Here is a 72,089-nt window from a genome sequence, read left to right as displayed (position 1 = left end):
TACAGGCAAATCAGATTGGACACAGTCCTCGTCCCACATCAAGTTCACAATCTTAATCCCCATTTTACAGATGAGGTAACAGGCACAGAGAAGTGAAGCGACTTGCCCAAGGTCACATAGCAAACAAGTGGCAGAGCCGGGACTAGAACCCAGGTCCTTCTGACTCCCAAGCCTGTGCTCTATCCACTAGGCCACACTGCTTCTCCATGTGCTCAATCCCAGCATCCTGAGACAAATAACTCTTCATTTGGTCACTTCCCATTCCCTAGCGCCCAGGAAGGGTGCCACACTGGGTGAGTGGTCAATAAATGCTGCTGCTCGTGCTATGACCTAAGAAAAAGTAATCAATCACGTGTTTCAGCTTTCCTCAAGAAGAAATAACCATGTAGAGACTTTGTGGTTTTATGATAACTCTCAGTCAATGGTCCAGAGTGCTTGTAGTTGGGAACTCCTTCCCTATCACAACGCCTCCATGAAGAAAGTAGAGAAGAAGAATCGATCTCATTCAACAGAACTCTTCATTTTTCCACTCAAACCCTATCCTCCCCCAAACCTTCCTACCACTGTAAATGGCAACCCTATACTGTCTCACAAGGCTAGGGGAGAGGGGCTCTGTCAGAGATGAATGGGGAGTGAGTTCCAATCCGGGGGAGGATGTAGGCAACAGATTGGAAGCTAGAAATATGAGATTGAGGTACAATGAGAAGGTTGGTGTTGGAGGAAAATGTGTGTACGGGTGGGTTTTAGTAGGAAACTGGTGAGATAGGGCAGGAGGGGGAGAGCCAATTGAGTGATTTAAAGCCAATAGTAAGGAATTTCTGTTTGACATGAAGGCGGGTGGGCAACCATTTTGAGGAGAAGAATGGTGGACTGAGTGGTTTTGAAGAAAAGTGATCCATGCAGCACAGAGGAGTTTGGACTGGAGAGCAGAGAGGCATGAAGCCAGGAGGTCAGCTAGGAGGCCGATAAATTAGACAAAGCTGGATATGATAAGTGCTTGGGTCAGCAGAGTAGCAGTCTGAGTGGAGAGGAAGAGGTAGATTCTAGCATTATTTAGATGGTAGAACTGATAGGATTTGGTGACTGAATATGCAGGTTGAATGAGAGATGAGTTGAGGTTAGTGCCAAGGTTACAGGCTTGGGAGCCAGAGAGAATGGTGGTGTTGTCTATGGAAATGAGAAAATCATGGGGAGGACAGGGTGATAGTGGGAAGATAAGGAGTTCTGTTTTAAATATGTTAGGCCACCCTAAAAGTCACATCTCCTTCAAGAGGCCTTCCCTGACAAAGCTGTCATTCACCTTATTTATCTTTTCTTCAGTGCACTTATGCCCTTGGATTTGTCCCCTTTAATCAATCAATCATATTTATTGAGTGATTTATTATGTGCCAAGCACTGTAGTAAGTGTTTGGGAGAGTATAACAGAGGTGGTAGATGTGTTCCAATGCCCACAGCAAGTTTACAATTTAGAGGGGGCGACAGATTAATATAAATACATTTTGGATATGTAAGTGCTTGATATTCACCGCAACCCTAAACCACATATACACATAATCTTACATTCCGCCATTTCCCCTATCTATATTTTATTTTATTGTCTGTCTCTGTCTCCCCTGTAGGCCTTAAGCTCCTTGTGGGCAGAGATAGTACCTACCAACTTTATTGTACTTTCCCAAGTGCTTAGTACAATGCTCTGCACACAGTAAGCACTTAATAAATGCCACTGATTGAAAAAGGAAGCAATAGCTGCAGAAAGCCAGGACTTAACTAATAATAATAATAATGGCATTTATTAAGCACTTACTATGTGCAAAGCACTGTTCTAAGCGCTGGGGAGGTTACAAGGTGATCAGGTTGTTCCACGTGGGGCTCCCACTCTTGATCCCCATTTTACAGATGAGGTAACAGGCACAGAGAAGTTAAGTGACTTGCCCAAAGTCACACAGCTGACAACTGGAGGAGCCAGGATTTAAACCCATGACCTCTAATTCCAAAGCCCATGCTATTTCCATTGAGCCATGCTACCTTACGAGACTTAGTTATAAGATGGAGCAAAAGGAACAGGGAGAGAGTTTTATGGACTAGAAACCAGATCTTTACTCAATCCCAGGGTTCTGTATTTGCCTTGTTGCCTCCTCTTAATGGTCAAAATGCCAGCACTTCAGCCTCAGACATCTTTCAGGACATTCAGGATATGACCTCTGTCCTGTCTCCCTGCTGTGCAGTCAAAGTTCTGAGCACATAGCATTACTTCATTGAACAGAAACACCTTTTGCTAATTGCATCTAATGGCGACAATGCTTTCTGTTTAAGTGAGATGTGCAGTGGCTCTGCTTGTCCATATCTGTTATAATAAACTTAAGGGAAAGCTGGGTCTCACCTTGTGCACTGTGGTCCGTAAATTAACTGAGCATTGATTCTCCAAAAATGCTTCAGATTTTCTACATCTACAAAGATTATACTTTTGCCACAAAACAGAGAAAAAGAAACAAAGTATCTCCAGCCCTCTCCCTTACCTCCTTAAACAGGAAGAAAGGAAAGGGACTAAGCAACCATCTCAAGAAGTTGTCCCCCCACTCTAGACTGTAAGCTTGTTGTGGGCAGGGAATGTCTATTTATTGTTGTATTATACTCTCCCAAGTATTTAAGTACATTGCTCTGCACTAAGTGCTCAATACATACAATTGAATGAATGCATTGGGTGAGAGAGGAGGGAATCCTTGCCTTGGGAAGTCAGGAGAGTAGGAACTTATTCAGTTCTTCAATCAACCACACTGAGCATCTTCTGTGTGCATAGTATTACACTAAGTACTTGGGAGAGTATATTAGAGGTAAATGACAGAGTCCCTCCCCTTAATAATAATAATAATAATAATGGCATTTGTTAAGTACTATGTGCAAAGCACTGTTCTAAGCGCTGGGGGGTTACAAGGTAATCAGGTTGTCCCACATGGAGCTCACAGTCAATCCCCATTTTACAGATGAGGTAACTGAGGCACAGAGAAGTCGAGTGACTTGCCCGAAGTCACACAGCTGACAAGTGGTGGAGCCGGGATTTGAACCCATGCTCTTTCCACTGAGCCATGCTGCTTCTCTTATCATAGCATGGTACTTGTTAATCAATCAATCAATCGTATTTATTGAGTGCCTACTGTGGGCAGAGCACTGTACTAAGCGCTTGGGAAGTACAAGTTGGCAACATATAGAGACGGTCCCTACCCAACAGTGGGCTCACAGTCTAGAAGAGGGAGACAGAGAACAAAACAAAACATATTAACAAAATAAAATAAATAGAATAGATACGTACAAGTAGAATAAATAGAGTAATAAATACGAACAAACATATATACATATATACAGGTGCTGTGGGGAAGGGAAGGAGGTAAGGCGGTGGGGGAGGAGGGGGAGAGGAAGGAGGGGGCTCAGTCTGGGAAGGCCTCCTAAGTTAAGTGCTTTCTATGTGCCAAGCACTGTTCTAAGCACTGGGGTAGACACAAGTTAATCAAGTTGGACACAGTCCCTGATCCACATGGGGCTCACACTCTTAATCCCCATTTTACAGATGAGGTAACTGAGGCCCTGAGAAGTGAAGTGCTTTGCCTGAGGTCACAAAGCAGACAAGTGGTGGAGCCAGCATAAGAATCCAGGTCCTTCTGGCTTCCAGGCCCAAGCTCTACCCACTAAGCCACATTGCTTCTATCACAGGCTGGCCATTCCTCCAATTTTAGAGCACACAGTCCTGTTTCCAGCTGTCCAGAATTGAGAAGGCACTAAGATTTGTTTTATTGTCTGTCTCCCCCTTCTAGACTGTGAGCCCCTTATTGGATAGGGACCGTCTCTATATGTTGCCGACTTGTACTTCCCAAGCGCTTAGTACAGTACTCTGCACACAGTAAGAGCTCAATAAATGTGATTGAATGAATGAAATGATTGAATTCCTGACTTCACTAGTGCACGGGCTTGGGAGTCAGAGGTCATGGGTTCTAATCTCGACTCCGCCACTTGTCAGCTGCGTGACTTTGGGCAAGCCACTTAACTTCTCTGTGCCTCAATTACCTCATCTGTAAAATGGGGATTAAGACTGAGCCCCACGTGGGACAACCTGATCACCTTGTATCTACCTCAGTGCTTAGAACAGTGCTTGGCACATAGTAAGCACTTGAACACCATCGTTATTATTCAGCACTTAGAACAGTGCTTTGCACGTAGTAAGTGTTTAACAAATATCATCATTATTACCCCTCCACTTTCTCCTTCAGTGACATCATAACTCATACTCTTCCCTCCAGCTAGTCTAGTCACTGTTCTAACTCTCTATTCTCCTGCTTCCAAAACCCGCCTAAAATCCCTCAATTATGCCTCAGTTCTCCCCACTGAACAGTCCTCCCCAGAACTCATGTGGCATCAGAAGCAGAGTGGCTTAGTGGAAAGAGTACGGGCTTGAGAGCCAGAGAACGTGAATTCTAAGCCTGGCCCCCGCCACTTGTTTGCTCTGACCTTAGGCAAGCCACTTCACTTCTCTGTGCCTTAGTTACCTCATCTGTAAAATGGGGATGAAGATTGTAAGCCCCACATGGGACAGCCTGATTACCTTGTAGCTACCCCAGCGTTTAGAACAATGCTTGGCACATACTAAGCACTTAAATACCATCATTATTATTATTGTTGTTATTATTATTATTATCAGAAGCTCATTATGGGCAGGGAATGTGCCAACTAATTCTATTTTATTGTACTCTCCCAAGTATTTAGCATGGTGCTTTGCACATAATAAGTGTTCAATAAGTCATCATCAATCGTATTTATTGAGCGCTTACTGTGTGCAGAGCACTGTACTAAGCTCTTGGGAAGTACAAGTTGGCAACATACAGAGACAGTTCCTACCCAACAGTGGGCTCACAGTCTTAAAGGGGGAGACAGAGAACAAAACCAAACATACTAACAAAATAAAATAAATAAAATAACAATAAATAAAATAAAATAAAATAAGTGTCATTGATTGGTTGATAGCTTTAATAGGGAAGCAGCATGGCCCAGTGAAAGAGCATCAGAGGATGTGGGTCCTAATCCCAGTTCTACCACATATCTTCTGTGCAATTTTGGGCAAGTCACTTAGCTTCTCTGTGCCTCAGTTATCTGTAAAATAAGGATTCAGACTGTGAGCCCCATGTGGGATACTGTACTCACCAAGCACTTGGTACAGTGCTTTGCACACTGTAAGCACTCAGTAAATATGATTGAATGAATAGGAACTGTGTCCAACCTGACTAGCTTGAATCTAGAACAGCACTTGACACATAAGTGCCTAACAAATACCATTATTATTATTATTATATTTATGCTTGGTGTTTTTATTTGTAAACATCCAGTCTCCCTCCAACTTGACTCCTACCACTGAGTCCCATAACTCAGAAGTGGTACCCTTTTTTTCCACGGACTCAAGAAGGGAACTCCAGGACTCAGGATCAGGGGCTTCCCCCCAGGGGACAAAGTCTTGGATCTGCGGATTTCCATAAAAGATTCCAAATAAAGTCATCATGTTTCATGGCTTACTTGCTTGCTGCACATAACTTAACCTCCATCTGTTATTTCCAGGTCAGCAAAGATGCATATGGTAACTGCATTTGCCATTAAAGGCTCCCTGTTGTTATACTGTACGCTTCCAACTGCTTAGCACACAGTAAGTGCTCAATAAATATGATTGAATGAATGAACAAATGGGGGTTAGTCGAAGAGGGAGGTAGAACAAGTACTTCAACCCAGTTTTACAGGTGAGGAAACTAAGGAACAGAGAAGTTAAGTGACTTGTCCAAAGTCACACAAGCCGGTACAATGTAAAAACAGACACATTCTCTGCCCACAGCAAGCTCACATTCTAGAGAGAGACAGGTACCGTGACTTATCTTTTATCTATCCCAGTGTTAATACTGTGCTTGGCACATAGTAAGGCGTAACAAATATTGTTACTATTATTTTTGAAAATGGATAGCCACTGGGGGTTTTTGAATAGGGGAGTGACCAAGTTCTATACAGAAATGGGGTGTAAGCTATACTCCCTTATCTCCAGGAAGAGAATCAATGCCTGCAATCTGAGATTAGTTCAACTTCATTTAGAATACACTGGAATTCTCTCTGGAGAAAATTTTTAAAATTGCTTTTTTTCCATCTGTTTTAATGTTGACAATATGGCATCCCATGATTTAATAATAATAATAATAATAATTATGGCATTTGTTAAGTGCTTACTATGTGCAATGCACTGTTCTAAGTGCTGGGGGATACAAAGTGATCAGGTTGTCCCACATGGTGCTCACAGTCTTAATCCCCATTTTACAGATGAGGTAACTGAGGCACAGATAAGTTAAGTGGCTTGTTCCAGATCACAGAGCAGACAAGCGGTGAAACAGGGATTTGAACCCATGACCTCTGACTCCCAAGCCTGGTCTCTTTCCAATGAGCCATGCTGCTTCTCAGTGCAAAATGCTTTGCATTTTTTTCCCCCCACTTAGAAACAAACAGCTCAGTAAAAATGAAATTTTAAAAGTATAAGGTAGGAAAGAAATTCAGAGTGCCCAGGAGAACACACTTCTAGTATCTACTTCAATTTAGGCCCACTTGCAAGGGCAATATTCATTTCCCTCTCTCTCTCTCTGGGCATCTGCACCGAGAACTCAAGTGAAGTTAAGTTAATGCTTGAGGTAAGCAAGTGATCATCCTTCCTGACACACACACACAAAAAAAAAAACCCCCCACCAACTCTTAGTTCCCAGTCCCTTTCCCCTTGGCTCCTCCTTAATTAATCCTCATTTTCTTTTTTTTTTTTTTTACAGATGAGGTAACTGAGGGACAGAAAAGTGATTCACCCAAAGTGACACAGCAGGTAAATAGTGGAGACAGGATTAGAACCCAGGTCCTTCCGTTTCCCAGGCCAGTGCTCTATCCACTAGGCCATGCTACTCCTCCTAATGTGGTCCAGTGGCAGTATGGTCTAGTGGCAAGCACATGGAGCTGAGAGTCAGGAGACCTGGATTCAAGTCCTGCTTCTCTCCTGTTGGATGACCTTGGGAAATTCCCTTTCAATTCAACCGTATTTATTGAGCACTTACTGTGTGCAGAACACTGTATTAAGCGCTTGGAAAGTACAATACAGCAATAAAGAGAGAAAATCCCTGCCCAAAGTGGGCTCACGATCTAGAGGATGGGCTCATATCTCTGGGCCTCAGTTTTCTCAACTGTAAAATAGGGATATGACTACCCGCTACACCTTATGTCATGGGGATTTGCCAAGGACAAAATGAAATAATTTATGTGAAAGAGAGCTATCTAAAAAAAAAAAAAAAAAATCAAGGCCATCTTTGATTTTTTCCTTGATTTCCTTTCTGTGGGGAATGGGGCACAGACTCTTTCCTTAGTAGTATAGATGTTCTTCATTATTGCAACCAATTTCTTAGATGTCAGTATGGACTACAGTGTACATAAATAATTAAGAAGTCCTTAAAAAACAGGCAGCATTTGTTTGGTCACTCAATGACTCCTCTACAGTCTGTTCTCTGAAGTTATAGTTCACGGATCATTAACTGATTAGTTTACACTGTAAAGGAGAACTCCACTTCTGATTTCTGCTGTCACAGGAAGTTTCAATCTCCTGATGCAGTGATAACTAAATAAATCATTCTTTTACCAGCCAAACACATGCTAGTTTTCAGTTAAAAGCCAATTTTACAAACAGAAACACAAAGAAATTCAAAACAATCCCCTGTCCTCTAAAATTCTTTTTCATTCATTCATTCCTTCAATCGTATTTATTGAGCACTTACTGTATGCAGAGCACTGTACTAAGCACTTGGGAAGTACAAGTTGGCAACCCTACCCAACAACGGGCTCGCAGTCTAGAAGGGGGAGACAGACAACAAAACAAAATATGTGGGCAGGTGTCAAGTCATCACAATAAATAGAAATAAAGCTAGATGAACGTCATTAACAAAATAAATAGAATAGGAAATATATACAAGTACAATAGAGTAATAAATCTGTACAAACATATATACAGGTGCTGTGGGGAGGGGAAGGAGGTAGGGTGGGGGGGATGAGGAGGAGGAGAGGAAAAAGGGGGCTCAGTCTGGGAAGGCCTACTGGAGGAGGTGAGCTCTCAGTAGGGCTTTGAAGGAAGGAAGAGCCCCCAAGATATCTCTGACCCATAGCAGATGCAATGGACATGTCTCTCCCAGAAGGCCCCACTTCCATTGTCAATCATTCTGGTAGTGTTTAGAAGATGTTTTAGCAAAGAGTCATTAAATGCAAATGCCCTCAAGAAGCCCCATTTTCATCTCCATCCACTCATTTGAACCCACTTTTCATCTGGAGAAAATGGACCTCCTTCAGGGACAACTGAGTCACTGAGATGGTAGGAAACACAGAAATTGGCTTGTTCAAACCTCTGCTACCAGCCAGAAGGCATCCAGAAACCTCCAGCAGGTGAGGTCGTGTGATGAAACATTTAGGTTTGTGGTTCGCTGATCTCATAATCCCCAGAAGCCTCTTGAGGCCTCATCAAATTTAGCCCAGGTTTCTCCCCCCCACCTTGTCCCTATGGCCAGGGAGTGACACAAAGTGGAAGAAGAGGGACAAGGGATGGACTCAGTTAATAGGACGTGAAGTAGTTTCACTTAATGGATAGAGCGTGGTTCTGAGAGTTGGCAGGACCTGGGTTCTAATCCCAGCTCTGCCACATCTGCTGTGTGACCTTGGGCAAATCACTTCACTGTGCCTCAGTTACCTCATCTGTCAAATGGGATTAAGCATGAGCCCCATGTGGGACAGGGACTGTGTCCAACCCAATTTGCTTGCATCAGTCCCAGCGCTTAGTACAGTGCCTGGCACCCAATAAGTGCTTAACAGATATCGCCACTATTATTAGCAGTGAGGAGCAGGGGAGTGTGAGGTAGGGGGAAGGAGAGTCTCTTGAAATTTGCTCTTCATATAGAGTTACTTGTAAGGTGAGCCATATCCTGGAATGGAAAGCCTATGGTTGCACTGAGTGGGGAGGTCCTGTTTGCATATGAAAGTAGCAGTGTGCTGTGGAGCGCTGTATCATTTATTGTATGATCTTATCTGGCACGTGCCTCTGCCGCCCTTTCCCACACTCTGCATGGTCCACTGCCAAAGCTCCAGCTTAGCCTGTCAGCGTTTCCTGGGCTCGGCAGGCAGGCCATAACTCTTGGAAATAAAGAAAACATTTTAAGGTTTGACAAGTCCAGCATTTGCATGTCTGTTTTCAGAGAAATAACCATCTCAGAGGATTAAGCCTATTTCCCCCCACTCCCCATCCAACCCAAAGTATGAAAACATTCTTGACATAGGTCCTTGAAAAAGGATTTCTATAGAGGAAAACACCATGCGTCCTGTGTGATTTCAGTGATTTGCTTTGAAAAGCACTAAGAAAAAAAAAGAGAAAAGAAAAGAGTAGCTGTAGTCAAATAGACTGACTGTTGATTTAAAAGTGGGTAGTACATTATTTTTAGTCTCTGGTCTCAGGAAATACATCCACTAGAACAGCTTTAATGACCTGTCAACCCCAGTTCCTCTACCCTAGACCTCACTGTATCAATACTCAGGAGACCTGCTTCTTAAAGATCATGGGGGAAGAGGGAAAAGAAAAACCAGCAGCATAAAAGTACTATCTACAGGGGAAAGGAAAGATTTCAGAAGGTTCATGTGTGCTCGCATTGTTACCTAAGTTCCTTGAAAGCTTCAGACTGGGGAATGGGAAAAATACTACAGGATTTTCCAGCATTTTTTTACAGCAGTATTCCATTTGTCATGCACTTATGAATATTTAAATGTGCTTCTTCATAGCATCATAAAAGTTTGATTGACATTAAGATCTCCATGCTACAGATGGGAAAACTAGCCAAGGATAACGAAAGGACTTGCCGTAGCTTGGCACACAGATGAGTAGCAGCCTGAAGCAGTGAAGTCAGGTCCCTTCTAAATCCCCAAGTTTTTTGTTCATAGAGACTCAGAAATGCTATTATTAGGAAGCATATGTTTCAAAAACGAAAGCACTGCATAATAAGCAGTTGCGGCCAGTCTCTGAAGGAAAAAAAAAGAAAGAAAGAAAGAAAGAAAGGAATATGGACTTTAAATTTCTAGGTGCCCCACACTCCTTGTAGGCTTGGATTTGACCGGAACCTCAGAATCTAATATTCCTTGTCCTTCCCCAGAAGGCAGAGGCACAGAGAAAACCACACAATAATATATCCCGAGGAAGGGGACAGGTGCAATGGAAGAATTTGGTCTAGAGTGTCCTAAGCTTCAGTAAAATCCTGCCCACAGACCTTGTAGGTCTGGTGGTTTTATGCATTTTTTTGTGGTATTTGTTGAGTACTTACAATGTGCCAGGAACTGAACTAAACACGGGGGTAGAAACAAGCTAATCAGGTTAGACACAGTCCACGTCTCACATGGGGTTCAGTCTTATTTCACATTTTTATGAGGTAACAGGCACAGAGAAGTTAAGTGACTAGCCCAAGGTCACACACCAGATGAGTTTGCAAAGCCAGGATTAGAACCCGGCTACTTCTGACTTACAGGCCTGTGCTCTATCCACTAAGCCACACTGCTTCTTTGCTCACACTCCCTCTTTCTTACTCCTTGATCTACAAAGGTACTCTGGCACTGATCATGGATAGCCCTATTTCTTGGTCAGGTGCCGAGATGGCGAAAACCAAGTGCCATAAGTTTGTCTAAAATGAATGCAAAAGCTTCCCTGCACCAAGGCAGTGCATTGCATAGTAGAATGAGAAATAGGGCTAACTCAATCAAGAGGACAATATAGGGAAAGAAAGATTATATTGGGAGGTGGTGGGAGTGAAGAGGGTTTCACCCCATCACTACCCTCTCCAACCCTGACCTCTTTACCACGCTGTTCTCCAGTCATACTCAACTGATTAGTCATTCATTCTGTTTAGGTCATTAATTCAGTAAGGAAGCCACACTGGCCACTCTCCTTGCTGGGAGTTAAGTGCTGTTTCAAAACAGATGAGTAATCAGGCGTTCCCAGAGGTGTCATTAAGTAGATTGCCAGAGAAAGTCTCTTTAAATTCACTTGCTAGTAGGGTAGCCACGCAGCAGAGTCTGAATCATTTTGATTCTAAGGTAGAGCAAAGCCAAACCTGACTTGGATGAACATTACATCAACAATTGAAAAGACTCTTTAGGTCATTTAGCCCCTCCCATAGAAGCCAGGATAGAGTCTCTTTGGAATTTTACTGCTATGTTTAACCAATCTTTAAAGTCATTAGTGAACTATTAGAGTTCTCCTATAATCCCTTCTCAGTATCACCCACCCTTAGATATCAGAATTGTGTTCCCTTTTTCAATTGATGAAATGACTCTGAAACCCTTTGCCAGTACTCGGTTACAGAGATACAAGAAAGACCACAAGACATCCCGGTTCTGGTTAAGATCCGAGCCACCCATCCTTGTTTTCCCTCCTTGACACATTTAAGACAAACAACCCATAGCTTTTCTCTTCCTTTAGCAATCCATCTGGATCACTTGTCCAAGGATCTATTCAAACACCCCTAGAATCTACTGATATTTTGGCCTGCACAGCTGCTTACAGTAATGAATTCCTCATGTTCACTACCTGCTGTGTGGATGCAATGTAAAGTCAGGTCAGAATTATTTCTGGGGATAGAGGAGCTGAGCAATGCTTGGTAACCATTACAGCGCTAGGTAACCATAGTAAAAAACAATGCAATCCTTAGAACTGATAGGTTCCAAACTTATAAAAGCGTGTCTATTTTGAATCTAGGCAGTTTATAAAGATAGCTTTATTCTGTTTGGGGTTTTCTTTGTGGCGGGGGTGGGGGCAGTGGGGCGTTGTTGTTTTTAAATGTTATTTGTTAAGCACTTACTATGTGCCAGGCACTGTACTAATCATTGCAGTAGATACAAGATAATCAGGTTGGATGAAGTCCCTGTGCCACATGGGACTCACCATCTAGGTAGGAAGGAGGATGTAATCCACAGTTTACAGATTAAGGTGATTGAGGAATAGAGAAGGGACTTGCCCAAGGTCTCATAGAAGGCAAGTGACTGAGCTAGAATTAGAACCCAGACCCTCTGACTCCCAAGCTCGTGCTCTTTTCCCCACTAGACCACACTGCTTCCCAAGCTCCTTTATTGTGTTTTTGTTATCTTAGTGTACCAAGTTCAGTGGTAGCAGAGACCTTTGGTCCTTGAAATATTTGAGGCCTAACTCCTAAAGAGTACTGACTTACTAAGTGGTTGGGAGAGTACAACTGAGTTAACAGACATAAATCCTGCCCTCAAGAAGCTTATAGTCCAGCAGGGGAAAGAGACTTTAAAATAAATTACAGGCAGGAGGAAGCAACAGTGTCAAAAGATTTGTACGGAAGTGCAGTGGAACAGGATTTGAGTACCCGAGGACTGAGGTGATGTAGAAGTGCTAATGTGGCATTTAAGGGGTGGGGATATGGATTAAGTGAGAGATTAATCAGGGAAGGCATTCTGGAGGAAAAGGGATTTCAGAAGGGCCATTACCAGCCAAATACCATTTGCCTAGCATATGCCCTTGGAGAACCCATTTAACTTCTGTGCTCTATCCATAAAATGGGGAATAGCTGTTCTCTTCCCTCATTAGGGACAAGTATTGTGTCCAACCTGTTTACCTTATATGCACCCCAGTACTTAGTATAGTGTTATGTGTATCAAGTGCTTAACACATAGCATTATAATAATTATGAACCATAAATTTCAAGGTTACAAATGCAGTCATTGTCCCCATCTTTGTTCTATATTCCACCCCATTCTAATTTCTCAGTATATTATCTGCTCTCCTACTAAATTCTGCAAGCTTGGGCAAATCACTTCAGTTTTATGAGCCTCAGTTTCCTCACCTGTAAAACATGGTTGGAGAATCCTTGCTCCCATCTCCTACCTTACAAATAGCTCTTCTATTTGTGAAATGCTACATGCTCCAAGAAGACTGGTGCAATGTAAAATTAAGGTGTAACCATACCTGTGCTGTCATTCCAAAAGTAACACAAAGAAAAGAAAAAAAAACTAGAGGGTGGAACTGCAGGATTATTTGTGTCACTTGTCTATTATTTATATCTCAGCTCCCAATTCCTTTACTTACTCTCCAAATCTTATGGCATTATGGATGGAGCACGAGCCTGGGAGCCAGAAGGTCCTGGGTTCTAATCCCTGCTCCACCACTTGTCTGCTGTGTGACCTTGGGTAAATCACTTCTCTGGGTCTCAGTTTCTTCAGCTGTAAAATGGAGATTGAAACTGTGAGCCCCACGTGGGATAGGGACTGTGTCCGATCTGATTCACTTGTATCCACCCCAGTGCTTAGTACAATGCCTGGCACATAGTAAGTGCTTAACAAATACCATTATTATTGTTATGAGAGCTGGCTGATAAAAATCTTGCCTAGTACCCATCGCAGAGGTCCCCTCTCACCTTCAACCAACTCTGCTTCAATAAGGAAAAGGCTGGGGAGGAAGGAAAATTGGGAGAATTTGGGAGATTTGCCAGATCTGAAAGAACCAGGAAGTAGAAGCTCTTAGGGATGGAGAGAACAACCAGTAATAAGAATCCAATCTGTACCACTCTATGGCCGAATCTATCTGAAAGGAGGAACTGTGGTCATACTCTAGACTTTGAGAGCAACAAAGAATCTAGAGAATATGTAAAACTGAAGTTATAGAAAGGTCCTATGGTAATTTTTGTATGACTCAATCACATGTTGGACAGGGACCGTGTCCAACTAGGATGTCTTGTATCAATGGTATTGAGTGCTTACTGTGTGCAGAACATTGTACTAAGTGCTTGGGAGAGTCAATATAAAAGTTGGTAGACGTACTCCCTGCCCACTACAAGCTGACAGTATAAAGGCAACTATCCCAGTGTTTAGTACAGTGTTTGGCACACAGTAAACACAATTATTATTACAGATTCAGGCCTACCCCAGAAGTTCCCATCCAAGCTTCTTGAACTCAAAAATATTTCAAGGCCCCAAGGACCCTGCTAACAGGGTAAATGCTCAATAAAAACCACTGATTGATTTATTGTTCCTTCTGTGTCATCTAAAAGCCATACTGACCATCAGATGGCAAGGTAAGATCATCTACAGTGAGACTTTGGAACCCAATTGGTGAAAGAGTACTGTCATGTTCAATCCACCACAACTTTGCCAGGTAGGACAAGAGCAGAATTCCAGGCAGCTGCTCTATGATTTATTGGAGTGGGACATATGGGAGCAGGGAAGAAAGAAGATATAGTTTAAAGACAAGAGTGAAGCATGGTCTCAAGCAGGATGGAACCACAGATGACGGCTGGTAGATAACTGCAGTGGACAGACCAGTTTGGCATGCAAGAATCAGGGAAGGAGCTGTTCCCTACTGGCAGAAGTTTCAGGAAGCTTGAGATACCAAGAGTCAGATTTCCAAACAGCAATCAGGGCTGCAATTGGTAAATGAATCAGTGTAGGAAAGGATGGTCCTTTAAAAAAAAAAGTAGTATTTGTTCAGCACTTTCTATGTGTTAAGACACTATCCTAAACGCTGGGGTGGGTACAAGTCGACTAGGTCAGACACTGCCCAAGTCCCGCATGGGACTCACATCTGGGTAGGAGATGGAACGGGTATTGAATCCCCATGTTGCAGTTGAGGATCCTGAGGAACAGAGAGGATAATTCACTTGCCCATGGTCACACAGCAAGAAATTGGAAGAGCTGGGATTATGTTTTACAAATTATTTATTAATGTGTGAATATGTCTGCCAACTCTGTCGTACTGTATAAACCCAAGCACTTAGTACAGTGCTCTGCACGTAGTAAAGGCTCAATAAATACCGCTGATGATGGTCTTTCTCCAAGAAGTGTGGAATGGATAGAGGGCTGAGCATCATTCTTTCCAGCCACATCTGTACACATCAATAGGAGCTCCTGGTCAGTAATAGCATCAAAATACTAAAGATAATTTAGGGAAATAGGGAAAATAGAATTGCCCACCCCAAGTGAATCATTCTGGTTTTTTCCTTACAGCAGCTCACCCACTAATCAAGAGTGCTTCTTCAAGTTTGTTTTCTCTGTTGCAGTACCCTCCACTGTGACATCCCCCAGCTGTTTTCAGGGCATTTTCCTCATTGGGGTATCTTTGCCCACAGTCCTTTCCCAGGCTTATCTAGCCCATCCCCCATAAAAGACTTCCTCCCCCTGCTTCCCCCATCTACAACGACCCTCTCCTCTGCTCCATTTGCTGGGTTCAGCTTTCAGATATTCATTCAGCCACCAGAAACCTAAATCCTACCATGAACTGAGATAAATGTAATTATGGGGTTTTGAATTTCTTTCACAAAAAACAGAGAGAAAGGAAAAAGAATCTTTAAAGAGTTTTAACCAGAAGTCACAGTGGCAGAGGATACAACATCCCTGCTTATTTCTCATTTGCTCTTAATATTTTGGTATCCCCACTTGCTTTGCATCACTGTTTTTTCCATCCCAAGAAGGGAAAATGAGTCAATGGCAATAATTTCCAATAAGAGTTTTTAAGGTGAACCCCTCCGGAGCCAATCTTCAACCAGCATGGGCTTAATTCTCTTTTCATAGGCACTGATTTTTGGAAGCAGGTAAATTAGGATCTAAACTAGGGATAATATGGCTTAACAGTGAGAAGCTTGAAAAAAAGGGAATAATTTCTCAGTTCTCCTTTCATAATCTCTCTTGGTAACATTAATTATGAGTTTGTGTAGCATGCCCCAAGGCAAGGGGCGCTTTCCCAGGACAATTAAAGTTACTTAATTATTAAAAACCATGTGCTGCTGCTGCTCTCCGTTTCACAAAGCACTGAGAGGCAGGCAGGCGCGGATTACAGAGTTTCTCATAGGAGCGATTGAACATTCTGTGGGAAAGTCTGCTCCTTTCCCTTTCCTTTGTAATTCTTTCAATATAATCTCTGAAAATCCCCACCATCCCCCCCCTACCCCCACCCCACTTCGCCCCCAAGGATGAATGATTTAGTGGGCTGATGAGTTGCTAAGTCCTGCCTTGCCTGTCCTACATTTCCTGACAGACGATGGCTTGGTTTGCAGGGGGGGTTTTCTAGGCTCTGTGCTGGAATGCGGCTGGGACAGAGGAGTGAGAAGGGAGCAGTTGGTAGTCACAGTTTTCCTTGTGTGGAGACTCTCTTTTGGTAGTATCTTCTCTGATCGGACATTCTGTACGTATCTGTGATTTATTTATAAATAAATAAAGAGAGGGGGTCTCTCTCCCCCTCTAGACTTTAAGCTCATGTGGGCAGGGAACGTGTCTGTTTATTGTTGTATTGTACTCTCCCAAGCACTTTGTACAGTGTTCTGCACACAATAAGTGCTCAATAAATACGATTGAATGAATGAATGGCTTCAAAGGGGAATGCTTTCCAGCCCCCTCTCTTCTGCACGTCCTTAAGTATCATTTCTTTTACTGCCTTCTGGGATGTGGAAGGGGCTGAAGAAAATGTGTTTTGGACATCTCCCCTCAGTGAGACCTGTATATACCTGTATATATGTTTGTACATATTTGTTACTCTATTTATTTTAGAGTATACATATACATATGTATTCTACATATGTACATAAGAGTATAGGGATGCAAAGGGAAAATCATTTCCACTGTGAGCATATGTATTCTATTTATTTTATTTTGTTAGTATGTTTGGTTTTGTTCTCTGTCTCCCCCTTTTAGACTGTAAGCCCACTGTTGGGTAGGGACTGTCTCTATATGTTGCCAACTTGTACTTCCCAAGCGCTTAGTACAGTGCTCTGCACACAGTAAGCACTCAATAAATACAATTGATGATGATGATGATGATGATGATGAGAGTCATGGAATTAAGGAAATACCCTATGCTGTCCTTCTGGGAATACCACCATTAATAGCCATGGAAAATTATGTAAACCCTAGGTCATATTCATTCACTTTCTCTGCACTCATTTGAATTTCATGAGGAAGCGAAATGACTTGTGATTTTATTATTTTTTTTTGTACACTTGTTTTAATTTCCCAATCTCATGCAGGACCTCAGGACTGTGGATCATTTTCCCAGAACCAGAGTGAGTGCTCTTCTACGGGTTCTTAAAATTATTTCTTGGACGTCTGTGGTATAAAAATCCATGAAGAGCTCTTTAAAATCAGAATGTAAATAAAGGGATTTTTACAGGTTAACAAGAGGGTAGCCTTTCCTTTTCTTATTTTTATATCTGTGGATGGGAAGTATGAATTTAGACTGTGAGCCCCATGCGGGACAGGGATTGTGCCTGACTTGATTATCTTGTATCTATCCCAGCATTTAGTATAGTGCTTGGCATAATGAGCACTTGAAAAAGACCACAATTATTTTTATTAAAATTATAGGAAAGCCTTCTTGCTTTCTGCCCCCACCTCTGTGCCTCACAGGAAGGTCATTAAAAATGTTTCAGAGTAGGGAGAGACCCAAGGAAAGGAGTGACATCATGGGTCTGCCTAATGTTCTTTTCTTTCTAAGGGGAAAAAAAAATGGTTGGCATGTTCTTTCATTCATTCATATTTGAGCACTTACTGTGTGCAAAGCCCTGTACTAAGCACTTGAGAGAGTACACTACAACACACCTGTATATATGTTTGCATGTATTTATTACTCTGTTTTATTTGTACATATTTATTCTATTTATTTTATTTTGTTAATATGTTTTGTTTTGTTCTCTGTCTCCCCCTTCTAGACTGTGAGCCCAATGTTGGGTAGGAACCATCTCTATATGTTGCCAACTTGTAATTCCCAAGCACTTAGTACAGTAAGCACACAGTAAGCACTCAATAAATATGATTGAATGAATGAATGAACAGACATTTCCTGCCCACAGCGAGCTCACGGTGGGAACGATTTTCCCTTTGCATCCCTATACTCTTATCAGCTCTTACCTTCTTTCTCCTCACACTATAAGTGCCTTCTGCCTACCAAATGAAGCTTTTTGGGCACTCCCGAGAGGTAGGATAGCCACCTCTCAATCAATCAGTAGCATTTATTGAACACCCACCATGCATGCAGAACATGAGAAAGTACAGAATTAGTATACATGATCCCTACTCTCTTCCTTCCTTCAAAGCCCTGCTGAGAGCCCACCTCCTCCAGGAGGCCTTCCAATACTGAACCCCTTTTCCTCTCCTCCTCCCTATCCCCCTCCGACCCTACCTCCTTCCCCTCCCCACAGCATTGTATATATTTGTACAGATTTATTACTCTATTTTACTTGCACACATTTACTATTCTATTTTGTTAATGATGTGCATAGAGCTATAATTCTATTTGTTCTGACAATTTTGACACCTGTCTACATGTTTTGTTTTGTTGTCTGTCTCCCCCTTCTAGACTGTGAGCCCGTTGTTGGGTAGGGACCATCTCTATATGTTGCCGACTTGTACTTCCCAAGTGCTTAGTACAGTGCTCTGCACACAGTAAGTGTCCAAAAATTTGACTGAATGAATGAATGAAATAGCTTAAAATCTAATGGGGGAGATGAAGGGTAGCCCACAGCACATATATGTCTACATGTTTATATAAAGAAATATACAGGTATATATGTAATTTATATTAATGTCTGTCTCCCCTTCTAGGCTGTGAGTTTGATGTGGGCAGGAATGTTCCTGTTATACTGTATTCTCCCAAGAGCTTAGTATAGTGCTTTGTACACAGTAAGTGCTCAATAAATATGATGAGTACATGATGCAAAGATGGGGGAATTAGAGATGTACTGGGGAAGACTTCCCAGAGGATGGGTGATTTCAGAAAGCCTTTGGCAATGGGATGAGATGTGACATGAAGCTAGCAGGATGGAGTTTTAGGTAGCAGGGAGAGAGTGTGAGCAAGAGATTGGAGAGACTAGAACAAGGCACAGTTAGTAGGTTGGCAGGAGAGGAATGAAGAATGTGGGTTGGGATGTACTGGGAAAGAGTGAATAAGCAGGAGGGAGTGAGCTAAGTACGTCCTTTAAAGCCAGTGGTCAGGAGTTTCTGCTTGATGCCAAGAGGAAGTGCTTTTCTGTGGTGCTTTCATCTTTCCCAAATGCTATGAAAACAGCCCCACTTAGGCTAGGCCACCTGGATGCACTTAAAGTCTTCAAAGAGCAGAGTAGTGGACATATCTCTCTATACATATGGATGAGGAGTACTCAGGCTGAAGGATCACAAAGGATTGGGTGCCAAAAGCAGCTGGAAAGTGAGAGTTCTGATGGGACTTGGTTATTTTTAAATACAAAGCTTGGCTTGACTTAGAACCTCCTAGACAGAGTGTTTTCTGAGAATCAATGGCATTTATTAAGTACTTACTGTGTGCAGTGCACTGTACTAACCATTTGGGAGAGTACAATATAATAGAGTTGATAGACACATTCCCTGCCCACAAGGAGGCCTGAAGTTCAGGTTGACAGTTGTGTCCAAAAGGCATTATTAAAGCTAAACTTTAATAAAGTTGGTCAGTTGCTTAAATGAGGATGGAAAAAAAGGAGCTGATAAGGTTTATTTTGTTTGTTTGTTTGTTTGAGACCCTGCTCCCCTTGCCTTCGTGGTATTGACATACTTTGGATAGCTGTGAACTTTCATCCAGATAGCATCCAGACTGGTGGAGTATAATTGCACAGATGGGCCAGACTTCCCAGCTGGGGTCAGATTGAAGATGTGGCCAACCTAGCAATGACCTTAATTATTTGCCAGGTTATTCTGGTACAGATTTTATTCTGGTTGGCTGATACTCTCCAGCCAGAACACTTCACTTTTCTAATGCCTACCTACTCACTGTATCTTGATCTCATCTATCTCACCACTGACCCCTTGCACATATCTTCCCCCTGGCCTGGGACTTCCTTCCCCCTTCTTATATTATAGACCACCACTCTACCAACCTTCAAAGCCCCATTAAAATTGTGTCTCCTCCAAGAGGCCTTCTCCAGCTAAGTCCTCATTTCCCTTTTTACCTCTCCCTTCTGTATTGCATTTGGATCTGTACCCTCTGTGAGTCAATCATATTTATTGAGCATTTACTGTTCAGAGGACTGTACTAAGCACTTGGAAGAGTACAACACCAGACCCATTCCCTGCCCATAATGAGCTTATAGTCTAGAGGAGGAGAAAGACATTAATATAAATAAGCTACAGATATGTACTTCAGTGCTGTGAGGCTGGACAGGAGGATGAATAAAGGGAGGAAGTCAGGGTGACGCAGAAGGGAGTTGAAGAAAAGGAAGAGAGGGAAGGCCTCTTGGAGATATGCCTTCACTAAGGCTTTTAAGAGGGAGAGTCAATTGTCTGACAGAGAAGTGGGAGGGTGTTCCAAGCCAGAGGTGGGATGTGGGTAAGAGGGTGGGTAAGTGGCAACTTCAAAGCATGGTGAGTAGGTTGGCATTACAGAAGTGAAGTGTGTGGGCTGGGTTGTAGAAGGAGAGTAGAGAGGTGAGGTAGCAGGGAACCAGGTGATTAAAGGCTTTAAAGCCTGTGCCAATGGGACTGAGAAAGCAGTGACAGGATGACATCGAGACTGTGAGCCTTAGGTGGGACAGGGACTGTGTCCAAGCAGATTTGCTTGTATCCACCCCAGCATCTAGTACAGTGACTGGCACATAGTAAGTGTTTAATACCATAATTATTATTGTGCATCCTGGACGCCTTCCCCATTAAACTGCCAAGCAATTCCCCTGGAGAACCCACTTCATGCCACTTTGAGGTCTCTCGCCCACCTTCTCTGCACCCGCAGCCCAGAGAGGTCTCAAGCAGTAGTGGCCTCATGAGGACTCCACAAATTTTAGTCAAGTGGGATTAGTGTGACTATGGTGATTGTTGGACTCTGAGCCTTGAGGAGCCTGGAACTGCCCCGCTAGCCACAGTGCCCCCATTGTTCTTACTGTACTTTTCATTTTCCTGGCCTTTTATGTTGTTTTTGTGCCTTATCATTTCATCTTTCCTCCGGAGACAAGCAACTGTGCCAGGTGAGGCAAACAATCGTGACAGTACAAGAAACAGCCTTTGTGTGCATACACAATATGGCCAGAATCAATAAAGCATGTACTTGCCATCAATGGGTCATCTTCCAGTCAAAACGACAACTCTGTGTGTGTGGGTAACTCAGTCAGGCATATTTATTGAGCGCTTACCATGTGCAAAGCACTGTACTAGGAGCTTGGGACTGTACACTATAACAATAAACAAACATTCCGTACCCACAACAAGCTTACAGTCCGCAGGGGGAGAAAGACATTAAATAAATTACAGATATGGACATAAGTGCTGTGGGGCTGTGAGGGAGGGATGAATTAAGAGAGCAAGTCAGGGCAACACAGGAGGGTGTGGGAGAAGAGGAAAGGAGGGCTTAATTGAGGAAGGCTTCTTGGAGATGGGTCCTCAATAAGGCTTTTCAGGCTGGGGGTGGGGTGGGAGAAAGACATTGTCTGTTGGGTATGAGGGTTACGTAACGAGTAAATGGTGTGTTTATGTGTATACATATCACCTGGGCAGTGGACAGGGAGAATGATGGGAAGATTGATGTGGCAAATGGCACAGAGGAGCTAACAAGTCCCAGAAACTTACAAGCCAGCTGTACTATGCATGTGTGTTCCCACTGGGAACAGAGAGTTGTGCCTTTATCTAAGGGCCAGTTTGAGGGGTAGATACAAACTAATCAGGTTGTACTCAGTCCAGGTCCCATGTGGGGCCTCACAATCTTAATCCCCATTTTACAGATGAGGTAACTGAAGCACAGAGAAGTTAAGTGACTTGACTAAGGTCACACAGCAGACAAGTGGTAGAGCTAGGATTAGATTCCAGGTCCCCTGACAACCATGCCCGTGCTCTTTCCGCTAGGCTATGCTGGTGCTTAAGTGGAAACATAAGTTAAATAGCATTTCTATTTAAAACGGTTTGACTTTATAATCTTCAACAATTTTTTGAGGAGGATGACCAGAGCAAAGGGAATTTTCTAAAACATTGCCCTGCTGAGCTTAACATGAATTGTACAGCTGGATCTATTTCTCTTCCTAAACTCCACCCTGCCATTCAGCAGTGCTACATATTTAGACAGTGAAGATCCAACAGTCAATAACAAATAAATCTCACACATTGGATGAGTCTTGAAATAGTTAAAATGCTTTTGTATGCTCAGTTTATCTGCAGCATAACCATGATACTCTTTCCAGACCCGAAGTCAAATCGATGGTACTCATTGATTGCTTGGAGATTACTAAGCATTGTATATATTCCCCAACCTCGAGGAGTGTACAATCTAATGGGGGAGACTAACAAAAATAGCAGAAGTAAGAACAAGAATATAGCAAGAAATGGGACTTAAAAAAGGATATAGAGAAGGAGCATTGCCTAATGGAAAGTGCTTAAATACTACAATTATGGTAAGAAATAGAATTGAATATCAGGATAAAATATCCAAATAGTTGACTGTACAAATATAGATTTACATATCTCAAGTGCTGAATAAAATACATGAGTGCTAAGGATTGATGTTGGGTTAATATGACTGGGGTGCTCTGAATTAATTGGGGAAAACTTCCAGAAGAAGATGGGATTTTACAGAGGCTTTGAAAGTAAGGAGAGCTGCTGTCTGGCAGGTACTGTGGGGAAGGAATTCCAGGCTCAGAAAATAGAATGAGGGAGGTAGAAGTGGGAAAGTCAAGAATGACAAACTGATATATAAAATGGCTAGAGGTGAGGGAGAGCCTTGAAATCAATGATAAATAGTTTCTGACTAATGTGAAAGGAGATGAGTAACAGTTGGAGGTTTTCAAAGAAAAGATGTGTGCCAAGTGGTGTGTCAATGAAAGTATCCATGCATCAGCCTGAAGGCTGTAATATTAGTGAGAAGACTGATATAGTAAATCAGACTGTGATTTGACTCAAACTTGTTCTAGATTGGAGGCTTTGGGGTGATTCTGGGAAATGTGAGGGAGAAAGAACTAGAAAGATTTGGCAGTAGATTTGGCAGTAAAGAATACATGAATATGCCAAGATTATGAGCTTCTGGGACAGGGAGCATGATGGCATTATGGACATAGATGGGAAAGTTAAGAGGGGTGAAAGTTAACATATTGCCCAAGTTTTCTAGCTTGTGGGAACCCAGCTATCTACTTTGAGAAAGCAGTCAGTGAGCTTAAAAATGAACATGTTAAACCTCGCTCCTTTCTATTCTCATAATATACTGTATGTTGCCTCAGGCAAACAGGGCTACACTAAATCCTATAAGGCTAGGCAGATGAGGTTGATCGTCGGAACTGCGTTAGTGAGGAGGCTGAACATATTTGGTTTTTAAATAACTCCTATGTTTTGAAAATTCTTTTTAGGGGGAGCAGTAAGCGGGGAAGAAAAGCAGTAGCCAATATAAACAAGTTCAATTCACATTTCACAGCTGTGGAAATTACTATAAGCCCAAAGGGGACTTTAGATCATTCTGGAAGACAGAGATAGCAATAACCGATGTCTTACTGCAAGGGGTCATAGACCAAACAGCAGCCTGAGGTGCTTCCTAATAGCATCTCAAAAACACCCAAATCCTGCCATACTCCTCTTTCACACCCCAAAGATAGGAACAGAGTGGTGTCACTCATTTCTGTCACCCTCAATCTTCCTCATTAGCACTGCTCCTCTCTCTGGGAAGGGGCTGAAATCAGGTAAGTTCTATACTCATGATCAGAAGCTTGTGACTTATCCTAGCCTGTATCAAAAGCAATGGGTTTTGTGAACAGGGTCTTGTGAGCACCCCTTACCTCTCCTCTGAAACAGACTCTCCATTCAATTAAGACTCATTACCTGCTTTTATTCCTATGAAATTCTCCCCCCAAAACATAACCTATTTTAGAGAGGACACCAAGAAAGACCAGGAAATAAATCCTGATCTGGGAAAAGGAAAAGCCTCTTTTAAACTCCAGCAAGGCCTCTGGGGAAGAGCATGGAACCAAGAACATGGGCTACTGTATGACCTTGGGCAAGTCACCCCCTGGGTCTCAATTCTCTCACCTATGACATGGGGATAAAACACCAACTCTCCCTTCCTTTTAGGTTGTGAGCCCCTATGGGTCTGATCTGATTATCTAGTTACCTACTCCAGTCTTTAGTAAACACTTAATAAACACCAAATACAATCAACTCCTGGGAAAACCAAAGGCCACAATTCCAACATCCACAGTTCTGCATCCCATAGGGCTCCCAAGAATACTTACTGGAGGTTAAGGTTGGTGAGTGTTCTGCCAGATGAGGAAGAAGAATGAGAAACTTCAACTTTCCACTTCTGTGCTTAGCCCTGTCTAAGCCTCAGAGATCATCATATAGTGCAGGTGGCAGTCAGGGCTAGAATGCAGGTGTTCTGAGTTACCTGTCATCACTCTCTGCATTGGTCAGTAAGAAACACAGCTTTCTCTAATATGTTTTAACCATGTCTTCTTATAGGGTGACATGGTTTTCTCTCCCTTCTCTTCACCTCTTCCATCGCCCCCCCCTTTCCCCTCACGTAAATTTTCAGTCAAGACTTCTCTTTCAGAAGTTCCTACGCTCAGAAACCCCTCTCTCCCCATGTCCCAGAGGGGAGATTCCCCTTTTAAAAGTGAAAAGTACATTAAAAAGAGCTACTCAAAGTGTTGCCAAGAGATTCTTGAGGTAATTGCCATAATTGAAAATCATAGGCATTCATGTGGATGGGCGGAGGACTGTTTATCAGAATGATGGAGTGTAAAAATCCTGAGCCTTTTGAATGTCCAAACCTAAGTTAGTTCTCTTCCCTCCCCACTACCCTCTCAACCTCTTCAAGGCTTCAAGGGCAGCACAGCATGGTTAGGTCTCAGCTGGTGATTTTCCTAGTGCTTGGGAATGCTGCCTAATTAAGGGGTCTGTTCTAATCTCCATAAGGCTGCCTAACTCCTCCTGACAGTAATGATCACCACACGTGTGGGGCCCAGAGGAGGACAGACCCCCTGTGGCCTTAGCACCCTGTTAAACAACAACAACACACACACTCCATCATTCTGCCAGGCAGTTGGAGACTGCAGATCTGGTGTTCCATGCCTTTGCTTTGCCTGGGAGAACAGGACAAGAGAGCTTTCTAGGGGAAAGGGTGTTGATGTCTAGACTTTCAGGAACAGAGAGGGTTACCCTGGGCCCATGCTGTACCTAAGATAAGAGGAAAGTTACCCTCTTCCTCCAGGGCTGGATTAAACAACCCTGGAAGCATTTCACTCCCCTGGGCTATACTGAATGGTGCTTCCCTTTGATCAGACCTCAAAGCAAACCATATTGAAGGGCAGAACAGAGTATATTAGGAGGTACATAGGTCAGGTCTAGACAAAATCATCCTCCTTTTCTGTCAGTAATGAGGAATATCCCTGCTTGCATCGTTCTGTTTTCAGCTTACTCCTAGGACATTTTAGCTTGAGGTTTTAACTGTGATATCTTTACTGAAGAAGGATTCAGGGACAGTTCCATACTTTCCTCCTCTCTAGAGTTCCCCAAGCTTAGCTGCTCCCAGAGGGAACCAGAATAAAAGGGGGAAAAAATCTCTTGCACTGACACCCATTTTCCTTCTCCACTCCCCCTCCAAGTCTCTGAGTAGGGGCAAACTATAGCTATTAGAAATCGCAATGAGTTAGAAAAGTTACCAGGAAGCCAGAAGGAAGGAAAAACATAAAGTTGAGGAGAACTCGGAGTTAATCTGATATTTTTGCAATTGAGCTATTTTGGGGGGAAGGCAAGGCTCTTCAACTCCAAGAAAAGTCACATTTCCAGGGGATTTCCCACCATTTTAAAGTCCCTCTCCCTCGCGTTTCCATAGCTCCAGGGAAACAAGAAACTGAAATGTTGGGTCTGGACCAATTTTTTACTCTCCCCTGTGTGCAATGACAAGTCAGCAGGACTGTCTGAAGGCTGGACTCTGAGAGCTCTTTGGATATGATGTAATTACTCATGAGGCTTATGCTAGGAAGCCCAGGCATCAAGGTTCAAGAAGATTAGTGAACAGTGTTAATAATAATAATGATGATGGTATTTGTTAAGCATTTACTATGTGTCCAGCACTGTTCTAAGCACTGGGGTAGATACGAGCTAATCAGATTGGATATAGTCCCTGTCCCACATAGGGCTCACAGTTTTAATTGCCGTTTTACAGATGAGGTCACTGAAGCACAGAGAAGTTAAGTGACTTGCCTGAGGTCACACAGCAACAAGTGGTGGAGTCAGGATTAGAACCCAGGTCCTTCTGACTCCCAAGTCTATGCTCTATCTACTAGGCCATGCCAGGCTTGCTCACAAGCACTGTGTTGATACACACCATCCTTGCACAAGTACGCTACTGTTTTGCTGTAACAGCTACAATAAAAAAAATCCTGATAAGTGGTGGGCTAATTAAGCCCACTTATTACTACAGATTGATGCTTTGAGGAAAAATTTAGCACAAGAGCATGCAAGTTCCAGGTTAATGTTGTTAGAGAAGCGGCATGGCCTAGTAGATAGATCTGTGTTCCAATCCTGACTCTGCTACTTGTCTGCTGTGTGACGGTGGACAGGTCACTTAACTTCTCTGTGCCTCAGTTATCTCATCTGTAAAATGGGGATTAAGACTGTGAGCCCTATGTGGGACATGGACCGTGTCCAACCTGATTAGCTTGTATCTACCCCAGCTCTTAGTTCTCTGTGGTAACTCTCTGATATTCTTAAACACCTTCCTCAGAATTACTGAACCGAGTTCTGGTGTGGGAAATGTGGAAATATTTCTGTAAAAGTTGCTGCAAAAATATAAAGCATTAAAAACAACTACAACTTTTGTCAAGAGTGATCCTTTGTTCTAAAAGAGGCGGGAACCATTTTGGTAGAATTACTGTAGATATGATTATGACTTCTTTTCTCTTTGAGGAAGCCCATTTTTTAACCTGTGAAGAATGGGGGAAAAAGAACACGAAATAGAGAACTTCTCTCAGAATCATGACACAAAGGCATTGGCAGGGAAATACAAGTCGCTTTATTGTTGGATTCATAGGAAAAAATGAAAACCTCCTTCATTTAACAAGAATTCTTCCATTCTTAGGACTGTGGAAAGAAAAATTCACCTCCCCCCCATCACCCTTCTCTCTCCTGCAATTATAGTTCAGGTCTACCAGGAGGTTAATTGAAACCATAAGCTGCTGTCACTTACAAGTGTTGTAAGTACAATGACAATGAACAGTTTAGGTGTTTAGAAAAGTATGATGTAAGTAGGTTTTGTGATGAAAGAGTTGTTGACAGGGAGTGCAAGCGGACACCATGAGAACCACTCCAGGTATGAGGTCATTCTCCTCTGCAAGGTCATTCTACTCGGCAGGTAGGCCGTTTGGATTTTATATCCCTGACATTTGACACACCATTGGTTAGTTAATAGCTAGAATCAAGGCGGGGTCCCACAAATTCCTCAGTGGGGAATGAAGAAGGGGAAGGGATTTTTGCCAAATGACCTCTTTTACTCAGGGCACCAGCAGGAATGTGAAGGTAAGAAAGTTGCATCAGGTAGTGGTTTGCTTTTCAATTGGAAGGGAAAATGGCATCAGAGGTATCTGTAGTCACTGGGAGAAAGGATCTTTATGAGGATGGCATTAAAAGGTGCATCACAGAAAGAACAGAATAAAATTGAAAAGATAGTTCGTCTCATTTTTTGCCAGTTGACTAGACACTGACTTAGTACTTTTAATTGGCAAAGCACATAATTTTTTGCATTAGCTTTCCCTGACAAAAGCCCTAGAAGGCAAGGAGGTCCCGTTACCTCTGAATTATATAATCAGTTCATTATATTGAGATACAGTTGATCTAATCTAATCTAATCAGTTGTTTAGATTGAGATACAGAAACACTAAGGGACTCTGCCAAAATCTCAAAGCTCAGCCAGAAACCTTGAAAGTTTTTGATCCATGACTGAGATGATAAAGTCACCTATCCAAGAATGCCAATCTATCTCTGGAGATTTGGAGTTACAAGCATATCATCTGGAAGGAACTATCCAGAAAAGATAACAAAATAAGAACTTCTTGCCCATTAGGGTTCTTAAAGTCTAGAGCAAGTTAAAGAGGAAGTTTCTGGAAACACTCTCCATAGTGTTCTTCAAGGAGAACCCCCTGGCCCATGTCCTTTTCCTGGTCTGGAATGCCCTCCTTCCACACATCCGCCAAACTTCCTCCCTTCAAAGCCCTACTGAGAACTCACCTCCTCCAGGAGGCCTTCCTAGATGAGCCCCCTTTTTCCTCTCCTCCCCATCCCCTCCGGCCTTACCTCCTTCCCGTCCACACAGCACTTGAATATATTTGTACAGATTTATTACTCTATTTACATTACTTGTACATATTTACTATTCTCTTTATTTGATTAATGATGTGCATGTAGTCATAATTCTATTTATTCTGACAATTTTGACACCTGTCTATATGTTTTGTTTTGTTGTCTGTCTCCCGCTTCTAGACTGTGAGCCCGTTTTTGGGTGGGGACCATCTCTGTATGTTGCCGACTTGTACTTCCCAAGCACTTAGTATAGTGCTCTGCACACTAAGTTCTCAATAAATACGATTGAATGAATTGAATGAATGAATGCATGAGCTCACCTCCTCCAGGAGGCCTTCCCAGTCTGAGCCCCCTCCTTTCTTTCCCCCTCCTTCCTCTCTCCTTCCCCCCCGCCTTACCTCCTTCCCTTCCCCACAGCACCTGTATATATGTATATATGTTTGTATGCATTTATTACTCTATTTATTTATTTATTTTACTTGTACATATCTATTCTATTTATTTTATTTTGTTAATATGTTTTGTTTTGTTCTCTGTCTCCTCCTTCTAGACTGTGAGCCCACTGTTGGGTAGGGACTGTCTCTATATGTTGCCAATTTGTACTTCCCAAGAGCTTAGTACAGTGCTCTGCACACAGTAAGTGCTCAATAAATATGATTGATTGATTGATTGATTGATTGAATGCATGAGAAGATATGCTCAAACAGCTCAGTAGCACCCATGTACATATCTTTAAACTCTGCTTCTAATTTCTTTTTTCTTCCCCACTCAATCCTTGATGGTAGGGGTTTATGTCTACTAACTCCATGTACTCACCTAAGATCTCAGGACAGTGCTCTGCACAGGGTAAGCAGACCGTTTCTATATGTTGCCAGCTTGTACTTCCCAAGTGTTTAGTACAGTGCTCTGCACACAGTAAGCGCTCAATAAATACAATTGAATGAATGAATGAATTCATGAATTCAGTAATTACCATTGATTGATGTTTAAGGTATAATACAACTGGAAGCAGGAGAGAATAAATCAGCTCTCAATCAATCAGTAGTATTTACTGAGCACTTACTGTGGGCAGAGCACTGTAGTAATAATAATAATAATGATGATGGTATTTGTTTAGCACTTACTATGCACAAAGCGTAAGTGCTTGGGAGAGTACAATAAAAACAGACACATTCCCACCCCACAACGAGCTAAGAGTCTGAAGGGGGAGACAGACATTGATACGAATAAATAAATCACAGTATGTACATAAGTACTGTGGGGCTGGGAGTGAGGAATGAATAAATAGAACAAGGTAGGGAGACACACAGAAGACAGTGGAAGAAAAGGAAAAGAGGGCTTAGTTGGGAAAGGCCCAACAGTTATTGTAGGCGGAGAGGGTAATTGTTTGCCGATTTGAAGAGGGCGGGTGTTCTAAGCCAGAGGCAAGACATGGTTGGTGGATCGCATAACTAGGTCCCTTTCATCCCAATGATGAACACGTGAGAATCATTCTATTTATGGTTCTGAGATCATCCTGTCCTGTAACCATGAATGGAATGATCTTCTTTGGCCTCAGTTTCCATCTAGAAACAGGGATCATTCATTGTCAGTCAGTCATATACACTTACTGTGTGCAGAGCACTGTACTAAGCAGTTGGGAAATACAAATCGGCAACATATAGAGACGGTTCCCTACCCAACAACAGTCTCACAGTCTAGAAGGGGGAGACAGACAACAAAACAAAACATGTGGACAGGTGTCAAGTTGTCAGGACAAATAGAATTAAAGCTAGATGCACATCATTAACAAAATAAATAGAATAGTAAATATGTACAAGTAAAGAAATAGAGTGTCCTGCCACCATCTCCCAGTGCTGGGAAATCAGCCGGCAAAGACCACCGCCCTGATCGTGGGTCAAAGTGGGCAAAGGAAAACTCTCCCCCAGCCAAGGGGGCATCTACCCCTCTGAGCGACCTCGGGGTAGTTTGGTGCTGTGAGCAACCTCAGGAGAAAGGATGCTATCCCCCTCTCCCGGAGGGGTCAAATCGTGGGAGTCAGAGGACCTGGGCTCTAATCCTGACTCTGCCTCGGACCTGCCATGTGGCCTTGGATGAGTCATTGACCTTCTCTGGGCCTCAAACCCTTCACTCTCCATGTGACATTGAGCAACCCTCTGCTGAGATCCATAAAATGGAGTGGGACAGTAGTATAGGAAGAGGAGGAGTGAGAGTTATTGAGCACCCTGTGGGTACAATACACTGTACTAAGCACTGGAGAAGTACAACACAAAGATTTTCACACTTTTAAGGGGGGGGCAGCTATAAAAAGAGTCAACAGAGCATTTGTTTAAAAGAAGCTGCTGAGAAACAGCCTGACCTAGTGGAAAGAGCCTGGACCTTGGAATCAGGAGTCCTGTACTCTAGTTCTAGTTCTGCCACTTGCCTACAGTGTGGCCGGGGAAAGTTGCTGCTTTACATTTCAATTTCTTCATCTGTAAAATGGGGATTAAATACCTGTTCTTCCACCTCTTAGACTGAGCCCCTTGTGGAATAAACTCGCTGTGGGCAGAGAATGTGTCTATTTATTGACATACTGTACTTTCCCCAAACAGTTAGTACAGTGTTCTGCGCACAGTAAACCCTCCATAAACACAACTGAATGAATGAACGAATAATCTAAATCATCTAGCCAGGTGATCCAGGTAAGTAAGTTATAATTTTTTATTACTTCCCTTTTCTGCCCTAATTTGAAGTTATTTCCAGGCTTAAGATAGACCTAAGGGAATATAAAGAGGCCATTCTCAGCATAATCTCAAAGGCCTTTCTCAGCCACATATGGGGCAGCTCAGCCACCTGTATTTACAGTTCAATAACCAATACCCACATTTTCCCTTCAAAAGCATGTGAAGTATAGCAATGAGAGGATTGGAGGTGGGGGAAAAAGGGGAAAGGGCGACTTAAATGAGCAGTTTTGTTTCTCATCTGTGAGTCAGTCGGGCAGTCAATCAATTGTATTTATTGAGACCTTACGGCATGCAGAGCACTGTAGGTACTAAGCCCTTGGAAGAGTATAACATAACAATAAACAGATACATTCCCTGTCCACAATGAGCTTACAGTCTAGAGGGGGAGACAGACATAAATATAAATAAATAAATTACAGATACATACGTAAGTGCTTCAGGGCCAGGGATAAAGGGAGCCAGTCAGGGTGATGCAGAAGGGAGTGGGAGAAGAGGGCTTATTCAGGGATTCAAACCTTAGGCCATCTTATATACACTTAGCATTACTATTCACTTCCATTAAAACAATAATTATGGTATTTGTTAAGCGCTTACTTTGTGCCCAGTACTGTTCTGAACGCTGGGGTAGATACAAGATAATCAGGTTGCCCCACGCAGGGCTCACATTCTTCATCCAGATGCGGTAACTGAGGCACAGAGATGTAAAGTGGCTTACCCAAGGTCACACAGCAGACACGTGGCAGAGCCGGAACTACAACCAGAATTAGAACCGGGATTAAAATCACCAAGCGATCTCTGGGAAAGGGCTGACAATCTCACCCCACTGCTATCTGAACCTGCACTGGCACGAATGGCTGGCTGGAACTGTTTTAGAGACAATCACCACTGAGTAGAACTGTTCGATCCATAATTTCACAGCCTGCAAGGCCTGGTTAACTAGAAGGCATCATTTCATCTATAGGTCATTAGCATTTTCAGGAATGCCACTAAGAACTCCCTTCCTTACCTTCCATGGTTCCACAAAGGAACTCCCTGCTTATGGACAGTGATCCTACTATTTAGTAAGTCCCTTAAAGGCTTATGGTCAAGAGGCCAGCATAGGAAGCCAACTCAGTGCTTTCCCAAGTCCTTTGAACATCACTTTTGCCTATTGTATTGAAGAAGGGACAGAATGGAGGAAGGCATCCAGTGTCAGACGTTCCTCTCACCTCCCCCCATTTCCCACTCAGTCTCCACACTTCCCTTACTCTCCCCATCTCTCACCCGGGAAATAATGGGGTATCACCCCACCTCCCAACCAAGGGAGAGAACTTTTAAGATGAATACTCAATTCCCGCCCAGATCCGTTGGACAGCAAAGTTTTTGCTACACACATTTTAAAACAAAAACCTGATCTTGCTTTCGTCGTGAATTTTAAATTATGAAATATGAAATTACCAGCAAATGTTGCACGACACTTCGCTGTTACAATGTTGCCTCTCCCGGTTTTGACTACAAACTGTGGGAGAGAACCTGAACCCATTGGGACTCCAAAATTTTCAATGAGGACTTTTTAAAACACAAAACCTCATGGGGGTAGATCCTATACCCAAAGTGGTGCAGTGATCACGCCACTGCCTCCACTTTCTTCTCTCCTTCTCTATCCTCCCGACTTCTTCCCTCTCCTCCCACCCCCCTCTCCCAAATTCCAAACCTCAGATACTGCCTTTTGGAACCAAACAGAGGAAGTCTCCAACAGGCAGTCTGGCAGATGTGTTCGCCAATCAATCAAATCCTGTCTGAAGGAATCAATCAGAGGAAGCGACCCCAAAATGCCTCGTAAATCAGTGCTCTTAACTGGTGGAATATGATCAGAAAAGGTTGTCTGGAGGCTATAATTTCTTGGTGGTGAATCCTACTTTAGCAGGCACAATCTTCTCGTAAGCCTCCTACAACAGAATCAAGGCAACGTTTGACTATTTCTCCTACCTCAACACTTTCAGCGCTTAGAACAGTGCTTTGCACATAGTAAGTGCTTAATAAATGCCATCATTGTTGTTATTATTATATTGTCAGCCAACGCTTCAGTTTAAGTACTTAATAATGATGGTACTTGTTAAGCTCTTCCGATGTGTTAAGCACTCCCTCCCTCCCTGGAATTCCTGTCCTCCGTACATCTGCCAAGCTAGCTCTTTTCCTCCCTTTAAAGCCCTACTGAGAGCTCACCTCCTCCAGGAGGCCTTCCCAGACTGAGCCCCCTCCTTCCTCTCCCCCTCCTCCCCTTCCCCATCCCCCTGCCTTACCTCCTTCCCCTCCCCACAGCATCTGTATATATGTATATATGTTTGGACATATTTATTACTCTATTTATTTATTTTATTTGTACATATTGATTCTATTTATTATATTTTGTTAATGTGTTCAGTTTTGTTGTCTGTCTCCCCCTTCTAGACTGTGAGCCCGTTGTTGGGTAGGGACCGTCTCTATATGTTGCCAACTTGTACTTCCCAAGCGCTTAGTACAGTGCTCTGCACACAGTAAGCACTCAATAAATACGATTGAATGAATGAATGAAAGCACTGGGGGAGATACATAATAATCAGGTTGTCCCATGTGGGCCCCCATTTTACAGATGAGGTAACTGAGGCACAGAGAAGTTAATTGACTGGTCCAAAGCCAGGCAGCTGACAAGTGGAAAGGCCGGGATTAGAACCCATGACCTCTGATTCCCAAGCCCATGCTCTTGCCACTAAGCCATGCTGCTTCTTGTTAGAAATCTAATAAAAAAGAATAATAGTGGAAAGAAAAATACCTATGAAATCCTTGAAGATAATGAAGGTAAGTTGTTGTCTCCCAAGAGAATTAGTGAATTTAGAGCCAGGAGAAAAAAAAAAAATCTAACACTGTAAATAAACAAGTTCTTCCCTGTGGGGAGTGGAAGTCTGACCAGGTTAAATTAATCACGTGGAGGGTTTCTATTCCTAATTTCCTTGACATTTGGTCTAATTTTTCCCTCAATCACTTCTATCCTTTCTTCCTTACTAATACACACCTATGTTTTCCCTCGCTGAGTTTCATCCCTTTCTCATCCTTACATCTTATTATACTGATTACAAAGCAGGATTTGAGCTCCCTGGGTATTTCTTTTGCCATCCTTGCCATCCTCCCATTAACTACTCACCCATTAGGGATATTCTTATCGTGCCGCACCTCTCCCTCCACCCCCTCTTCTAATTTAAGCTTCTCCTAGTGATAAAAGCCGAGGTAAATTGAAATTGTCAGTTCTGTGGCCTTCGAGCAATAGGAAAAGCACGAGAGATCATGTGAACCCTACTTTTTAAATAAAAAAAACTCTAATCTTGTCTCAATAAAAACGACATCATGTCCCCGTAATCAGTGGGGGTAAAAGCTTTAATGTTGCTGGCACTGCACCAACAAAGTTCAGGGGTTATCCTTGCTGATTTGAATTCCCACGGGAAAGGTAGACAGAGATTATTGTCTTCCAGGTAAGCAACTGAAGTCTGTCAGGTATAATGAGTATACAAGACTGATAAAACTTCCACTGCAGGTTCGTTCTAATCTCATACACTACTGTGTAATATCAGTTCACTAGACCAACTCCCTCTAACCCTTCTTTCCCTCCCTATTCCTTTGTGCCTGTCTTTACCTCCCACTCCTTCACTCTTCTAATTTTCTGATTGCTTTACTGTATGTGAAATGGGAAGGCATCAGTCAACCAGTGCAATCTTGACAGTGACTAATTCCGTAGAGGGTTCCTTAAGGATGCTACTGGAAATTTAATCATCATCATCATCATCAATCGTATTTATTGAGCGCTTACTGTGTGCAGAGCACTGTACTAAGCGCTTGGGAAGTACAAGTTGGCAACATATAGAGACAGTCCCTACCCAACAGTGGGCTCACAGTCTAAAAGGGGGAGACAAAATTAAATTTAATCGAAGTGAAACCACAGGTCCCAGAGCTCATTCAGTCAACACCCTCAAGAGAGCAATATAGGAAATTCCCAATCTACCCAGATGGGTATTCTATACAGTCAAAACCCTAATTCAGAGCAAAAGACCTAAAGCAGCGTGGTCTAATGGAGACAGCCTAGGGCCTGGGAATCAGAGGACTTAGGTCCTAATGCCGGCTTCCTGACCTGTCTGCTGTATGACCTTGGACAAGTCACTTAACTTCTCTGTGCCTCAGTTACCTCACCTTTAAAATGGGGATTAAGACTATGAGTCCCATGCGGGACAGGACCTGTGTCCAACCTGATTACCTTGTGTCTACTCCAGTGCTTAGAACAATGCTTGGCACACAGTAAACGCTTTATAAATACCATTCATTTTTTTAAAAAAGGAAGAAAAATAACGTCTTCATAGCTATAACCTCGCAATTTGTTTGACACATAGTACATGCTTAACAAATACCGTTATCATCATTATCACCATCACGAGTTACTGAAATGATCCCATAAAGCAGGTTGGCTCACACTTCTTCTTCCTACACTTTTACTGTGCCACTGATCTCTGGATTAGACACTATCCAGCTGAGATTGATAATTACAGATACATTTTCAAAGATTTCATTAATCACCGTTAGCTATCAACTAAGTTTCCTACCGCCTAATTTTCTACCTTGTCCTCCACTAGAGTCTTGTCCCTAGTTTTTCCTAGTGAAACTGAACTGATCCCTGGGTCAAGGTTAGAAAAAGCTATGGGATAAGACAAATATCATTTAGTACTTAATGGCCCTTCCTGCCATAGTGTTCAGAATTGGTCTAAAAAGCATTTTATAGGCTTTCCAAGGTCCTCTATGTCTTCAGTTCTTAAACAGCTGACAAGAATGGGGGTCTCCACTACAGTCAGATACACTGATCTGTGCTCGAGACCCAAATCGGGAGCAATTGGGGCAGTAAAAGCCTTAGTTATAGCCTAAAGAAGACCCCATCAAGGGTCTCTAGAAGTTCATAAAAGACTTCACTTTGACACGGGAAGTGAAAAAACCAAAAACCAAAAACCAAAAAAAAAAACCAACCTCTTCTTCCTACACTTTACTTTTCTATCCTGAGGCCTATAGTCATTCATTCATTCATCCATTCATTCAGTCGTATTTATTGAGCACTTACTGTGGGCAAAGCACTGTACCCAAGCTTGGTAGAGTACAATATAGGCACATTCCCTGTCCAGGACAAGCTCACAGTCAACTAGCAATGGCAAGTAGAGTTCAGCGCTTAGAACATTGCTTTGCACGTAGTAAGCGCTTAATAAATGCCATCATTATGATTATTTTGGGTGTCAAAGAAAGCAAGCATCACACTGATCCTCTAACTGCCCCTTAGGAACACTGCCCAGCGCAAGATATTAGATTTTAAATTATTGCCTTCCCCCACCCCCCCAACCCCTTCACCCCCCAACCTCCAAAGCGGGCTGATTTGCAAGGCACACTTCTCTAGCTTCTCTCCTCCAGGGCTCACCACACACTCAGCATTTAAGGAGTGCTGGAAGAGGGGGAGGGGGCCAAAATTCCCATCAGTTCCTCCCCTAAAAATGGATTCCCAGCTGTGAGGAGCTGGGGGCCCCTCTCCAACCCTTAATAACAAGGGGCAGAGGCCAGAGAGGTTTTGGCCCTTGTCATGGAATCACTGAAGCATTGTGATGCACATAACATAGGGATGCAAAAGCTTCCCAAATCTTAATTCATGAACAAATCCACCCTTTGCTGCCTTAGCAAAGATGCTGCATATGTGGGTGAATTTGGGGTGGCTTCAGCATCGGCAGGGACAAGTGAAGACGAATATTCGGGTTTGCATACTGACTATGATGTAAAAGAATTTAAACTCTCGATGTTTACACATGTAATCAGTAGGGAATGGCCCGCTACTCACGTATCAGTCTTTTCAGCCACCCCCTCCTTCACACAAGAAATGGCACTGGCAGCAGGCACAGACATTTAATGTTTACCGATTAATTAATTAGACATTCAAAAGTACATTGCCACTCGAGCAGAATTGAGATTAGCTCATTCCTGGTTCAATAAGAAAACTGTCCTGAGCGAAAGGGTCATTTGCTTCTGATTTTTATGGTTCCAGAAGTAGTATTCTAGTGCTGTAAAATGCTGAGGGGAACTAGTAGAGGCTAGCAGTGGGGCAGAAGACTTCACAATATGTGAATGCGCCAGAACACACTGGAAACCAGGAAACTCAACAGATACAGAGAATTTCACTGAGGATATTAATCAACAATCACATTTATTGAGCACTTACTGTGAGCAGAGCACTGTGTGCAGTGCTCTTGGGAGAGTACAATATAACGGAGACGATAGACACATTCCCTGTCCACTGTGAGCTTACAGTCAGCATGGTATAGAGGTTAGGCACAACCCTTGGAGTCAGAAGATCGCGGGTTCTAATCCCGGCTCTGCCACTTGTCTGTTGTGTGGCCTCAGGCAAGTCGCTTCACTTCTCTGTGCCTCAGTTACCTCATCTGTAAAACGGGGATTGAGACTGCGATCCCCACTTGGGACAAGGGACAGTGTCCACCCTGATTTGCTTGTATCCACCCCAGCTCGTAGTACAGTATCTGGCACATAGAAGGTGCTTAACAAACACCACAATTATTACTACAGTAGAAACTCAATAAATACTATTGATTGATTTGATTGATTGGTTGATACTATTGATTAGAGAAGCAGCGTGGCTCAGTGGAAAGAGCACGGGCTTTGGAGTCAGAGGTCATCGGTTCAAATCCCGGCTCCGCCACTTGTCAGCTGTGTGCCTTTGGGCAAGTCACTTCACTTCTCTGGGCCTCAGTTCCCTCATCTGTAAAATGGGGATTAAGACTGTGAGCCCCCCGCCGTGGGACAAACTGATCACCTTGTAAACTCCCCAGCGCTTAGAACAGTGCTTTGCACATAGTAAGCACTTAATAAATGCCATTATTATTATTATTATTCTCTGTGCCTCAGCGACCTCATCTGTAAAATGGGGATTAAGACTGTGAGCCCCCCGTGGGACAACCTGATCTCCTTGTAACCTCCCCAGTGTTTAGAACAGTGCTTTGCACATAGTAAGCACTTAATAAATGGCATTATTATTATTATTATTATTATTATTGATTGGCAGTGCTGAACCTAAGCTGGAATCAGCCTGAACTCGGCTCCCAGACAGAATAAAGCCCCGGAATGAATGTTCCAGATTGGACCGAACCGGGCTAGGGATAGGTTTTGCAGCCTAGTCCCATCCCATCCCTTCCCTCCTTCTCAGTCCGGTCCTGACTGACTCTCCCCACCGCCCCCACCCCGGGAAAAAGGCCCTTGTTATCACCAAGTTACATTAACAACAACCTCATTCGCACCTACTCAGCCCTCCTGTCCCGCCATCGACCCCTGGCCCACGTCCTCCCCCGGGCCTGGAATGCCCTACCTCTGCCCATCGGCCAAGCTAGCTCTCTTCCTCCCTTCAAGGCCCTACTGAGAGCTCACCTCCTCCAGGAGGCCTTCCCAGTCTGACCCCCTTCCTTCCTCTCCCCCTCGGCCCCCTCCATCCCCTGCATCTTCCCTCCTTCCCTTCCCCAGGGCACCTGTATATATGTATACATGTTTGTACATATTTATTACTCTATTTTTTTATTTATTTTACCTGTACCTATCTATTCTATTTATTTTATTTTGTTAGTATGTTTGGTTTTGTTCTCTGTCTCCCCCTTCTAGACTGTGAACCCACTGTTGGGTAGGGACTGTCTCTACATGTTGCCAGCTTGTACTTCCCAAGCACTTAGTACAGTGATCTGCACATAGTAAGCGCTCAATAAATACGATTGATTGATTGATTGATTGATTGATCCCCAGACCCTGTTGCTTTCCACCATTTTGGCCACCAACAGCCACAGCCCCATCTCTACGGCCTCGCTCCACCTTGAGGCCTGGGCTGCCTGTCCAGCATTGTGGTCAGTGGTTGGTTGGTTTCTCTCCCTTCCCCCCTCTCCACAACCCTGTAATCTCCTCATACACCACCAAGGCTGTTGTGACCACCCCTCTCCCCTCCCCCAAGGCCCACTGGCCTCCAAAGCAGGGGGAGGGGGGCAGAGGGGCCACCCACATTCTGCAGAGAATCTTTTTTTTAACATTAGCATTGCTGAAGGATTGATCGACGGGAAGTACAGAACTTGGTTTTCTCGGCGACTTCACAGAAGTGAAAAGAACAATCCGAGATAATGAAATTATATTTTACCTTGGCCCCAGTTTGAACATTAGGACTTTTCCTAGGGTTGGACCACTACAGTAACACATGTTGTGTCCTATAGCTTTCAGGACTCTATATCCATTAGCTGAATTGAGAACAGGCTTTTCTCAATTTGATTCTACCCACTCAGTTTGTCGTGAGACCATCAGTTTTCCTACGATGACAAGACTTGCTCAGGGTGTAAGGTGTAGAAGGAGTCAGATATGTTGATCCCAGAAAACGGAGCTAGAGAAATCTATATTGGTATTTGGCAGTGGTAACACTTAAAAAAACTTGGCTAGTCTGAGTTTAGGAGTTTACTCCATGCATCCCTACCATGGTGGATACTAGTTTTCTCAAAATATCCATCCCTATTCCAGGGAAGCCAGGAAATGCATCCCTGCAGGAAAAAAGAAAAGTAAATGAAGACCTGGTGACCGTGATATAATCAACCCAAAGACAATACTCCGAAAGACCTGGTGGTAGCATATGGACCAAAGATTAGGAAGAGGAGGCAGACACACCAAGATGCTACAGTATTCTGAAAATTTTCAGTTAATGTCAAGATGATCGCTTTGCCCCTAACCACCCAGAGAATATGAATTAATCAAATGAGTAAATAAAACACATCTCTAGTTTCTATTCAGGAGATTGAACGTTCAATGTTATTTTACCTCCCCCTTCATTTATTGTCCATGAGTAAATACTTGTGGAACATAAATTCCTTTAAGGTGAATCACCATTCTCTAGTTAAACTGACATTGAACACATCAAACAATAGCTGTCAATGTGTTATTAATCATTAATTACAAGTATTTGAGAATATTTTACCACTAGGATGAATGGCAATTTTTTTCTGGTAGAATTAACCAAGATGAAACAACCTGAACCTATTCAGAAATACGTCTGAAAAGGGGCAAATATTGAACATGGGGAAAGCTTTCCATCTTTTTGGTCTCTTCTCAATTTTATTAAAGGATGCTCTGAATTTAAATATTTTCAGTATTGTTCTGCTTACACATTCATATTCCTTCAAAGAAAATTGTTGTTAACTTTAGTAGACAGAGAAAGGCAGACCCTCTCTAGACCCCCTTAGAAGCAGCCTGGCCTAGTGGATAAAGTACAGCTCTGAGAGTCAGAAGATCATAGATTCTAATCCAGGTGCTGCCACTTGTCTGCTGTGTGACCTTAGGCAAGTCACTTCACTTCTCTGGGCCTCAGCTCCCTCATCTGTAAAGTGGGGACTAAGACTGTGAGCCCTATGTGGGACAGTGACTGTGTCCAACTCAACTATCTTGTATCTACCCCAGCGCCTAGAACAGTGCCTGGCACATAGTAAGCGCTTAACAAATATAATTATTATTATTAGACTGTAATATGTTGCCAACTTGTAATTCCCAAGCGCTTAGTACAGTGCTCTGCACACAGTAAGCACTCAATAAATATGATTGAATGAATAAACTCATTGTGAGCAGGGAATGTGCCTGTTTATTGCTCTACTTTACTCTCCCAATCACTCAGTACAGTGCTCTGCACACAGTAAGCACTCAGTAAATATGATTGAATGAATAAATAAATGACCAGGAGCCTGGCTCAGATAGGCTCGTTTTGCAAGATACATCAGCAAGCGCAATGTTCAAACTAAGATGCCACTATCCTCTGACATTTCCTTGATGATTATTATATGGGATGCAATATAAGATACTTTTTAAGAAACTCTTTTTGCCAAGGTAACCATTCAAGCCTAAGTGCACTAAAGCCACAGCAGTCTGGCTCTATTTAGGGAAAAATGCAAGAACACCGGGAGAGAGTCAAGAAAATTCTAGGTTCAAAACCTCCATGTGGGGGTGGCTGAGTGAGGAGGCATGTGTTTGGGGGTGTGAAAGAGTGAAATTGTTAGCCGTGATAAAAGAAGAAAGAGAAACAGAGAGACAGAGAGAAAATGAATGTTTTTCATATTTGAAGATGTTGCTTTGGGGCATGTGGCTACTCGTGTATGAAAGTGCAATTAAAAAGACAGATGTGTGACCTGCAGACCTTTCCACACTGAGCAACCATTTAGCTTTTCTTCTGGTTAACAGCTGTAGCCACTGTTTGCAGGGCTGGTTGCAGTTGCACCTCTCCCACTTAACCACACTGGCTAGAGATGTATTAATTTTTCTCAAAGAAAGTCACCCTATCTTTGATTGCCAGTGTGGCTTACAAGTAGCAAAAAACCCAGTTGACTATTTTTCATTTTAAGGATGGCGGGAGGGGTTCAATAGTGAGTTGGAATGGGTGTGGGCGAGTGAGGGTGGGACTTCTGAGAATGATGATGATGATGATGGCATTTATTAAGCACTTACCATGTGCAAAGCACTGTTCTAAGTGCTGGGGAGGTTACAATCAATCAATCAGGCGTATTTATTGAGCACTTACAAGGTGATCAGGTTGTCCCATGGCGGGGGCTCACAGTCTTCATCCCTATTTTACAGATGAGGTATCTGAGGCACAGAGAAGTCAAGTGACTTGCCCAAAGTCACACAGCTGACAGGTGGTGGAGCCGGGATTTGAACCCATGACCTCTGACTTCAGAGCCCGGGCTCTTTCCACTGAGCCATGCTGCTTCTCAGAAGCAGAGAAACAGAAAAGTGGATAGAGCATGGGCTCGGAAGTCAGAAGGACCTGGGTTCTAATTCCTACTCTGCCACTTGTATACTGAGTGACCCTGGGCAAGTGACTTAACTTCTCAGTGTCTTGGTTACCTCATCTGTAAAATAGAGATTAAAACTGTGAGCCCCACGTGGGACATGGACGGTGTCCAACTTGATTGACTTGTATCTACTCCTGTGCTTAATACAGCGCCTGGAACATAGTAGGTGCTTAACAGATACCATAAAAAGGTAGGTAAAACGAGGACAAAAGAGAGAGCTGCATCCGGAAATTCAGACTGTTTCAGAGAACACAGCGAGAGACCTAGAGACGGACATGAAAGAGAGAAGGAGGGAAGGAAAAGGTAGTCACAGACCTGGATCAAAAAAAAATCGAAGGAGAAATACAGAACTAGGGTGAAGATAGAGAAGACGAAAACATACACCCCAAGAAGAGAGAATCATTGATGGGTTGGATAAGAGAGAAGAGAGAGATACAGACCCAAGAATGAGAGAAAGAGGAGTGGAAGAAGTCTGGGCTTTAGATGGGTTTTACTTTCAGCAAAAGGCCACCACATCCAGGGGAGGGGTGGGACTGGAGTGGGAGGTGGAGAGTTGGCCTGAGGTAGCTGAAGGTGGGTAGAATTCCCAGAAGCCTTTGTGCTTTCCTCTGTTTCTCACTGCCCATGGAGTCAGAGGTCATGGGTTCAAATCCCGAGTCCGCCAGTTGTCAGCTGTGTGACTTTGGGCAAGTCACTTAATTTCTCTATCCCTCACCTCATCTGTAAAGTGGGGATAAGACTGTGAGCCCCCCGTGGGACAACCTGATCACCTTGTAACCTCCCTAGCGCTTAGAATGGTGCTTGGCACATAGTAAGCACTTAATAAATGCCATTGTTATTATTATTATTATTTGAGACAGGAGAGAAGACCTGGCAGCTCAATTCCATGTGCTGAAATGGCACTGAAGCAGCACTAAAGCAGCATGGCCTAGTGGATAGAGCCAGGAAGCCAAAAGGACGTGGGCTCTAATTCTATCTCTGCCATTTGTCTGCTGTGTGACCTCTATGCCCTCATTCACTCCCAAGGCTTCAATTAACACCTCTAGGTGGATGATACCCAAATCTACACCTCCAGCCCTGATCTCTCTCCCTCTCTGCAGTCTCGCATATCCTCTTGCCTTCAAGACATCTCTACTTGGATGTCCTTCCATCAACTCAAGCTTAACATGTCCAAAACAGAACTCCTTTCTTCCCACCCAAACCCTGCCCTCCCCCTGATTTTTGCATCACTGTAGACAGCACCATGATTCTTCCTGTCTCACAAACCCATAACCTTGGCGTTATCCATGACTCCTCTCTCTCTCATTCAACCCACATATTCAATCCATCACTAAATCCTGTTGGTCCCACCTTCACAACATGGCTAAAATCTGCTCATTCCTCTTCATTGAAACTGCTACCAAGTTATTACAATCCTCACCCTATCCCGCCTGGATTACTGCGACTGGCTCTTTGCTGTCCAAGCCTCCTCTCTCTCCCAGCTCCGGTCCATATGTCCCTCTGCTGCCTGGAACATTTCCTACGAAAACATTCAGAACATGTCTCTCCACTCCTCAAAACACTCCAGTGGCTGTCCATCCACCTCAGCGTCAAACAAAAACCCTTCACCATTGGCAGTAAAGCACTCCATCACCTTGCCTCCTCCTGTCTCACCTTGCTACTCTCCTTTTACAAACCAGCCCACACACTTGGCTCCTCTAATACTAGCCTTCTCACTGTGCTCATTCTCATCCATCTCACTTCCTCACCCTCATCTTGCCTCTGGCCTGGAATGCCCTCTCTCCTCAAATCCAACAGACAGTCACTTCTCCCGCCTTCAAAGCCTTACAGAAAGTACATCTCCTCCAAGAGGCCTTCCCAGACTAAGCCCTCACTTTCCTCAACTCCCACTCCCTTCTGCGTCACCCTGACTTGTTTCCTTTGCTCTTCCCAGATCTTTTTTCTCCCCACCATCTCTGCTTTCTGCCCCTCAGCCCCACATTGCTCTGTCCTGTGCCCCTCAGGTCCGTGTCCCTCAATCCCTATCCCTCAATCCCTCTGCGCCTCTGCCCCTCAGCTCTCTGTTCCCTCTCCCCCAGCTTTCTACTCCCTACCCCTCAGTCTGGGCACATGATAAGTGTTTATCAAGTACAATAATAATAATAATAATGTAGTCAATAGCTATTGCAGGATGCCAGCTCTTTCCTGCCAATCATTAGCCAAATTTCCAACTAATTATCTCTGGTTTCCCATTCACTCTGAGATCATTACCTTACTCAAGAAAGATTCATGGCAAATCTTTTGCTCTGGCATCACAAAAATCAATCAACCCATGATATTTACTGAGCACTTACTGTTAGCTAAGCAGTGTACTAAGCATTTGGGAGAGTACCATAGAGACATTAGACATGATCCCTGTCCTCAAGGATGATGATGATGGTATTTGTTAAGCACTTACTGTGTGCCAAGTACTGTTCTAAGCGCTGGGCTGATACAAGGTAATCAGATTGTCCCACGTGGGGCTCACAATCTTAATCCCCATTTTACAGATGAGGTATTGAGGCACAGAGAAGTTAAGCGACTTGCCCAAAATCACACAGTTGATAAGTGGTGGAGCCGTGAGCCCCTTGTTGGATAAGGATCGTTTCTATATGTTACCAGCTTGTACTTCCCAAGCGCTTAGTACAGTGCTCTGCACACAGTAAGCACTCAATAAATACGATTGAATGAATGAATTAGAGGCTACTATGCAGTGGAAAAGACATGCTTTGTTGGGCAAACCACTTCTGAAATAATCACTTAGATGCACAAGGTTCTCTGAGAACACTAAATCAGTTAGTTTGTATGTCATGCATTTCATTAGCGAGCTAAAAGTATGTATTGTGGGGAGGAGGGGGAGATGATATTCATGGAGATGATAATTCATGGAGATGATATGAAGATGCTTGACCCCAGCTGTAAAGCACTTGAGCTTTTCAAAGAAAAGCTGTATTTTTTACAAAAGGCTCTATTATGCATCCTCCTTTATGACCCCTTCGTGGGATCACTCAGAGTCATAAAACAACAGGTGTGTTGATTATTGTTAATGAACTGACGGTGCTTGTATTATTTACAGGTGTTTCTCCTAACACTTCTTCTGGGGTGTGACAATTATTTACTTCCACGTTTTAAAGATTCGTTTACAAATTGCTAGAGAAAGAGGAAAATATAAACAAAAACCATTCTTCTGAAAATGTGTTGATTCCTCTGCATAATTGTCCTCTGACTGAATGCATTCTTTGCCTATGTGGACCTGAGACTTATAGCCATTTTTAATTTATTTTCTCTCTCTCAGTGGGATGGAGGAATTTCACAAGGTTTTGGGTTTTTTTTCCTATCCCATCTGCTGTTTTGCGTACCTGAGTGCTTTAAATCTTACTTATTAACTTTATAGAGATACTTCAGACTCTGATTACAGTGGAATTGTTTGGGATCTCAGTATCTACATTATTCCCACGTACCTTAAACAGAGGGAATTGCTTTGTAGCTGCAATATTGCCAAGTGGAGGTTTGACTTTAATAACCATCAATAAAGATAGGGGCCTGTGAAAGAACAGACAATCCAGGATCCATAGAAATTAATCTAATAGCAACAATTGAAGTATAGGCGTCCAAAGAATAGTTGTCTACGTACAACAGTCCCATGCACTTGCACCACTGATATACTGCGGTAGTGTGACTAAATCCTAAATAGTTCTGAGAGCAAATGTGTTCCTTAGTAACTCCTCTAAAAATGTTTACATTGTGGAGCGGAGACACTGCCATAGATTCATTCATTCATATATTCAATTGGATTTATTGAGCGCTTACTGTGTGCAAAACACTGTACAAAGCGCTTGGGAGAGTACACAATAACAATAAACAGACACATTCCCTGACCATAACGAGCTTATACTGTACCACAATTTGCCAGTCTATTCTGACCTTAGGGTTTGTATAGTGTAGTCTGAAGGAAAGGAATGTTATTTATTTCCCACCACTCACCTGCTAGGTGTCCTCCAGCAGATTATTTAACTTTTTCAGGCCTGTCTCTGGTCTTAGACAATAAGGATTTATTTATGGCCACTTAGTTAAAATCCTAGTGACAAGGTTAATAAGCCAGAGTCTCCCTGCACCAAATGAATTCCCTCTTTTAATAATAAACTAAAGGGCTTATAGAGGTGCAGTCACTGTTTTCAGACACTAGAGGATCATTTAATAATATCAATCAATCAATCATATTTATTGAGTGCTTACTCTATGCAGAGCACTGTACTAAGCGCTTGGGAAGTACAAGTTGGCAACATATAGAGACAGTCCCTACCCAACAGTGGGCTCACAGTCTAGAAGGGGGAGACAGAGAACAAAACCAAACATATTAACAAAATAAAATAAATAGAATAGATATGTACAAGTAAAATAAATAAATAAACAGAGTAATAAATATGTACAAACATATATACATATATACAGGTGCTGTGGGGAAGGGAAGGAGGTAAGACGGGGGATGGAGAGGGGGACGAGGGGGAGAGGAAGAAAGGGGATCAGTCTGGGAAGGCCTCCTGGGGGAGGTGAGCTCTCAGTAGGGCCTTGAAGGGAATTAATAATAATTTTGGTGCTTTACCATATGGTGTGTATCTCCTCCAGGAGGCCTTCCCAGACTGAGCTCCCTCCTTCCTCTCCCCCTCCTCCCCCTCCCCATCTCCCCACCTTACCCCCTTCCCCTCCCCACAGCACCTGTATATATGTATAGATGTTTGTATGTATTTATTACTCTATTTATTTTATTTGTACATATTTATTCTATTTATTTTATTTTGTTAATATGCTTTGTTTTGTTCTCTGTCTCCCCCTTCTAGACTGTGAGCCCACTGTTGGGTAGGGACCGTATCTATATGTTGCCAACTTGTACTTACCAAGCGCTTAGTACAGTGCTCTGCACACAGTAAGCGCTCGATAAATACGATTGAATAAATGAATGAATGAATGGTTCGATCACTTGTCATATCCTGTCTCAACTACTGCATCCTCACTGACCTCCCTGCCTCCAGCCTCTTCCATCTCCAGTCCTTACTTCACTCTGCTCCTGGATCGTTTTTCTAAAAAAAAAATCATTCCGCACATGTCTCCCCATTCTTTAAATGTCTCCAATAGTTTCCCTTCCATCTCCACAACTCTTCACCATGAGATTCAAGGCACTCAATCAGTTCTCTTCCCCTTTGGTTATCCTTACTTTTTTCCCACCACAACCCAGATCTCCCACTTCGCTCCTTTAAAGCAACATACTCACTGTCCCTCGCTTTGGTCTCTCCAGCCTCTGACTCCTTGCTCACACCCACCCTCCTGCTTGGAACTCCTACATAGATGACAGACCAGCACTCTCCCCATCTTCAAAGCCCTAGTGAAATCATATCATTACCTTGTATCTCCCCCAGTGCTTAGAACAGTGCTTAGCACATAGTAAGTGCTTAACAAATGCCAACATTATTATTATATCTCCTCCAGAAAGCCCTCCTAGATCTACTTTCCCTCCTTACTGCCTCTCCCATGCATTCATAATTAATAATAATAATAATAATAATAATGGTGCTATGTGCCAAGCACTGTTCTAAGCACTGGGGGAAATACAAGGTTATCCCACAGGGGCTCATAGTCTTCATCCCCATTTTATAGATGAGGTAACTGAGGTACAGAGAAGTTAAGTGACTTGCCCAAAACCACACAGCTGACAAGTGGCAGAGCGGGGATGAGAACCCATGGCCTCTGACTCCGAGCTCTTTCCACTAAGCCACGCTGATTCGGTCCCTTAGTCCCTCCACAATCAATCAATGGTAATTATTGAACATGTACTGTGTGCAGAGCACTGTACTAAACGTTTGGGAGTGTACAGTACAATAGAGTTGGTAGCCATGTTCCCTTCCTGTAAGGATACTCCTCCTATTTCCCTAGCTCTTATGCACATAACCTTTTATATTTGCATATCCTTGCACTCACTTGCTACCCTTACCTGCAATTAATTTTAATATCTGTCTCCCCCATTCATCTACAAGCTCCTTGAGGGAAGGAATTGGGCGTACCGGCTATATTATACTCTCCTAAGTACTTAGTACAGTGTTCTACACAAAGTAAGCACTTAATAAGTACCACCTCTTGACTGATTGACTAACTGTAGGGAGGAGCGAGGAGTTAGAGAGTAGCCCCATCCCACCAGGTAAGTCTTCTTTGTTTTGGTCTTATCTCAGAGGAAGATAGAGTCAAAACATTTGAATTATCTCTCCCTGAGGGAGATAAACCCAAACAAAGCAAGAACATCAAGGCTCTTCCCCTTCTCCCAGTGGCAGTAGGTGGGGGGAGAAGCCGGTGACGTTTTGAACTCACCTTAAGCCAATATTCGTGCACTAAATCTGCAAGGGACAAATAGTGATAATAATAACAATGGTATTTATTAAATACTTACTCTGTGCCAAGAACTGCTAAATGGGAGCAATAATAATGATGGCATTTGTTAAGCGCTTACTATGTGCCAAGCATTGTTCTAATCGCTGGGGAGATACAAGGTAATCAGGTTGTGCCACATTAGGCTCACAGTCTTAATCCCCATTTTACAGATGAGGTAAAGTAGTTAAATATATTCATGCTGGCACAGTCCCTGTCCTACTTAGGGCTCATGATCTAAGGAGAGAAGGAACAGATAGATATCTTATCCCTATTTTACAGCGGAGGAAATTGAGGCAGAGGGAAATTAAGTGACTTGCCCAAGGTCCTCAGCAGGCTAGTGGTGAGATAAAAGTCAGCCAATCAATAAGAATAATAATTCTGGATTGTTAATTAATCAATCCATCACTAACATTTACTAAGCACCTACGGTGTGCAGAACATTATACTAAGCACTTGGGAGGGTACAATAGAGCTAGAAAACACAATCCCTGCCCTCTGGTGTCAGATTTTAAAAAAATGAAAAAATATTCTTTATAACTCTAAATCAATCAATCAATCGTATTTATTGAGCGCTTGCTGTGTGCAGAGCACTGTACTAAGCGCTTGGGAAGTACAAGTTGGCAACATATAGAGACATTAAGGAATTGATAAAGGAATTGATTTTGTCAATCAACTACTGATCAATATTTATTGAGCGCTTATTGGGAACACAGCACTGCAGTAAGCACTTGAGAGAGTACAATATAACAAATAGAACCAAAAAATTGGTAGACATTCATTTTATTGTATTTATGGAGCACTACTCTGTGCAAGCACTGTAAGCATTTGGGAGAGTAACAACAGACACATTCCTGCCCACAACGAGCACACAGTCTAGCATGGGAGACAGGTAAATAAATAAATTACAGATATGTGCCCTGGAGATGGGAGGGAGAGTGAAAACGAAGGAGCAAGTAAGAGTGGTGCAGAATCGAGTGGGAGGAGAGGAGAGGAGGGCTTAGTCAGGGAAGGCTTCTTGAAGGAAATGGGCCTTCAATAAGGCTTTGAAGTTGGAGAGAGCAATTATCTGTCTGATACGAGGTGGGAGGGCATTTTAGGCCTGAGGTAGGATGTGGGCGAGAGGTTGAAGCTGAGGTACAGAGAGAAGGTTAGCATTAGAGGAACAAAGTATGCAGGCTCGGTTGTAGTAGGAGATTAGCGAGGTAAGATAGGAGGGGGTGAGGTAATTAAGTGTTTTAAAGCCAATGATGAGGAGTTTTTGTTTGATGTGGCCGTGGATGGGCAATCACTGGAGTTTCTTGACCGCTAAGAGCTATTGGTGTAAGCCCTGTTTGGGAAATTGACTCTGTCCAATCTGATTATTCTGTATCTACCCTGGCACTTTGTACAGTGCTTGGCAAATAGTGAGTGGTTAACAATCAATCAATGCTATTTATTGAGCACTTACTGTGTGCAGAGCACTGTTTTAAGCTCTTTGGACAAATACCATAATTAGAAATAGTAGTAGTAGCGTTGATACTAATAAGAATTACTGTGGTATTTATTAAGCACTTACTGAATTGTGACCAAATTATTACTAATGCTCTAATAATAATAACGTGGTCGCAGTTCAATACAAAATGACTGCAAGAAGGTCAATTGGTAAGTTAGTCACATTTATTGAGCACTTACTGTGTGCAGAGCACTGTTTTAAGCTCTTTGGACAAATACCGTAATTAGAAATAGTAGTAGTAGCATTGATACTAACAATAATTACTGTGGTATTTATTAAGCACTTACTGAATTGTGACCAAATTATTACTAATGCTCTAATAATAATAACTTGGTCGCAGTTCAATACAAAATGACTGCAAGAAGGTCAATTGGTAAGTTAGTCACATTTATTGAGCACTTACTGTGTGCAGAGCACTGTTTTAAGTTCTTTGGACAAATACCATAATTAGAAATAGTAGTAGTAGCATTGATACTAATAAGAATTACTGTGGTATTTATTAAGCACTTACTGAATTGTGACCAAATCATTACTAATGCTCTAATAATAATAACGTGGTCACAATTCAATACAAAATGACTGCAAGAAGATCAATTGGTAAGTTAGTCACATTTATTGAGCACTTACTGTGTGCAGAGCTCTGTACTAAGTGCTTGGGAGAGTAAAACACAATTAACACACACATTCCCTGCCCACAACGAGCTTTTTTAGTCTAGAGGGGGAGATAGACATACATATAAATAAACAGATTACAGATATTTACATAAGTACTGGGAGGGGGGGATGAATAAAGAGAGCAAGTCAGGATGATGCAGAAGGAAGTGGGAGATGAGGAAAGGAGGGCTTAGGCAGGGAAGACCTCTTGGAGAAGATGTGCCTTCATTAAGACTTTGAAGTCAGGGAGAGTAATTATCTGCTTAAATGAAGAGGGAGGGCTTCTCAGGCCAGAGGCAGGATGTGAGTGAAAGTTCTGCCGCAATGTATTAGATGGTCACGCTGACAGGATTTTCTTTTGCTTTCCTCTAAAAAAAATCCTCATAAATTGTCCCCTCTTTGATCAGGTGCCTACCCAAAGAGCTGCTGCTGCCACTTCTGCTACTCCCAGCCTGCCTGGATTTTTCCATTTTTAATGGTATTTTTTAAGCGCTTACTATATGCCAAATACCATGTACCACCGTACTAAGTGCTGGGGTAGATACAAGGTAATCAAGTTGGACACAGCCCATGTTCCACGTGGGGTTCACAATTTTAATCCCCATTTCACAGATGAGGGAATTGAGGCCCAGAGAAGTTAACTTGTCCAAGGTCACACAGCAGACAACTGGCAAAAAGTCGGTACTGGGAAGGGCCTCTGGGAACCGGGAGAGGCAGGGCAGGGGAAGAGGCAGGGTGATGTCTGAACTTCTGAGGCTCCCACAGGAATACAAGGCTAACTTCTTTCCGTGTTAACTTGGTTCTGCTTCTGTGACTCACTGAATTGCAAAGAACCAACTATCTAACAGCGAGGCTCAGTGGAAAGAGTCTGGGCTTTGAAATCAGAGATCAGGGGTTCAAATCCCGGCTCCGCCAACTTTCAGCTGTGTGACTTTGGGCAAGTCACTTAATTTCTCTGTGCCTCAGTTACCTCATCTGAAAAAATGGGGATGAAAACTGTGAGCCCCCCCGTGGGACAACCTGATCACCTTGTAACCTCCCCAGCGCTTAGAACGGTGCTTTGCACATAGTAAGTGCTTAATAAATGCCATTATTATTATTATTAACAACCTATCAATGGTATTTATTAAGCACTTATGGTATGGAGAGACCAATACTAAGCACTTGGGAGGGGGCGGGAAGTGGAAAGGTCCAAATTGTTATCAGTTAATAACAATAATAGTAATAATGGCATAAGGGGTTCACAGTCTTAATCCCCATTTTACAGATGAGGTAACTGAGGCACAGAGAAGTTAAGTGGCTTGCCCAAAGTCACACAGCTGACAACTGGCAGAGTCGGAATTCAAACCCATGACCTCTGACTCCAGAGCCCGGGCTCTTTCTACTGAGCCATGCTGCTTCTCTTACAGTTCATCTGTTAATCAGAGGTTGTGCTGAGATTAAGGTTTGTGGGGTAAGAAGAGTCGAGTACTGCGACAGGACTAGGGGGTTGGCCCTCAAACTACTGGTTTGGTTTTCATGAGGCAATCCCTGCCAACATTAACTTGGACCTCACATTTAGCATGGATCCCAATGCAAATCCAGGTTAAAACAAAGATTTTTCCACCTCCAAATTCCGTTCAGAATACACCCAAGTCCCCTGAAAATAGAGCCAGCTCCTGAAACTGAGCAGAATTTTATTTTTTTAAAAAAAACAACCCCCCTAAAATACCAGTATGGGTTATTTGGAAATTGGAACCGCATGGGGAATGTTGCTACAGAAATGGTATGTGAATTTGTGTCTTATTGTTTGAGAAACTTGGACGTCCCATTTCATGAACAATGTTAACAAAGAAAGCAGGCAGGAAAAGCCACATTGTAATTTCAACCACAAAACAGGCACATCCCAGCCGCCCTGCACGAGAAGGGGAGGTTCCCCTAACCGTTAGGAAGGGCCCTGAAAACATTTTCCCTCGGAAGCTAGATTTCAGGAACTAGGTTATGAAATACTTAAACCTGAATACCTAAGGAAGACCTTCAGACAAACACCACTGCTAGATAACTTTTGGTGAGTTGACTTTATGCAGCTCCTCAACTTCAGTGAGCTCGTGATAAGGACAATTAAACCTCATCAATCAATCAATCGTATTTATTGAGCGCTTACGGTGTGCAGAGCACTGTACTAAGCACTTGGGAAGTACAAGTTGGCAACATATAGAGACAGTCCCTACCCAACAGTGGGCTCACAGTCTAGAAGGAGGAGACAGAGAACAAAACCAAACATATTAACAAAATAAAATAAATAGAATAGATATGTACAAGTAAAATAAATAGAGTAATAAATATGTACAAACATATATACATATATACAGGTGCTGTGGGGAAGGGAAGGAGGTAAGATGGGGGGATGGAGGGGGGACGAGGGGGAGAGGAAGGAGGGGGCTCAGTCTGGGAAGGCCTCCTGGAGGAGGTGAGCTCTCAGTAGGGCCTTGAAGGGAGGAAGAGGGCTAGCTTGGCGGATGGGCAGAGGGAGGGCATTCCAGGCCAGGGGGAGGACGTGGGCCGGGGGTCGACGGCGGGACAGGCGAGAACGAGGCACAGTGAGGAGGTTAGCGGTGGCAGAGGAGCGGAGGGTGCAGGGTGGGCTGGAGAAGGAGAGAAGGGAGGTGAGGTAGGAGTGGGCGAGGTGATGGACAGCCTTGAAACCCAGGGTGAGGAGTTTCTCCCTGATGGGCAGATCGGTTGGTAGCCACTGGAGATTTTTGAGGAGGGGAGTAACATGCCCAGAGCGTTTCTGGACAAAGACAATCCGGGCAGGGGCATGAAGTATGAATTGAAGTGGGGAGAGACACGAAGATGGGAGATCAGAGAGAAGGCTGATGCAGTAGTCCAGACGGGATAGGATGAGAGCTTGAACGAGCAGGGTAGCGGTTTGGATGGAGAGGAAAGGGCGGATCTTGGCAATGTTGCGGAGCTGAGACCGGCAGGTTTTGGATGTGAGGGGTGAATGAGAGAGCGGAGTCGAGGATGACACCAAGCACCTCGTGCTCCAGAGCTGATAAACTGACCCCTCACCCGGTCAGGTAACTCCACACGCCTGCCTCATGGTTATGATAGAGTTCCCTTTTCACAGTCAGTATTGGGTATTCATAAGACGAGAACCTGACTGGGCCTTTAGAGCTGAACTTCTGAGGGGATCAGTCCATTAATCTCAGCTTCACTGTAACCATTATTGGTGCAGAAGGTTAGAAACTAAGCTTTTCCACTTTCCATGTTAACTTAGTTCTGCTTCTGTGAACCACTGAATTGCAAAGAACCAACTATCTAGCAGTCTATCAGTGGAATTTATTAGGCACTTATTGTGTGGAAAGACCTGTCCTAAGCGCTTGGGAGACTACAATACAAAGGAGTTGGTGACACATTCCCTGCCCAGGAGGAGCTTACAAATCTAGAGGGGAAAGTTGGGGTGAACTAGGGTAAATTATTAGCCCTGTAGAAGCAGCATGATGCAATGAATAGAGCACCAGCCTGGGACTCAGAAGGTCATGGGTTCTAATCTCGGCTCTGCCACTTGTCTGCTGTGTGCCTCGGGTAAATCACTTCACTTCTCTGTGCCTCAGTTACCACATAATAATAATAATAATAATAATAGCATTTATTAAGTGCTTGCTCTGTGAAAAACACTGTTCTAAGCACTGGGGAGGTTACGAGGTGATCAGGTTGTCCCATGGGGGGCTCAGTCTTAATCCCCATTTTACAGATGAGGTAACTGAGGCACAGAGAAGTTAAGTGACTTGCCCAAAGTCACACAGCTGACAATTGGCAGAGCCGGGATTTGAACTCATGACCTCTGACTCCAAAGCCCGTGCCCTTTCCACTGAACCACGCTGTAAAATGGGGATTGAGACTGTGAGCCCTATGTGGGACAGGAACTGTGCCCAACCTGATTTGCTTGTATCCACCCCAGCACTTAGTACAGTGCCTGGCATATAGTAAGCGCTTAACAAATACCATAATAATTATTATTATTTTATAGATGAGGTAATTGAGGCCCAGAGAAGTGAAGTGATTTGCTCCAGGTCACACAGCAGACAAGCAGCAGAGCCAGGATTAGAACCTGTGACCTGATTCCCAGACCCATGCTCTGTCCACTATGCCATGCTGCTAGCTCATTTGTCCTGTATAATATGAGGTCAATATATTTTGCACCTCCTAAGTATTTTGTGATGAAAAGAGGCACTGCTTTTATTTATAATGATAAAAACAACTTCAATTTATGCGGTCAACACCGCCTCTATCACCACCTAAGCTTTTCTTAATCAATTCTATTAAGAGTTCCTTCAGTGCATTTATCCAGAGCCACAATGTTAATATTAAAGGTAAAGCATAAAGCTGCCACTCTGTTAACAGGTGGTTATTATCAAGCGTAAATTTTCTCCCATACTTCCCCTGCTTATTATTCTCCGTCCCCCTGATTTGGAATGTGATGGTTCTGCGCACACGTGCCTGGAAGGACCTTGGGTGGTGGCCGTGGGTTTGACAAACATGTCTCTTCTTTCCTAAGCTTGGTTTTCTCACGGTCATTGAAAAGGAGATCAGGTGATATGTGTGGGATTGCTCCGGTACAGGTGCAGAGCAGGTCCTGAAGGGAGGAGGAAGCCTTCACTTTCTATACTCAGGATTCTTTCAATAACCCTTCAAGTATAGTCCTTGGCATCGGGATTCCGGCTTTGCTGGCAGGTTCCAGGGAATCTGAGTGTGAGAAAGTCAGTCAAGCGGAGGAAAATGAAAAAGCTTGAGGTCCTTGGGCAAAATCTCTCCCTCCCCCTTCCCCCCCCTTCTCTCTTTTTCTCTCCCCACAAAACACCCCCCGCCATAACTAGATAACAAAGGGGAGCCAAGTCACAGCCACCTTGTGAATGGCTGACATTTGTTCATTTTACGATTTGGAAGTAAATATCTGAAGCGGTAAAGCAAGTAAAATGATCCTGAATTTACAAGGAGAAGAAAACCCACAAAAGCCACTGGAGTTAAATTTATTCAATCTCTCTCTCTCTCTCTCTCTCTCTCTCTCTCTCTCTCTCTCTCACACACACACACACACACACACACACCAGGGAAAGGTTTTATCTGAGTTTTTCATGGGTCAGAGAGTGAAATCAAAAGAGTCTTCCTTTGGTGATCGACATTCCTGCAATTCACTAGTGCCCCCAGGCCTTTCATCATCCTGGCCGAAGGTGATGAGAAACTCTCAGGCTTCGGCCAGCTGAGTTGAGGCTTCCCAACACACCTTTAAAGGTAGAGCATGCTCAGCAATTCAGGCCCTCGGGTTGGCCCAGTGGCTGACTAAATGAGCAAAATGTCACCAAAGCTGTGTGATGTTTTAATGTCCAATTAGAGGACAATACAAATTGTTTTATTTTGGGAAGAGATGTAGTTTTGTCATAGTAGTAATAGCCTTTATTAAGAGCTTACTGTGTGCAAAACACTGTACTAAGCACTTAATATATAAAAAGTATACAAGTGGGAATTAAACATGGACCTTGACCCTCTAGGGGCTCATGATTTTTGACTAGAAGTGGGGGGCTTGAGATATACTGGGGGCATTGAAAGAATGAAACATTAAGCAGCATGAGACAAGGACAAATACGCAATGCGCAAAAGAAAAACAGAAGACAGTAGGAGCTTCTTATTCCTGCCCAACAACGGGCTCACAGTCTAGAATTCAAAAATGATTGCATTTGGAACTTCTTTGTCCCCAAGGCTTCAGTGTATGCGTTACTCCCAGTTACAGGGATGCGTATGGACACCCTTATGCCACTGGGTGAGACTTACTACCGCAGTGATCGGCTGTGGTTGGAGGAGTAGAATTTCAGGCTCCTTGTGATTCAGAGTCCACAACATGCCCAAAGCCACACTAAACTGCTTTCGCGATCCCTACCCTTCCCGGGATTTTAAGGGGACCGCCTTAGGAGGTCACAGCTAGAGGGTCAAAAGTTCTAGGGCCAATTTTTGGCCAAAATACAGATTTGAGAATTTCAGTCAACCACAGCAGTCACTATGCCAGAGGGTTAAAAGAGTTAATACTCATCCCTCTCTCCCTAGTTTAAAAACACTTTGGGACTCACTCCTGCCAATGTTCTAAAGCACTTTTAGACTGTGAGCCCACTCTTTTAGACTGTGAGCCCACTGTTGGGTAGGGACTGTCTCTATATGTTGCCAACTTGTACTTCCCAAGCGCTTAGTACAGTGCTCTGCACACAGTAAGCGCTCAATAAATACGATCGAATGAATGAATGCTCCAGTTACTCCCTAGTAATAATAATAATAATAATAATAATAATAATAATAATAATTATGGCATTTATTAAGCGCTTACTATGTGCCAAGCACTGTTCTAAGCGCTGGAGAGGTTACAAGGTCATTAGGTTGGCCCACGGGGGGCTCACATTAATCCCCATTTTACAGATGAGGCCCAGAGAAGTTAAGTGACTTGCCCAAAGTCACACAGCTGACAATTGGCAGGGCCGGGATTTGAACCCAGGAGCTCTGACTCCAAAGCCAGGGCTCTTTAGTTAAGAACATTAATGAAGCTCAGGAATTGGCAACCCCAGGCAAATGCCCCAAGGAGCCGGTGGCATTTTAAGGCATTTTAGCTGGGATGATAATAATAATAATAATAATAATAATAATAATAATAACAATAGCATTTGTTACGTGCTTACTATGTGTCAAGCACTATTCTAAGCGCTGGGGTAGATACAAGCTAATCAGGTTGAACACAGTTCCTGTCCCACGTGGGGCTCACAGTCTTAATCCCCATTTTACAGATGAGGTAACTGAGGTCCAGAGAAGTGACTTGCCCAAGGTCACACAGCAGACATGCGGTGGAGCCTGGACTAGAGCCGGAGCCGGGACGTCAACCTCTGGTATTCATTCATTCATTCATTCAGTCGTATTTATTGAGCACCGACTGTGTGCAAAGCCCTGTAATAAGCACTTGGGAGAGTACAATACAACAGTAAATGGACACATTCCCTGAACCAGGGACCCTGATTCCCACTTCCTGATTGACGAGCCCATTTCAGTAGGCCTCTTGGGATTCAATTGAGGCATCCCCTGGGGTCCTCTTAGGACACCCCTCCCTGCCTCTGAGAGGAGCATCAATGTTATCACAGACCTGAAAGTGGTTATAGGGGCTTCTGTGGTCCCTCTCTGAGCCCAGTGCAGGCTGTGCCCATTCCCCATCACTCCCAATTTGGCACGGCAAAGAGAAGCAGGGTGGCTCAGTGGAAAGATCCCGGGCTTTGGAGTCAGCGGTCATGGGTTCAAATCCCAGCTCCGCCAATTGTCAGCTGTGTCACTTTGGGCAAGTCACTTCACTTCTCTGTGCCTCAGTTACCTCATCTGGAAAATGGGGACTAAGATTGTGAGCCCCCAATGGACAACCTGATCACCTTGTAACCTCCCCAGCGCTTAGAACAGTGCTTTGCACATAGTAAGTGCTTAATAAATGTCATCATCATTATTATTATTGTTATTACAGCAGCCATTTCTGGCCACCGATCACTGCCGTAGTAAGTCTCAATGTTCAATCAATCAATCAATCGTATTTATTGAGTGCTTATTGTGTGCAGAGCACTGTACTAAGCGCTGGGGAAGTACAAGTTGGCAACATATAGAGACAGTCCCTACCCAACAGTGGGCTCACAGTTCAAACACATCCATGTATCTAGGAGTAATGCATACACTGAAGCTTTGGGAGCACAGATTCCAAATGCAATAATAGTAATAATAGTGGCATTTATTAAGCACTTACTATGTGCAAAGCACTGTTCTAAGTGCTGGGGAGGTTACAAGGTGATCAGGTTGTCCCACGGGGGGCTCACAGTCTTAATTCCCATTTTACAGATGAGGTAAGTGAGGCACAGAGAAGTTAAGTGACACCCAAAGTCACACAGCTGACAAGTGGCGGAGTCGAGATTTGAACCATTGACCTCTGACTCCAAAGCCCGTGCTCTTTCCACGGAGCCATGAAATGCAATCATTTTTGAATTCTAGACTGTGAGCCCGTCGTTGGGTAGGGATTTGTCTCTATCTGTTGCCGAATTGTATGTTCCAAGCGCTTAGCACGGTGTGCTGTACACAGTAAGCGCTCAATAAATGCGATTCAATGATTGGCTGCAAATCCTAGAATGATGACACCATCTAACAAAAACGAGGGGAATATTGTCAGGTTGACCACAGTTCACCAAAAGAATTTCGAACACGTAAGTAATGGGAAAAAACACATTTTTCCAAGCATCAATTGATGGCTTTTTTGCTTTCACTAACTAACATGCAATTTACTTTTTTTTTTTACCATCAGTCTATGTAGTATGTCAACAAAGGATGTATTGTTCATTACTTCTCCAAAACATGATAAGGCACGACCCATTTTGCGCTGTTTAAGAAAAAAAAAAAAGCTAATGGAGCCCAGGAGACGAAAATTAGTAAGCCTAGCCCGAAATGAGGTAAAGGTTGGCCAAGGACCCGCTCTACACTCAGGTTGAAATGGAGCTTGGAAGGTAAATATTGCAGGGATCCACAATGAACCCTTTATTACACGGGCCATTTTGATGAGTTAATTGCTGCGCTTTGCCGACGGGTAAGCGGTTTTCTTCTCGAATCATCAAACGACATTTATTAAAGGCCGTCGTGATTATGGAATGCGATTTTTCCTCGTTGCCCCGATTGGGTGGCTCTAAACCAAAGTTGGGATTTCCCCCCAGTGCCACTCTTCCTTGAGGGGCAACTGGGGGAGCCCAGAGGAATTTGTGGCGTCTGGGAATTGGGGAATTCCAAGCGGGCTGGCAAGGCCTTCCCCTGCACGCTTCTCGGAAAAAAAAAAAGGGGATAAAATCATCATCATCATCATCAATCGTATTTATTGAGCGCTTACTGTGTGCAGAGCACTGGACTAAGCGCTTGGGAAGTACGAATTGGCAACATATAGAGACGTTCCCTACCCAACAGTGGGCTCACAGTCTAGAAGGGGGAGACAGAGAACAAAACCAAACATAGTAACAAAATAAAATAAATAGAATAGATGTGTACAAGTAAAATAAATAAATAAAATGTGTTTGGGTCATTTTCCAGCCCCGGCGGGAGTGTCTGCGGAAAAAATAAAATAAAAACAAGGTGTCAGAGGACGAGGGGACACCTTGTTTTTACAGTGCCTTAAGTGTATTATTACTGTATTTATTTTATTTTGTATCTATTTATTCTATTTTATTTTGTTAATACGTTTGGTTCTGTTCTCCGTCTCCCCCTTCTAGACTGTGAGCCCACTGTTGGGTAGGGACCGTCTCTCTATGTTGCCAACTTGGACTTCCCAAGTGCTTAGTACAGTGCTCTGCACACAGTAAGTGCTCAATAAATACGATTTAATGAACCAATTAATATAAATAAATAAATAGATAAATTACAGATATAATTAGCACTGACTCTCTGTCCCTAATGGGAAAAGAGAGTTTCAAGAAGGAAAAGAAAGTGCAAATATAAACAATAAGCGCTCAATAAATACGATTGAATAAATATATACCTGTATATATGTATATATGTTTGTACATATTTATTACTCTATTTTACTTCTACATATCTATTCTATTTATTTTATTTTGTTAGTATGTTTGGTTTTGTTCTCTGTCTCCCCCTTTTAGACTGTGAGCCCACTGTTGGGTAGGGACCGTCTCTCTATGTTGCCAACTTGGACTTCCCAAGCGCTTAGTACAGTGCTCTGCACACAGTAAGCGCTCAGTAAATACGATTGAATGAATGAATGAGAGAGGCGGGAGGTTCCGCTCAAGACTGAATAATAACAATAATATTATTATTCTCAATCCTGATCGTATTTATTGGCCATTTACTGTGTGCATTGAGAGAGTACAACAAACACATTCCCTGCTCACAACTAGCTCACAGTTAGTGGGGGTGACAGGCATAACTTGGACTTCCCAAGCGCTTAGTACAGTGCTCTGCACACAGTAAGCGCTCAATAAACACGATCGAATGAATGAATTAATATAAATAAAAATAAATAGATAAATTACAGGTATAATGAGAACTGACTCTCTGTCCCTAGTGGGAAAAGAGAGTTTCAAGAAGGAAAAGAAAGTGCAAATATATCGTGTGGGACATGGACAGCGTCTGACCTGATTAGCCTTTATCTACCCTTGCGCTTAGTACAGTGCCTGGCACGGAGTAAGCGCTTAACAAAATAGCGGAGTTTTTACTATTATTGTTAGCCAGCAAGGAAAGAGCACGAGCTTGGGAGTCAGAGGACCTGGGTTCTAATCCCTACTCCCCCTTCTAGACTGTGAGACCGCTGTTGGGTAGGGACCGTCTCCATATGTTGCCAACTTGTACTTCCCAAGCGCTCAGTACAGTGCTCTGCACACAGTAAGCGCTCAATAAATACGATTGAATGAATGAATATGTACACGCCCACTGTTGGGTAGGGACCGTCTCTATATGTTGCCAACTTGCACTTCCCAAGCGCTCAGTACAGTGCTCTGCACACAGTAAGCGCTCAGTAAATACGATTGAATGAATGAATGAATATGTACACGCTCACTGTTGGGTAGGGACCGTCTCTCTATGTTGCCAACTTGTACTTCCCAAGCGCTCAGTACAGTGCTCTGCACACAGTAAGAGCTCAGTAAATACGATTGAATGAATGAATGAATATGTACACGCCCACTGTTGGGTAAGGACCGTCTCTATATGTTGCCAACTTGGACTTCCCAAGCGCTTAGTACAGTGCTCTGCACACAGTAAGCGCTCAATCATCATCAGTCATATTTATTGAGCGCTTACTGTGTGCACAGCACTGTACTAAGGGCTTGGGAAGTACAAATTGGCAACGGATAGAGACAGTCCCTACCCAACAGTGGGCTCACAGTCTAAAAGGGGGAGACAGAGAACAAAACCAAACATACTAACAAAATAAAATCAATAGAATAGATATGTACAAGCAAAATAAATAAATAAATCAATAGAGTAATAAATATGTACAAACTTATATTCAATAAATACGATTGAATGAATGAATATGTACACGCCCACTGTTGGTAGGGACCGTCTCTATATGTTGCCAACTTGGACTTCCCAAGCGCTTAGTACAGTGCTCTGCACACAGTAAGCGCTCAGTAAATACGATTGAATGAATGAATGAATATGTACACGCTCACTGTTGGGTAGGGACCGTCTCTATATGTTGCCAACTTGTACTTCCCAAGCGCTTAGTACAGTGCTCTGCACACAGTAAGCGCTCAGTAAATACGATTGAATGAATGAATATGTACACGCCCACTGTTGGGTAAGGACCGTCTCTATATGTTGCCAACTTGGACTTCCCAAGCGCTTAGTACAGTGCTCTGCACACAGTAAGCGCTCAATAAATACGATTGCATGAATGAATGAATGAATCAACGTACACATCAAAAGAAGGAAGGGAGACGGGCGGGGAGGAGTGGGGCCGGAGGGGAGGTGGGCGGGGCTCGGATCTGGACGGTGATTGGAGGAGAGTGTGCGGAGGGGTGTGGCTAAAGGGGGAGGTGGCCGATGATTGGAGGAAAGCACGGGGCGGGGCGTGGCTTAAGATAGTTGGGCGGGGCTCTGAAAGGGCGGTACGGGGGCGTGGCTTTGTGGGGAGGTGGGCGGTGATTGGAGGAAAGCGTGGGGAGGGGCGTGGCTGTAGGGGAGGTCGGCGCTGATTGGTGGCGAGTGCGGGGCCGGAGGGGAGGCGGGCGGGGCTCGGAGGTGGGCGGGGATTGGAGGAGAGCGTGGGGAGGGGCGTGGCTACGGGCAGGTGGGCGGTGATTGGAGGAGAGCGCGGGGCGGGGGCGGGGCTTGGAGGAGAGCGCGTGGGGCGGGAGCGTGCCGGGGGTGCCGTGCCGGGCCCGGAGGCTAGGGGGCGGTCAATGCCCCGGGGAGCCCGGCACGTGGCGCCCGCGCGCGCGCCCGCCCGCCCGCCCAGCGCCAACCACACAGGGCCGCCCCACACCTTCGCATTCAGTCATTCATTCATTCATTCATTCATTCATTCGTATTGATTGAGCGCTTACTGTGTGCAGAGCACTGTACTAAGCGCTTGGGAAGTACAAGTTGGCAACATATAGAGACGGTCTCTACCCAACAGCGGGCTCACAGTCTAGAAGGGGGAGACAGACAACAAAACAAAACATATTAGCAAAATAAAATAATAGAATAATTAAGTACAAATAAAATAAATAAATAAATGGAGTAATAAATACGTACAAACATATATACATATACACAGGTGCTGTGGGGAGGGGAAGGAGGTAAGGGGGGAGGGGGAGGGGGAGGAGTGGGAGAGGAAGGAGGGGGCTCAGTCTGGGAAGGCCTCCTGCTCCTCATTCACTCATTCATTCATTCATTCATTCAATCGTATTTATTGAGCGCTTACTGTGTGCGGAGCACTGTACTAAGCGCTTGGGAAGTACAAGTTGGCAACATATAGGGACGGTCCCTACCCAGCAGTGGGCTCACAGTCTAGAAGCGGGAGACAGAGAACAAAACAAAACATTTTAACAAAATAAATAGAATAGAAATGTACAAGTATCCTCTTCCTCCTGCTCCTCATTCATTCATTCATTCATTCATTCATTCATTCAATCGTATTTATTGAGCGCTTACTGTGTGCGGAGCACTGTACTAAGCGCTTGGGAAGTACAAGTTGGCAACATATAGAGACGGTCCCTACCCAACAGTGGGCTCACAGTCTAGAAGGGGGAGACAGAACAAAACAAAACATTTTAACAAAATAAATAGAATAGAAATGTACAAGTATCCTCTTCCTCCTCCTCCTCATTCATTCATTAAATCGTATTTATTGAGCGCTTACTCTGTGCAGAGCACTGGACTAAGCGCTTGGGAAGTAATAATAATAATAATAATGATGACATTTGTTAAGCACCCACTATGTGCAAAGCACAGTTCTGAGCACTGAGGGATACAAGGTGATCAAGCTGTCCCACGTGGGGCTCACAGTCTTCATCCCCATTTTACAGATGAGGAACTGAGGCTCAGAGAAGGTAAGTGATTTGCCCAAGGTCACACAGCAGACATGTGGTGGAGCCAGGATTCGAACCCATGACCTCTGAGTCCAAATCTGGGCTCTTTCCACTGAGCCACGCTGCTTCTCTAGTAAGCGCTTAACAAATGCCATCATTATTATTATTCTCTGGGCCTCAGTTCCCTCATCTGTAAAATGGGGATGAAGACTGGGAGCCCCACATGGGACAACCTGATTACCCTTTTATCCCTCCCAACGCTTAGAACAGTGCTTGGCACATAGTAAGCGCTTAACAAATACCATTATTATTATTATTATTATTATTATTATTATTATCATTATTCTCTGGGCCTCAGTTCCCTCATCTGTAAAATGGGGATGAAGACTGTGAGCCCCACGTGGGACAACCTGATTACCTTTTATCCCTCTCAACGCTTAGAACAGCGCTTGGCACATAGTAAGCGCTTAACAAATAATATTATTATTATTATCGTTATTATTATTCTCTGGGCCTCAGTTCCCTCATCTGTAAAATGGGGATGAAGACTGTGAGCCCCACGTGAAACAACCTGATCACCTTGTACCCTTCCCAGCGCTTAGAACAGTGCTTTGCACATAGTAAGCACTTAACAAATGCCATCATTATTATTATTATTATTATTATTATTATCATTACTAAGCGCTTGGGAGAGGACACTACAACAATAGAGACAATCCCTGCCCACATCGGGTTTACAGTCTAGAAGCGGGGAGACGAACTTCAAAACGAGTAAATAGGCGTCAATTCATTCAATCGCATTTATCGAGCGCTTACTGTGTGCAGAGCACTGTACTAAGCGCTAATAAATGGAATTATAGATAGATGCATATTCATTCAGTCGCATTTATTGAGTGCTTACTGTGTGCAGAACAAAGTACTAAGCGCTTGGGAGAGTACAATATAACAATAAAGAGACAAAAAATCCCTGCCCACACCCGGTTTACAGTCTAGGAGGGGGGAGGGGGGGGAAACGGACATCAAAGCAAGTAAACAGGCATCGCTATAAATAAATGGAATTATAGATGTATACATATCAAAACAAGTAAACGGGCATCGATATCAATAAATAGAATTACAGATATATACAAATATACGTAAGTGCTGGGGGGGTCAGCTGTGGGACTTTGGGCAAGTCACTTCACTTCTCTGTTGCCAACTTGTACTTCCCAAGCGCTTAGTCCAGTGCTCTGCATCATCATCATCATCAATCGTATTTATTGAGCGCTTACTATGTGCAGAGCACTGTACTAAGCGCTTGGGAAGTACAAATTGGCAACATATAGAGACAGTCCCTACGCAACAGTGGGCTCACAGTCTAAAAGGGGGAGACAGAGAACAAAACCAGCGCTCAATAAATACGATTGATTGATTGATTGAGTCTCTGGGCCTCAGTGATCTCATCTGTAGAATGGGGATGAAGAAGTTGAGCCTCACATGGGGCAGCCTGATTCCCTTGTATCTACCCCAGCGCTCCAACAGTGCTTTGCACATAGTAGGCGCTTAACGAATGCCATCCTCATCATTACCCCGCAGGAGCCTACGCAGGCTGGGTTTCAGCGCTTAGAACAGTGCTTGGCACATAGTAAGCTCAATGTGGCTTAGTGGCAAGAGCCCGGGCTTGGGAATCAGAGGTCGTGGGTTCTAATCCCACTCCGCCACTTGTCAGCTGTGTGACTTTGGGCAAGCCACTTCACTTCTCTGGGCCTCAGTGACCTCATCTGGAAAACGGGGATTAACATTGTGAGCCTCACCTGGGACAACCTGCTGACCTTGGATCTACCTCGGCGCTTGGAAGAGTGTTTGGCACATAGTAAGCGCTTAACAAATACCATTATCATCATTATTATTAACAAATTCTAATCCCGCCTCCGCCACTTGGCAGCTGTGTGACTTTGGGCAAGTCGCTTAACTTCTCCGTGCCTCAGTTCCCTCATCTGGAAAATGGGGATGAAGACTGTGAGCCCCATGTGGGACAACCTGATTACCTTGTATCTACCCCGGCGCTTAGAACAGTGCTTCAATCCATCAATCAATCAATCAATCGTGTTTATTGAGCGCTTCCTGTGTGCAGAGCACTGTACTAAGCGCTTGGGAAGTACAAGTTGGCAACATATAGAGACAGTCCCTACCCAACAGTGGGCTCACAGTCTAAAAGGGGGAGACGGAGAACAAAACCAAACATACTAACAAAATAAAATAAATAGAATAGACACGTACAAGTAAAATAAATAGAGTAATAAATATGTACAGACATATATACATATGCTGTGGGGAAGGGAAGGAGGTAAGATGAGGGGGATGGAGAGGGGGACGAGGGGGAGAGGAAGGAAGGGGCTCAGTCTGGGAAGGCCTCCTGGAGGAGGTGAGCTCTCAGTAGGGCCTTGAAGGGAGGAAGAGAGCGCACATAGTAAGCGCTTAACAAATGCCACCATTATTATTAGTAGTATGCCATTATTATTATTTGAGGGTGGTCGCCCGCCAGCCTCCCGTCCCTCTTCCCCATCGTCTAGGCCATTTGTGGAACCAGTGTAGACAGGGCACCCCAACCTATGTGGGGCAGACGAAGTTTGTGGTGGTCCGGGAATATGCCTGTCAATGCAATGTCCTCTCCCAAGCGCTTAGTACAGTGCTTTGCACACAGTAAGGGCTCAGTAAATTCTTTGGAACGCAATAACTCATTTCAGCCGACAAGAAAGGCCCGAATAAGTGTTCTGCAGCCTTCTCATTCATTCAATCGTATTTATTGAGCACTTACTGTGTGCAGAGCACTGTACTAAGCGCTTGGGAAGTACAAGTGGGCAACGTATAGGGACGTCCCTACCCAACAGTGGGCACACAGTCGAGAAGGGGGAGACGGAGAACAGAACGAAACATATTAAATTGACAAAATAAAATAGAATAAATATGTACAAATAAAATAAATAGAGTAATAAATGCATACAGACACATATACATATATACAGGTGCTGTGGGGAAGGGAAGGAGGTAAGGCGGGGGGGATGGGGAGGAGGAGGGGAGGATGGAGGGGGCTCAGTTTGGGAAGGCCTCACCCTTCCCCCCCCAAAAAAAGAAAGTTTAGAGGGGAGGAGGAAAGGGGGTGGCTAACTTTTTACTGATGGCCCGCTCGTCCCCTGGGCCCGGAGCCCACCTGCTTTCCGGTTGGAGATAAGGGGTTAATTATTGCCCCGTTGCAACACCCTTATCCTGACCTCTGAATCAAGTAAAGCAACGGCTTGTCCAGCAGTGGATTCAGTTTCAGGCAGGGTTCTTGGTCGAACCTACCCTGATCCCCCTTTCTCTTCCCCCCAAAAACCCCTTTCTTCCTTTCTTAATCCACACCTCTCTCCTTTGCAAAAGTAATCTTCCCAGACTGAGCCCCTTCCTTCCTCTCCCCCTCGTCCCCCTCTCCATCCCCCCATCTTACCTCCTTCCCTTCCCCACAGCACCTGTATATATGTATATATGTTTGTACATATTTATTACTCTATTTATTTATTTATTTTACTTGTACATATCTATTCTATTTATTTTATTTTGTTAGTATGTTTGGTTTTGTTCTCCGTCTCCCCCTTTTAGACTGTGAGCCCACTGTTGGGTAGGGACTGTCTCTAAATGTTGCCAACTTGTACTTCCCAAGCGCTTAGTACAGTGCTCTGCACACAGTAAGCGCTCAATAAATACGATTGATGATGATGATCTATTCTATTTATTTTATTTTGTTAGTATGTTTGGTTTTGTTCTCTGTCTCCCCCTTTGAGACTGTGAGCCCCCTGTTGGGTAGGGACTGTCTCTATATGTTACCAACTTGTACTTCCCAAGCGCTTAGTACAGTGCTCTGCACACAGTAAGCGCTCAATAAATACGATTGATGATGATGATCTATTCTATTTATTTTATTAGTATGTTTGGTTTTGTTGTCTGTCTCCCCCTTCTAGACTGTGAGCCCACTGCTTGGTAGGGACTGTCTCTATATGTTGCCAACTTGTACTTCCCAAGCGCTTAGTACAGTGCTCTGCACACAGTAAGCGCTCAATAAATACGATTGATTGATTGATTGATCTTCAGACAAAATAGTTCTCTTGAGAGTTTACTTGGTAGCCACCCCAAAGTGGCTGGTCTGTTTTTCCTTTTCGGACTGGGAACTGGTTCAAATCTGGGGCCTTCCTTTTTTAGTTTTTTTTAAATTCCATCTCCCCGGGCTTGGGAGTGGGAGATCATGGGTTCTAATCCCGGCTCCGCCGCTTGTCTGCTGTGTGACTTTGGGCAAGTCGCTTAACTTCTCTGTGCCTTAGTTCCCTCATCTGTCAAATGGGGATTAAGACTTGGAGCCCCACGTGGGACAACCTGATCACCTTGTATCCTCCTCAGCGCTTAGAACAGTGCTTTGCACATAGCAAGCGTTTAACAAATGCCATCATTATTATTATTATTATTTATTATTATTATCCAACGTGGTGAACGTATATGGTCCTTAAACATATTCATTCTTTCATTCAATTGATTTATTGAGCACTTACTGTGAGCAGAGCACTGGACTAAGCGCCTAGGAAGTACAAATCGGCAACAAATAGAGACAATCCCTACCCAATGAAGGGGTCACAGACTGAGCCCCTTCCTTCCTCTCCCCCTCATCCCCCCTCCATCCCCCCATCTTACCTCCTTCCCTTCCCCACAGCACCTGTATATATGTATATATGTTTGTACATATTTATTACTCTATTTATTTATTTATTTTACTTGTACATATCTATTCTATTTATTTTATTTTGTTAGTATGTTTGGTTTTGTTCTCTGTCTCCCCCTTCTAGACTGTGAGCCCACTGTTGGGTAGGGACTGTATATGTTGCCAACTTGTACTTCCCAAGTGCTTAGTACAGTGCTCTGCACACAGTAAGCGCTCAATAAATACGATTGATTGATTGATTAGAAGGGGAAGACAGACAACAAAACTAAACAAGTCGACAGGTGTCAAGACCATTAGAATAAATAGAATCATAGCTATACGCACATCATTGATAAAATAAATAAATAGGTACAAATAAAATAGAGTAACAAATATGTGAGCCCACTGTTGGGTAGGGACTGTCTCTATATGTTGCCAGCTTGTACTTCCCAAGCGCTTAGTACAGTGCTCTGCACACAGTAAGCGCTCAATAAATACGATTGAATGAGCATACAAACGCTTCTTAAGACGTTTGCCCCGCTCAGAAGTTTAAAATCCCAGCCTGAACTAGGCCACGGCTACGTGGGATCGCGCCTTCTCCCCTGCAGCTAGAGGAGCTAGGGTCATTCATTCATTCAATCATATTTATTGAGCGCTTACTGCGTGCAGAGCACTGTACTAAGCGCTTGGGCAGTACAAGTCGGCAACCTATAGAGACGGTCCCTACCCAACAACGGGCTCACAGTCTATTAAATAATAATAACGGCGTTTATTCGGCGCTTACTATGTGCAAAGCACTGTTCTAAGCGCTGGGGAGGTTACAAGGTGATCAGGTTGTCCCACGGGGAGCTCACAGTCTTCATCCCCATTTTCCAGATGAGGTCGCTGAGGCACAGAGAAGTTAAGTGACTTGCCCAAAGTCACACAGCTGACACATGGCAGAGTCATCATCATCATCATCAATCGTATTTACGGAGTGCTTACTGTGTGCAGAGCACTGTACTAAGCGCTTGGGAAGTACAAGTTGGCAACATATAGAGACAGTCCCTACCCAACAGTGGGTCGGGATTTGAACCCCTGACCTCTGACTCCAAAGCCCGGGCTCTTTCCACTGAGCCACGCAGCTTCTGGCTATAATAATGATGGCATTTGTTAAGCGCTTACTATGTGCAAAGCACTGTTCTAAGCGCTGGGGAGGTAACAAGGTGATCAGGTTGTCCCACAGGGGGCTCACAGTCTTACTTCCCCTTTTACAGATGAGGTAAATGAGGCACAGAGAAGTGAAGTGACTTGCCCAAAGTCACACAGCTGACAATTGGCAGAGCCGGGATTTGAACCCATGACCTCTGACTCCAAAGCCCGGGCTCTTTCCACTGAGCCACACTGCCGACTTGTACTTCCCAAGCGCTTAGTTGAGAGGCAGCGTGGTTCAGTGGAAAGAGCCCGGGCATTAGAGTCAGAGGTCATGGGTTCAAGTTGCGGGTCCGTCCAGTGTCAGCTGTGTGACTTTGGGCAAGTCACTTCACTTCTCTGGGCCTCAGTTACCTCATCTGGAAAATGGGGATTGCCTGGAGGCTCCCCGCGGAGCAACCTGATCACCTTGTAACCTCCCCAGAGCTTAGAGCAGTGCTTTGCACATAGTAAGCGCTTAATAAACGCCATCAGCATTATTATTACAGTGCTCTGCACACAGTAAGCGCTCAATAAATACGACTGAATGAAAGGAGGGGAGGAAAAGGCGGATGTTGGGGAGGCCTGTGTGGGCTGCAGAACCCCCTCCCCGTCCTTATCTTAGAAGAGATAAGGACCTGTACATATTTACATATTTGTACATATTTACTATTCTATTTATTTTGTTAATGATGTGCATAGAGCTTTAATTCTATTTGTTCTGACGATTTTGACACCTGTCTCCCATGTTTTGCTTTGTGGTCTGTCCCCCCCTCCTATCAATCAATCAATTGTATTTATTGAGTGCTTACTGTGTGCAGAGCACTGTACTAAGTGCTTGGGAAGTGCAAGTTGGCAACATATAGAGACGGTCCCTACCCAACAGTGGGCTCACAGTCTAGAAGGGGGAGACAGAGAACGAAACAAAACATATTAACACAATAAAATAAATAGAATAAATATGTACAAATAAAATAAATAGAGTAATAAATATGTACAAACATATATACATATGTACAGGTGCTGTGGGGAAGGGAAGGAGGTAAGGTGGGGGGATGGAGAGGGGGGTGAAGGGGAGAGGAAGGAGGGGGCTCAGTCTGGGAAGGCCTCCTGGAGGAGGTGAGCTCTCAGTAGGGCCTTGAAGGGAGGAAGAGAGCTAACTATGTGCAAAGCACTGTTCTAAGCGCTGGGGAGGTAACAAGGTGATCAGGCAGATGTGAGCCCGTTGTTGGGTAGGGACCGTCTCTATTGCCGACTTGGACTTCCCAAGCGCTTTGTACAGTGCTCTGCACACAGTAAGCTTGGCTCAGTGGAAAGAGCCCGGGCTTTGTACTCAGAGGTCAGGGGTTCAAATCCCGGCTCCGCCAATTGTCAGCTGTGTGACTTTGGCCTAGTCACTTAACTTCTCTGGGCCTCAGTTCCCTCATCTGTAAAATGGGGATTAAAAGACTGTGAGCCCCCCGTGGGACAACCTGATCACCTTGTAACCTCCCCGGGGCTTAGAACAGAGCTTGGCACATAGTAAGCGCTTAATAAATGCCATTATTATTATTAAATACGATTGAATGAATGAAGAGAAGGCCCTCTCTCTGCTAAGAGGGTGAGAGATGGGTCTTTTCCTCTCCCTTGGATTCCTTCCTTCCCGCAGGGCGGCTGGACACACACACAAAACACACACACACACACACACACACACACACAGTCGCCCCACTAAGCCTGATCCAACTTTCAGGGGGAGTGGTTTTCCCAGGCTTTTAACAGCAGCTGCTATTTACCTTCTTGGCTTCTTCTGTATAATATAAACCATCCCCCGCGCTCCTCCGCCGCCTTCCCTCCCTCCAGCACAGACACACACAGACACACACACACACACACACACACATCCTCCAGCCGAACCTCAGCCTCCGCAGCAATAAAACATCTTGGCACGTGCTACAGCTCCAGAATCGCCCTGGCCTGCCGACTGATGTCAAACTGCGGCCTTGCTTGGGCAATCCTTAAAGGGCCCCCGCCAGTCCTAAAATAATAAAAAAATAATAACGGCATTTATCCAGCGCTTGCTCTGTGCAAAGCACGGTTCTAAGCGCTGGGGAGGTTACGAGGTGATCAGGTTGTCCCACGGGGGAGCTCCCAGTCTTCACCCCCATTTTACAGATGAGGTCGCTGAGGCACAGAGCATTTAAGTGACTTGCCCAGAGTTACACAGCTGACAGTTGGTGGAGTCGGGATTTGAACCCTTGACCTCGGACTCCAAAGCCCGGGCTCTTTCCACTGAGCCACGCAGTGCTCTGCACACAGTAAGCGCTCAATAAATACGATTGAATGAATGAATGAATGAACAGTGAGAACTGAGAGCTCACCTCCTCCACCACCACCACCACCTACTGAGAGCTCACCTCCTCCGGGAGGCCTTCCCAGGCTGAGCCCCCTTTTCCCTCTCCTCCTCCCCATCCCCTCTGCCCTACCTCCTTCCCCTCCCCACAGCACCTGTATGCATGTTTGTACAGATTTATTACTCTACTTATTTCACTTGTACATATTTACAATTCTATTTATTTTGTTAATGATGTGCATCTAGCTTTATTTCTATTTATTCTGGTAATAATAATAATAATGATGGCATTTGTT

Source organism: Tachyglossus aculeatus, chromosome 7 (genome assembly GCF_015852505.1).
Source record: "Tachyglossus aculeatus isolate mTacAcu1 chromosome 7, mTacAcu1.pri, whole genome shotgun sequence".
NCBI lineage: Eukaryota > Metazoa > Chordata > Mammalia > Monotremata > Tachyglossidae > Tachyglossus > Tachyglossus aculeatus.
Note: the sequence above shows the minus strand (reverse complement) of the source record.